Below are 72,089 nucleotides of genomic sequence, written 5' to 3'. Positions count from 1 at the left end.
CAGCACCCAGAGTTACCTTTTCCAAACTCAAATCTGATAATGTTATCACCTTGCTTAAAGCTTAACCATGTCATCACATAGCTCTTAAGCTCTTACTGGTAGGATGGAGGCCAAACTCATGACCTGTATGGTCTGACACCAACCTCCTTCTCCAGCCTTGTTTCATACCAGTATTGCCCCCCTCAACACACACACATGCACAACACACACACCAGTCACACTAGCTTTATTTCAGAATCTTAAGCAAGTCATGTTCTTGCCATGATAAGGCCTTTTTACATGCTGTTCCCCTTTCCTGGAATGCCCTTCTTCACCTATCTTAAGCCAATCTCTCTCATCTAGTTACCACCCCCTTCAGAGCCCAGCCTTCTCTGATCTTCTTGATTAGGTCAAATTCTCCTGTTACAGGCTGTCACGACCTCACAGATTTTCCCTTTATAGCACTTTCACACATGTAATTTTACACTGATTTGTCTGCCTGTTTGATTACTGTCTACCTGTCCCACTAAATGGTAACTCCCTGAGGACAGAGATTCATATGCTCATCACTGGTTCCCAGTGCCCAGAACAGTGCTTGACACTTAAGTAGGTGCTCAACAAATGTTTGTTGAGTGAATGAATGAATGACCATTTTACAGATGAGAAACTGAGGCTCAGAGAGGTAAAGTGTGTCACTCAAGGCGACACAGCTAGTTGGTGGCAGAGCAGGGATTTGAGTCTAAATCTGTTAGATTCCATCTCCCATGTTCTTTCTTCTGCCTCTTCCTGCCTTTTAAGTTTTATGTTGTTAACTTCACAAGTTACATGTGAATATATTCATACTGTAAAAATTCAAACCGTAAAGATTTTTAAACAGTAAAAAAGTATAATTCCCTTGGCTTTGGCCGTCCTGAGAAGTACCACTGTTAACATTTTGGTATCTGTATTTCCAAGACTCATTCTCTGCTTGGACTATATATATATATATATATATAGTCTATATCTGTATTATATACACATACACACTGATAAACATAGTTCCATTGGGTTTTGTTTTTTACATTGATGGCTCATACTAGGTGTATTCTTCTGAGATTTGTTTTATTAACTTAACTTTATGCTGTAAGACCTTTTGATGTCAGTTCATCAGCCTGGCACACTCCTTTGCATACATGAAAAGATGCTGAAATATTAAATAAATGAAGCATAAAATGTACAAGTGCCATTAAGTAATTATTTGGTTATCAAAAGAGAGTCAGGTAATAGCATTTTGGTGCAGTTCTTTATTATATGTAACTGTGCTACACTTTGGAGATTCACAGATGAGGAAGACAGTTCTTGCTTGTATCCTGTCAGCATAGATAGAGCTAGGAGGCATGAGACAGCAAGGCACGCCTAGGGCAACAGAAGTAGCTCTGTATTACCAGATCCTATAATGCAAAGGCACATGTGGGAAAGACAAGGTGTGGACACAGGCAGGGGCAAGATCATGTGGGGTCTTATTTAGCATGTTAAGGAGTGTGGATCTTTTCCTGAGGGCACAGGGAACCATGTAAGGATTACTGGTTAGGAATGCATTGACTGTAAGTAGCAGAAAATCTGCTAATAATGTATTTTTTCTCAAATACAACAAGAAGTCTTAAGGTGGGCAGTTGCCGGCTTTGGTTCAGAAGGTCAACAATGCTCTTGGAGCTCAAGATGTATCTTTATATTCATCATCCTGATTTTGTTGGCTTTCATCTCTATGTTTATTGCCTCATAGTCACAAGGTGGCCACATGGCTCCAGGCATCACATCCATGTTCAAGGAAGTTAGAAGGGGAGAAGAGATTGTCTGCTCTCAGGAAAGCAAAAATATCCCCAGGATCTCCCAGCAGATTGAAACTTATAACTCATTGGCTAGAATCGTGTTATGTGGCCACCCTAACTTCAGGGAATGCTGGAGGAATTAGTATTTAATTTTTACAGTTTCTAAAATGAGGGCACACAACAACTGGGAATGAGTGTTTTGGTACCCAGCCCAAATGATCTGCTTACAGTAGGATTTTACTCAGGGAATTGGCAGGAACTAACCTATCAGGCCCTTCTGCCCCTGTCGTGCCATTACAATTCTTCCCAAGAGATTTTTTGGGCAACTCTGAAATGTTGGGAAATTTTTCAGTCAGGCCTAAAAATGTTTGCCAAGAGAATAATGCAGGATTCCTGGTTGCATAGAGAGAATAGGTAATGCCCTTGTTAAAGTAGGATATTGCCACTTTCACCTGGAGGAAAGGTCTGTCCATCAGTCAGTCTCCAAATTGCAGCTGTTGGCTTAAGCCTATGTTGGAGAGGCCATACAGTTCTAAGAATGCACTCAGGAAGGATCAGATTTGAACTGGTTGAACTCATAGAGCTGCATCGGCTGTTCCACTTCAGCTTGTGGCCAGTCTCAGTTGGTACTTGTATGTATGCGCTGTCTGGGAGAACCGTAACCAACCTACTGCCAGGAAATGCCACTACCTACAAGAAAAGGAGGACCTACTGGGGTCACAGTCTGATTCCAGGCCCCAGAAAGAAGAGTGTATTCATTATTCAACCTGCAAATGCTACTCTCCTGAATCACACATTTGAAAAAAAATGGGATCCAAAACCAATTTATTTTTTATTTTATTTTTATTTATTTTATTTCACTGTATTTTTTTGGTTTGGCTGCACCGCGTGGTTTGCGGGATCTTAGTTCCCCGACCAGGGATTGAACCTGTGCCCCCTACAGTGGAAGTGCCACGTTCTAACCACTAGATCGCCAGGGAATTCCCCAAAACCAATTTAAAAGAAGAAGGAAAGGGAGGAAGAGGAAGAAGAAGAAGGAGAAGGAGAAGAAGAAGAAAGAAGGAGAAGGAGAAGAAGAAGAAAGAAGGAGGAGAAGGAGGAGGAGGGGAGGGGGAGGGGGGAGGAGGAGGAGAAGAAGAAGATGAAGATGACAGCCTGGGGGTTCAGGCTCTGCCGAGGTCCCTTGGCCTCAGCACTAGCACTGAGATGGGAGGAGACTGCTACTTCTTCCCCCTCTTCTCTCCCCTCTTTTATCAATTCAGAGGGGCCCAGGTATTCATGAAGCTTGGCTGAATCCATGAGGGGAACACCTACAAAATGACGTTTCAGATGTGGTTGGGGCAATTAGAATAATGGACAATGTTTTTTGACCTGTGTGAATAACTTAATAATATGCCCATTTACTCTTGGCCTGAGCTTTCAAGACCAAACCAGGACAGCTCCATCTACCAAGTGCCAGGCAAACCAGAATGTGGATGACTCAGACAAGCTATCTGAAGTCCTAGATTCCTTTAATCCCCAACTCCCACCTCTCCATGTTAAGAACATATGGAAGGACTTCCCTGGTGGCGCAGTGGTTAATAATCCACCTGCCAATGCAGGGGACACAGGTTCGATCCCTGGTCCGGGAAGATCCCACATGCCGCAGAGCAACTAAGCCCGTGCGCCGCAACTACTGAGCCTGCGCTCTAGAGCCCACGTGCCACAACTACTGAGGCCCGTGTGCCACAACTACTGAAGCCCACACGCCTAGAGCCCATGCTCCGCAACAAGAGAAGCCACCACAATGAGAAGCCCGCCTACCTCAATGAAGAGTAGCCCCCGCTCGCCGCAGCTCGAGAGAGAAAGCCCACACGCAGCAACGAAGACCCAACGCAGCCAAAAAAAAAAACAACGTGGAGATTTGGATGTTGCCCTTGTATCAAAATCCAGAGTACAGAGAGTTGGTTGAGGCCATTTTTGCACTGAAAAATTAACTGCCTAAAAAACTATTGAGTTCTGTAAAGGACAAGTCCAACCAGACACCTACCTCCATCCATGTCTGACTATCAATTTGGACTTTGTAAGTGACCTGTCTTATTTACATCAACCAGTGTTACTCCTCCTTTACATGAATTACCCAATCTCAATCTCCCCCAGTCACTATTAAAACAGGGGGTCCCAAACAGCAGACTCTCCTGGTAAGAGCCTAAGAATCTGGTTATTCTCATGTGTAGTCAGGTTTGGAAACTGCTGACCTAGAGGTCATTCAAGAAAAATGGAAAGACATTGTGTAATACAAGGGAAGTTTCTTCCAGAAGGGACAGTTCACCAGGGAAATGTACAGGCATGAGACCATCTTGGTCCTGCACTTATCTAGCCACTTACCCATCCATTTATCTAGCTGATCAGCTAGGCAAAAACTGTTTTACAGAGTAGTATAGGATAAGATTGAGTTCTGCTGCGGAGTATTGGGGAAACTAACAGATCTTAAGGAGGGGAGTGACAGCATCAGATGCATCCAACCACTCTCACTTCTTCTAGTGCCGCAACTCAAGCTTCTTCCTGGTTTTGAATAGTTAAGCGGGATAGGAAGTTGACCAAAGGCAAGGGAATTTCAGGCTGAGACTGTGTGCCCAGATGATGTTGTAATTCATGACTCTACACAATTGTATGATATTTCTCTGGAAGAGACTATTTATAGAAACGACAAAAAAGTTGATAGGATATATGTTGCCTAGAAGCAGAAGACCTAAAAAACCCAAGCAAGACCATTACGTTCGTAATGGATGTTGATAAAAAGAAGGGTTAGAAAGCTAAAGGAGCTCCTTTCTAAAGATGAGACGAGCATCTACTCTCCCCAGGTCAGGCAGAGAGCTGGGCTCTAAACAATATCAGTTCATGCGACACAGGAAGCTGGGTATCACTAGCCCCATTTTTTATATATGAGATCTGCCTAAGTGAGGTCACGTCGATGGTGAACTGCAAAGTATGGGATTCAGTTCCATTTATTTATGATTTTAATGTTCATGCTCAAAGGCACCCTCACTATGCTGCATTGAACAGAACTTCCCTGGATGCCAGAAAATGATAATCTGTTTGAGACGCTATTTTTCAGCAGAGAGAGAGAGTGACTTTTATCTGCAATTTCTTATTAGTCTGGTTTTTGAAAGCCCACTTGAACTGTCTCTGCTTGTTTGTTGGTTCTTTTCATTCAAATGCACCCTGACCTAAGTTGCAATGGATAACTTGCTGCCAGTATATCTCTGTAATAGCCAGACTGAAAAGTAAACAATAGCAAAACAGCACAATCATCTAGTTCTTTGTGATGCCTGCATTGCTTTTTATTAAACCCATTATTTCTGAATCTTTCTTTGGGTGGGACTACAGATGGAGGAGAGCTAGTAACAGCCAACTATTCTTTTTTGTTGTTTTGTTTTTTTGTGGTACGTGGGCCTCTCACTGTTGTGGCCTCTCCCGTTGCAGAGCACAGGCTCCGGACGCGCAGGCTCAGCGGCCATGGCTCACGGGCCCAGCCGCTCCGTGGCATGTGGGATCTTCCCGGACCGAGGCACGAACCCGTGTCCCCTGCATTGGCAGGCGGACTCTCAACCACTGCGCCACCAGGGAAGCCCCCAACTATTCTTCATTTGAAATTATTTTTTATTATATTTAACTATTGCTCTACAGACATTTAACAGCCAATCTACAACCCTTTTGGTTAAATTGTTGGTGACTACATCACCAGATAAATAACAATCTTAAATAAAGGTGGGCAGAATAAATTGAAAACTGACAAGGACTTTCAGGACCCTGCTAAGTTTCCAAATAAGAACATCTGTGGGAAGCAATTCTTACCCCTTGAAACTCCACAAGAGACATTGGTAGCTCTCTGATACTTTCTCACACAATCCCACAGTAATCAAGCCCATTTTACAGATGAAGAAACTGAAGCCCAGAGAGGTGAAGTGACTAACGTAAGGGCACACAAACAATGAGTGGTAGAACCATGATTTGAGCTTAAGGCTGTACAGTCCTCAAATGTGTGATCTTTCTGGCTCAGCTTTAAGAATAGGTAGGATTTCAATCTTGATAGAATAATAGAAAAACTACATTTGAATGTTTCTATTAATGAGCTTGACCTATTGATCTTTATAGAGCTTCACCCAACAACGATTGACTACACATTTTTTTCAGGTACACATGAAACATGAACCAGAGTAGACCATATTTGGGACCATAAAATAAGTCTCAATACATTTAGAAAGATTCAAGTCATACAAAGTCTGGTCTCTGACCACAGAGAATTAAATTAAAAATCAATGATGGAAAGATCTCCTGAAATTCCCTAAATATTTAAACACAAAATAATATTTTTAATGAGTCATGGGTTAAAGAAAACTCGAAAGTGAAATTAGGAAGTAATTTGAATTGAATGCAAATGAAAACACAACATATCAAAATTTGTGGGAAGCTGTTGAAGGAGTAGTCCTGGGGGACACTTACAGCACTAGATGCCTATATTGGAAAAAAAAGTCTCAAATCAATGGCTTCAGCTTCTACCTTAAGAAACTAGAAAAAAAAGAACAATAAGCTAAAACCGAGTAGAACAGGCAAATATTTCAATAGAACAGAATTAGGAAGGAGTTGGCAAACTTTTTCTTAAAGGACCAGATAGTAAATATTTTAGGGTTTACAGTCTCTGTTCCAGCTACTCAACTCTGCTCTTTTAGCACAAAAACAGCCATAAATAATACCTGCATGAAGAGTAAATGTGTTCCAATAAAATTTTATTTATGGACACTAAAATCTGAATTTCATCTAAGTGTCATGTGTCATTAGATGGTTTTCTTTTTCTTTTTTCTCAACCATTTAAAAATGCAAAAACCATGCTTAGCTTGAAGGCCATATAAAACCAAGCACATATGAGAAATTTGTTGGAGGCAAGTGGGATGACTTACATCTCCACAGAGACTTAAATATGGCCACATTTACCTTGGAGGGATTTTAGGTAAGACATCCAAACTCGTAGGAAATGAGAAGGATGGGAGTGAACAGAATGACCACTGATAGGTGACTGTAGAAGGGCTTGGGGGAAACACGCTCTCTCTGCCATGTGGGTCAACAGAATTGCACATGGGGAGCAGAGGAGGGGCAGCAGGCCAGTTGGGGAAGACTCTTTATGAGATGTTCAAGAAAACCCCTTTCTCCAACCACAGCATCTTGGCCTCTCCAGGATGCCCCCACCATCTCTTCTTCCCAGGGAGGTATCAGGAGCAGGGCTTTGTGATGCCTCAGCCACCGCCGGGGCTACCATTGGCTGGAGCAGTACCTTGATGACCAACGCTGAAGGGTGTGGCTCCTCATTGCCTAGGGGAGGGTGTGTACAGTCAAGAAAGGAAGAAGAGGATGACCCCCTGTCAATTCAAGTGCAGAGACAGTGCAAAACGATAATAGTAATAACAATAACAACAAAAGTCCAACTAAAAAATGGGCAGTTATGGAGTCAGAATTCAACTGTGCTCAGTGGCTGCTGGTAAGAAACTAAGCAACATGAGGGAAAAGTGCTTTCTTCACCAGACGCTTCCTTAGTTCCCTAATGAGAAGAACCTCTGGCTGTTCCTGGTCACTTGTATTTGTTTCTGCCAACGTATGGGTAGATGTCCAGGGCCATTTTAGGGTCAGTAAACATCCCTAATTGAGAAAAAGCATGCAGAGAAAGCAGTTGAAGACAAAACTGGAGAATTTAACACCAGTTCTCACTTCTACTAAGACTAAAATCTGGGCCAAGTGTTTTAATTCTTTTGATTTCCACTAGATAACATTATCCTGTTATATATTGTTATATGCATTATATTAATCATAATATAAAGATATGTAAACGGTGACCACAGTTTTGAAGCAAAGATTAGAACTCACTGTCAAATGCAAATGTACTTATAGGCATAGTGAGCATTTAGATTTGAACTCAGGACCAGAGTTATATATGCTATTATATTTCTATACACAGAGTGGTGTTTCTTGAGCAACCACTATGCATACATATTTGAATTTTAAAATTTCTCTAGACGTTCATTTTCATGAGTGAATAAGTATATCTCAAAACAAATTCTGAAGAATGTTTAGTTTTTCCCAAAGAAAAGAAGGAAAAAGAAAGTGGTGCTTCTCACTCTGGATGAAGTATTGGTATTCCCTAGCAGAGTTCCCTTCAGTCATCAACAAGGATATGTGATATATTTATTTTTTAATTAATTTTTAGCATTGTATGGAGGCAAGGACTCTGAGCTGGCAGTCAAAAGCCCTAAATCCTCATCCACGCTTCACCACCAACTCCTGGCGTGACCTTGATGAAATCCCTTCCCCTTGCTGGGACTGTATTTCCCATATAAGAGGAAGGGTTTCAACTAGAATATGACATCTCTGGCCCTTCCATAGAATTCTATGACTGTGTGTGTGCGTGTGTGCGTGTGCGTGTGTGTGTGTGTGTCTGTCTTTTTATTTATCTACTTCGGGAAATAAAAATGCTTTATCGCTCAGGATATATAACCCAAGCTGTTACATTTAATCTCAGCACAACTGAAGAAATGTTCTTTCCTATATGTTTAGATACAAGTAAAAGAAAAGACTGAATAAATTCCATGGTCAATTACATGGTCAGTGAATCACAAGAGTAGAGGCTCTTGGAATTTGGCGGCTACTGGTCGATTCAAAGGATGTGCTGAGAAGCAACGGTTTTAGCAAGTAGTTTCCCTATTTACTCAAGCCTGAAGTCTGTTGTTAACATTTGGGACCAAAAATATTGAAGATTGTTCCATTTAACAGCCCCTATGAAGATCAGATTCTAGGATTTCGTGGACTTGACACATTTTAAAATCATCATCATCTATGACATGCAACCATGTCTGTTGTGATTTCATTCTGGCCCCGAGTTATTAAAAAGGCCAGTGGCTCTGAACTAGCTGGCCATGGGGGTTGCAGCTTAGAGGCAACGCTGCTGGTGGAATTCTCATTCTTATTCTTGTCTTGTTTTCTAGTAGCTCTCTAGGGTCTTGGTCTAACTATGAAAGAATTTGATTCTTTCCTTCCTTTTGGAATCCTTCCTGAAGAGAACTTCCATGAGAGCCTGCAGAGACCCTCTTGGAAACGGAGCCCCAGCCTCTCTCAGGAGGCTGCCCCAGTGGTGCGCAACCCTCACCGTCCATTGTCACTTCCCTGTAGATGCGACACGATTGCTCTGGGTGAGCATTCAAACTGAAATCCCGCATCCTGGGGCAAGAGGCCTGAGTCCAGCGTGGTGGCCACTTTACTTCAGTGCAGGTAGAGAGCTTGGTATGGACATGAGAAGAATGATGTCCTGAAGACATGCCAGGAATTGAATAGGTGTAAGTTCAGGGGTAGCTTATATAAGTGCACAGGATTGGAAGGTGAGGCTGACTAGAAATCACTGTCTCCTTCACTCCATTGTCCAAATGGGGGAAAGCAAAATATAAATAGGTACTTACCCAGTGATCAGAATTAGCTTTCTTTAATTCTTTAAGTCTAAGTGGCAATCCCAGTATAATATATGTATGTATGTATATATATGTATGTATAAACATATGCATGTTATGATAAATATATATCCCCTGTATATGATATGTATCCCCTACATTTTATAAATATATATCTATATTTATCACATATAAATATATATATGGTTGGGCAAAGCTACCTCCACAGAATAACAACTGGGAAGGCTATGTTGGATGACAGAATCAGGACCTGACAATGAAAGCTGGACTGAGTAGCTAAATTAAATAATATGAAATTGAAGGTGAGTCAACAGTGCAATGTGCATGTCTGTGGACTTCCGGCCTGGTGAAACTTGCTCTCCTGAGTGGGGAAGTGAGTGCGTTCTGCATTGCTCTGCACGAGTCACACCCCACCCAGGGGGATCTGGCTGCTACCCTGGGCTGTTGGATGAAGAAATACATATTGCAAAATTTTCTGAGAAGAGTGCTAAGGAACACCTAGAGCAATCCAAATGAGAAAAAGTTGAGAGAAGAATGATTGGCCTGGAGATGAACCACCTTGGTGCACAGGCCTGCCCCAGAACACATGGGGAATGACCTCTGTAAGGCCCAACTAGGAGGAGGGGATGGAAGGTGCAGTACAGAACAGTAAGAGCTTTTCAAAGAGAGGACAGGCTGCCCCACATGGTAGCGATCTGGTCACCCCTGGAGGTACTCAAATTGGCCATCTCCTTGGCTGGGATGCTGAAGAAAAGATTCAAATGTCACGTGGATGTGACCCTGAGACCCATGGCACATGACACGTGACACTCTTCAACATGTGGAAATAGTAGAGTATCCGGTTTAGGGCATTCACATACAGCTTTATAGATACATAGATACGTTGATATATAGATGTGTATCCCAAATGAGAGATTCAGGAGAAAATGTGGAAAACTTGTGCAGTGTACATCTTCTACTCCAAAGGACACAGAGACATCCTGTGACATTCTCAGATCCAAAGAAGGTAGAGTGGTCCTGACTAAGGTCGACATGGTCATCATTTCTTTAGCAAGTGCAATCCCAGACGATGCCCTCTTGTGGGTGGCTTACCTCCTAGTCAGCTGTGCTCTTTCATAGTCTAGGCCCTTCCATCCTCTCCAAATGAACTGCAGTTGATGTGCTGACAAGCTTGAAGAAAGTGATCAAAAGCAGATTGAAACTCACTGTCGACAAGAATGTTCTTCTGCGTGGCTGAGTTGGGAGACATCTGAGAGTTTAGACATCAGGAATTGCTTAGGGCGAACAAATTTCAATCCCCTGGGTAATCATCTTTCAACCTCATTTGTCCCTGAGAAGTGTCCATCGAAGACTTGCTGTAGTTCTGTCTCTTGTCCTGCAAACCGGTACCCCCTCCAGACATGGTAGTGCTAGCTTGCTCACCAGTGGAAACATTCTTTGAATGGAAATAGTCATTTATGCTGGTGACATATGATCTTTAATTTCTGGAGATGACTTTTAAATTTTTTCTATTACTCTAGGACTTTTCCCATCTCTTCCATCCTTTTTCATTCCAAATGAATTATATTTTCAGTGGACATGTCTTTACAATAAAGACAGTGCTTTGTAAAAACGGTTAAATTGGGTTCTTTTAGACAAGGGTGATATGTAGCTTTGTTTCCGACTGCAGGAAAGTTGGGAAACAATAGTTGATCTGTTGGGACTTAAGCTGGAGTTAGTCTTTTCAGTTTCTGTTTTTGGTTTATTTCTTTACTCTGCTGGTTTAAATCTATCTTAAAGGCACAAATAGCATGGGGTGTAACAACATCTGGAACATGGTAGAAAGTGGGCTGAAAAAGAAAACAAGTGATTCTTCATTCGGTAGCGGTACCATTTCATGAGTGGCCAACCACCACGGCTCTCAGACATGGTTAAACCCATGGGGAGCCTTAGAGAACATCGGGTCCTACCGCCTCACTTTACTGACAGCTTTGCAGCCTCCCTCAGTTGCCATTGTTCCCCACATCTGGGCAAGCTGATGAGAAAGCTTGGGCACCCGCCCCCTTTAGCACCCAGGCAGGAGATTCAAACCACACAAGGCCCCGCCCACCTGTGGGAGACTTCACCTCTGCCCACCCCCCAATCACAATAAAAACGCTGGTGGGGGTCTTCTTTCCTTGCTTTCCCAAGCCATTTTGGACCATCTTGGGAACCCTGCCCTGCTCTCCCCAGAAAAACCCCGTTATGTAATTAATAAACCTTTTCACACCCTCTTGGTGTTTGTTTGGCAACATCAGTCTTGACATTGGAACTGAATTTGGGGTGGATGACCACAGCACAACTCTGAGGTATGTATTGTTATAACGAGCGTGTTACTGATGAGGAAACTGAAGGATAGGGGGGTCAAAGTAATGCACAGGGGTTGTGAAAAAGCTTACAAAATTACAGAAACCACTTCTGAAAATAAATACACTGCTACGATTTTCATTCAGACCTACCTGAGAATGTTCTATGGCTAGTGTGTGCCATTGAAATGTAAGCAAAGGTTCTACGACGAATCTTTGACTTCTAATTAAAGTTCCTACCCAAGGTCACACAGCTAGTACGTGATGGAGCTGGGATTGAAACCCAGGCCCTGGGGCTCTGGAATCAACACTCTAAACATCTCAAACTAAGATCTGCCTGATAGCAAAGCCTGTGCTCTTTCCACTGTAGCAGTAGAATTAAACCTGGGTCTCATGAAGCTGTAGAAAGGCTGTGCAGAATCATTGTCACCATCATCATCATCGTGCTATATACCAGACAGTGTGCTAAGTTTTTTATTGACTCTTTTTACAACTCTGTAAAGTCAGTACCATTATTATCCCCATTTTACAGATAAGGAAATTGGAGGCTCAGAAAGGTTAGGAAACATGCCCAAGGCCACACAGCTAGTCAGCAGAGTAGCTGGCTTGGGAAGCTCCATGGGTTGATATGTTAGAGGTCATAGTCTAATGTTCATTTGAAATGTGGGCGTTTTGGATCCTAGGTCTGTAATAATAAAGGTCAAGTTTTCCATGTATTGAATGGTTAGCCCTTTCCATGCATCATCCTAGTTAAACTTAATGCTATAACATAAGTACTGCTTTTATCCCCATTTTATAAACGAGTCACTTGAGTCTCAGAGAGGTTAGCAGAACATGTTAGAGGAACGCCAACTAATGTGTGGACCTGGGGAGGAGCTGAGCTTTGAAGTTTGTCTGATTAGAATGCCCAAGCCCTGGAAGACTTAACTTGCTGGGTTTGTAGTTTGAGCCTCAGGTCTCTGCCCGCTGAAAGTACACAATCTCTAGCAAGGACCCAGCCATATCTTTAGGATTTTAAAACACAACCAGCTGCTCTGCCCTGGCCCTCCCCCCATCAGCACCTCTTGAGCTGTTGCAGCGTATTCCTGCTCAGCACCTCCTGTCAGATGCCTCGTTCTTGCTGATTTCGGGGACTGGACTGTCACTGGAGTTGCCCTGGCTGCTGTGGCTACTCAGGCAGCACATGCTGCAAGGCCCTGTTATCTCTGGGACCGCTCTTGCTGGTATGTTAAGGATTTATTCAGTAGGAAAGGAAGAAGGAAAGGAGAACGTTCTGTGGCCCATATGTATATTTCTCCTTGTGCATACGCTGGCTTTTCTAGGCCTGGAAATGGAAATGCACATACCCAGCAAGGAGAGTGCTGGGTGGACCCACAGAAAATGGAGAAGAATGCAACCACTGGGGGAGGCCCAGGCGTGATCCTTAGAACCCATAAACTCCCACCAAGTCAGCCCTACCACAAAAACTGAAAAGTGGATGCAATTCCTTCAGATTTCTTTACCCGAGATTACAACGTGAATCTAATTATCTTCCCATAGAGAAAGTTCATGTTCACGCAAGCTGGAGATGGCCCTAGGACTTACGTGGACCCAAAGAGGGATGGAGAAACATTACCTGCAGTTATTATTAAACATCTTCAGAGAATCAGAGATTTCAGGGGTTAGCAAGGAGACTGAAGCAGTGAAAGTACTTCATAGGAGTAGAAAGAGCCCTTGAGTCGGAGTGAGCAGGTTTGGCTAAGCGAGTTAGTTGTTCCAGCTCTGCTTGACCTTGGACATGCCCTCGCCTTTCCCTTCTTGGGCCCTTCAAGTCCTTCCTCATTTGAACTTCAGTGATCTATGCCCTTTCTTTCCTTTTCTCTTTTTTTTAAGGTTACTTATAGCTCTAGCATTATTCGATTGCATTGAAGAAAATGACAAACCTTCATCAAGTACCTCATCGTATGTGCCTCAGCAAGCCTCCCCTGTGCAAGTTCCTCGAATAAAGCTACATCCAAAAAGCTTGGGGAACACAAAGGCAGGAGGAGTCAGGACCGGTGTCTCAGAAAAGGTGCCTCTGAAGCTGGGCCGTGAAGGATGAGAGGCAGAAAACAAGAGCAGGCAGCGAGAAGAGCACACGCTCTTCTGAATCACCTGAAATGGCGAAAGGCTCAGAAAGAACCTGGCTCGTTTCCAGGAACCTGGGAGCCATGGGAAGTTTGGTATTGCTGTCGGGATGTGGGTGGTGGTGGGCAATGAGGCTGTGGAGCTAAGAAGCCAGGAACAAATCATGGAGGGCCTTGAATGGCTGGGCAAGGAGTAGCACTTTGTGCTGTGGGCAGCACAGGTTGCCAACAGAGGTTCTTTAGAAGTGGGGTTGCATAATCACATGGTTTCTGCAGGACTATCCCTCAGGTCTCAGTATGGAGGAGGATCTGGAGCGGGGAGACTCTGGAGGCCTAGAGACCAATTAGGATGCTAGTGCACAAGTGACAGACAAAGGACAAGGGCCCTCTGGTGGACGGTGATGTACACCTCCTGATGTTCACGCCCTGTGTGATCCCCTCCCTTCGAGTGCAGGCTGACCCTAGTGTCTCGTTCCTGAGAACAGATACAGCAAAGGTGACGGGATGTTGCTTCTGACATTAGGTTACAGAAAGACTGTGACTTCTGAAGCCAGCTGCCATATTGTGAACTGTCCTGTGGAGGGGCCCAGATGGCAAATCACTGATGTCTCTGGTCAAAAGCCAGCTAGGACCAGAGGCCCATTTGCAGCCACTTGAGTGAGCTGGGAAGCAGATCTTCTGAGGCATACCAGCAAGAGCCGTAGCAGTGACTTTGGAAGCAGACCCTTCCCCACTGGGGCCTTGAGCCAACCGTACCCCCAGCCACCGTCCTGGCTGCAGCTTGTGAGAGACCCGGAGCCAGCTAAGCTGGGCCTGGATCCCTGGCGACAGAAACGGTGAGTAATTAGTATCTGTTGTTTTATACTGCTAACATTTGGGCTCATTTCTTACACAGCAACGGAGAAGTAACAACAAGAGCCAACCAAGGCAATGGGAGGGAAGAACAGATTGATTCTGGAAATGGTAGGAAGTTGGGTTAGAGCGTGAGGGGGAAAGAAATGTCTAGGCAGACGTGAGTGCTCTTTAACTGAGATGGAAAATAGAGTGGAAGGTGTTGGTCTGGGGAGCAAAATGATGAGTTAGTTTGGTCCAGCCAAAGTTTGAGTGACCGTGGGACACACCAGTAAATATAGTCAAGAGGCAGTTGGGTCCAAAGGACTGAGCCTCAGGGAAACCATACAGACTGAACTTTTGGGAAGATCAATGGAGGGAGGCTGAGAACGTGCAGAAACCAAGGCCAGAACCCAGAGATGTTCAACAGTTAAGAGACTGTCCTTTATCATCAGACAAGTGTCAGTCTTGTGTGTGTGTGTGTGTGTGTGTGTGTGTGTGTGTGTGTGTGTGTGTGTGTGTGTGTGTTGTCTATGTATTGGATTGGCCAAAAAGTTCGTTCGGGTTTTTGTAAGATGTTATGGAAAAACCCGAATGAACGTTTTGGCCCACCCAATGTATCTTCTCCCAAGCAGTTACATCCCATTCTAAAATACTTTTCCGGGTTTGAAACATGGCAGACCACGTGGACCAGCAACAAACTACCAACACCATAGTACAGCCCCTGGATCTTCGCAGCCTCAGCCTGGATGAGCGAATCTGTGACAACTGTAGAAATTGATGAAGAAACATATGAACAGATATACAAATCAACAAAATGGACTATTCCGATGCTCTTTGTCTGGGGAGATGGTGGTGTGCTAGTTGCCCTGCCATTGACAGTTGGCTGAAACAATTTATCCAGTGTGGAAAACAGGAGATTTTGTACGATTGCCTCTTTAAATGTAGAAGATATTCAAAAGACAAACTGGCATACATTTTTATATTAAGAAATAGCCAAGAATTCTTCCACTCCTGAAATAAGTTGATTTGCAGATAACTCACAAATTCTTAAGCTAAATGGCATTTTTCTTTTTCTCCAACCCTTTCAATAAATGTGACCACCAGGATGCAGAAAAATAAAATAAAATACTTTTCGTTTGCTTTGCAGCCATTTTGCATCCCAGTTTTACCTCACTGAAGACTCCAAAGTTAGTGAATCTCTCCACCTTTCAGGTCTACCTGAGCCTCTCCAAATGGGACAAGTTCCAGTTGCAAGACTGCAAGCGAATCTGCTGTTGATTTCCACTGCTTGTAATTATTGGGAACATCTCTAGAGTTTATATGTTGTTTACACACTCAGCTTAATTTATTCTTTGCAAATAAATCATATAAAGTAGCATAGCAGGAGAGCTTGTTACAGGAAGAAGTGTAGTACATGGCGAGTCTAGGAGATGTCAAGTTGACCCAGAGATCTTTTTCAGGGGTCGGTGGTGGTGAGAGTGTTTTTAGCTAACCTGCAGAATGTAAACAGAGCCTGCAGACAGACTGAAAGACAGCTCTATCAGCTCTGCTGGAGGTGTTGACACTACTATCCTACCCAGGGTGTGAGCACAGAAGCTTGTTACCATTCCAATTTTGCTGAACTGCTTGGGGCTTTTGACATTACAGATATCCTGTTCCTGCACAGAGAGGCTGGTAGAAGATTCTTAAAGGTAGAAGGCACCTTTAGAGGTCTTTTTAGAATAGGGTGCACAGACTAATTCTGAACGTTTCAAACTGTGTACTTGCAAATGATCCATGGTTTTTCAATTGAGCAATTAATAAAGCAGCAAATAGAGAGAATTCAAGTGAGCAATATTAGTAGATGGAATTGGCTTTTATTACCATACAAAACCACATTAAATTTGATGGAGCAATAGTTCGCTTGCACAGAAGTGATCTGTCTATGAATGATAGTAGTTGTGTGCAGAATCCTGTAGCACCAAACTAAAGTTACTTATAAAACGTCATCCTCTTCACTTTAAAAGTTCAAGAACTTAGGCTCCTTTTCTTGTGTTCTCTGTTTACACCACCTCCCTCTTTGTGCACCCCCAGCCGAGGGACAACAGAGATTCCCGTCTCTGGATCCTACCACTTCGCAGTTTCACTGCCATGGCGCCTGGTCAAGTCTTTCTCTCCTGCCTGAAGCAAAATGAAACAACCTCTTGGCTAACCTCCCTGCCTCCAGTCTCTTCTGTCGCCAATGTGTCCTCCACACCACCATCAGCTTGATCTTTATAAAGCACTGAACAAAATCCTTTTGTGGTTCCCACTGAGTACAGGATCAAGGACCTTAGTGAAGCATTCACGGCCCACAAGTAGGACCTTTTCTACCTCTCCAGCCTCAATTCCCACAACATCTCTCCACCCCCTTTCTCTGCAGCTGTGCTATTTGACCACACGAAGTTCCCTGACTCCGAGGTGTATGACCGCGAGTCTTTCTCATGCTGTTCTTTCAGCCTGAAGTGTCCGCCACTCCTTCTCTTCCTAAAAAAGTCCTACATGCTGTAGAAGGTGCAGCTTAAACCATCTCTTCTCCAGGAAGCCCCTTCTCTGGCCCCTCTCGCAGACCCTGGCTCTTTGGTGCAATGGCTCCCATTTCATTCTGTCTCAAGACAGAGTCCCTGTTGACTTTGCCTCTCCAACCCTATATTGTGAGCCCCTAACTTCCTGTTGTCCCCAGATCCTTGCACACTTCCTGACACATAGAATGCCTTAAAAATGTTGATGGGATAAATAAATCGTGGGCTTTGGCAAAGCTTTTCAAACACATTTCAAAAGTCCCTGATGGTTTCGTATTTAAATAAAAGTTAACATTCAGTAAATGTTTTGAATAATATCTACTAAGTATTATACATTTTTGGGGGTTTTTTGCTCATCAGGAATTTCCAAGATGCGCATATAAATGGATATTAATAAAATCTAAGAGTAAAACATACAGGCGAATGTAAACTTCTGCTAAATTTTCCTGACATTTCCATAGAGAATAACATTTTAAAAATAAATGTGCTCTTAATTACTTTTTAAAAAACAGGAGCCCTTTTTCTCAGTGAAGGTTTCCTTTAACACACAAAGTGCTTAAAATGAGTTTTGAGCAGAGCTGCTACCACAAGAACCAGTTGGAGATTTAATCTAGGTTTTGAGTAACTGAAAAGATTTCCTTTTCTTTTTTTTTTTTTTTTTGGCCACACCATGCGGCTTGTGGGATCTTAGTTCCCCGACCACAGATTGAACCCCAGGCCCTTGGCAGTGAAAGCATGGAGTCCTAACCAGTGGACTGCCAGGGAATTCCCTGAAAAGATTATTTTGTTTTTCTTTTGGTAATGATTTGATCTTTTCCATCTACCCTCCAACTGAGAAGAGGTTCACTGTCAAGGTGGCTAGAAACATAGTCAACCTTATTAAAGGCAGCTTGGGAGATAGTTGTAAAAATCATTGAACAGAGAGGTAGGATACCCAAGTTCTAGTTCATTGATTCTGGCATTAACAAGCTAAGTGGGGACTTCCCTGGTGGCACAGTGGTTAAGAATCCACCTGCCAATGCAGGGGACACGGGTTCGAGCCCTGGTCCGGGAAGATCCCACGTGCCGCGGAGCAACTAAGCCCGTGCACCACAACTACTGAGCCTGTGCTTCAGAGCCTGCGAGACACAACTACTGAGACCGCGTGCCACAACTACTGAAGCCCGTGCACCTAGAGCCTGTGCTCCGCAACAAGAGAAGCCTCCATGTTGGGAGCCCGCACACCGCAATGAAGAGTAGCCGCCGCTCGCCGCAACTAGAGAAAGCCCACGCACAGCAACGAAGACCCAGCACAGACAAAAATAAATAAGTTAATTAATAAATTAAAAAAAAAAAACAAGCGAAGTGACCTTGTCCTGTTTGGATTCCTCTGGGCCACAGTTTCCCTCAATGTAAAATGAGGGTACTTGACTGGATGATTTCTGAGGACTCTTCCAGCTCTAATAGACTAGGTTAGGAGAATGCATTTGACTTTGAGGTAGCATCTGGTGTGTACAGCAGCCCTTAGGACTGAACACGCTGCCTCCCAAACACCTCTGCTACCATCATCCACGAGGGTGTTTTGTTTTTGTTGTTTTCAATAGCTGCTTTATTGAGATATAATTCAATACCGAAAAACTCATCTATGCAAAATGTACAATTCAATGGTTTTTAGTATATTCAAAGAGCTGTGCAACCATCATCACAATTGATTTTAGAACTTTTTCATCACCCCAAAACGAAACCCTGTACCCATTAACAGTCACTCCCCAGTTCCTCTCAATCCCTCCAGCCCTAGGCAACCACTAATCTACTTTCTGTCTCTAAGGATGTGCCTGTTCTAGACATTCTCATATATGGAGTCATACAATGTGAAGTCTTTAATGACTGGCTTTTTTCACTTAGCATAATGTTTTCAAGGTTCACCCCTGTTGTAATATGTATCAATACTTCATTTCTTTCTTTAAAATAAACTTTACAGGAATTCCCTGGTGCTCCGGTGGTGAGGACTTGGCACTTTCAACTGCCGCGATCAGGGATCCCCTGGTCGGGGAACTAAGATTCCACAAGCCACGTGTGGCCAATAAGTAAACAAACAAACAAATAAATAAAATAAACTTTACTTTTTAGAACCATTTTAGATTTACAGAAAAATTGACACTATAGTACAGAGATTTCCTATATACTGCCATACCCCGTTTCCTCAATTATTAACATCTTACAGTAGTATGGTACATGTATTACATTAATGAACCAACAGTGATACATTATTACTAAATAAACTCATGCTTTATTCAGATTTCTTCAGTTTTTACCTAAAGTCATGTTACTGTTGCAGGATCCTATCAAGGATACCATAATACATTTACATTACATTGAATCGCAATGTCTCCTTAGGCTACTCCTGGCTATGACAGTTTCTCAGACTTTCCTTGTTTTTGATGACCTTGACAGTTTTGAGGATTTCTGGTCAGATATTTTGTAGAGTATCCTCAATTGGGATTTGTCAGATGTTTTTCTCATGATTAGATTGATTATGGGTTTCGGGGAGGAAGGCCACAGAGGAAAAGTGCCATTTTTATCACATCACATCAACGTACATACTATCAACATGACTTGTCACTGCAGATGTTGACTGTGACCTTCTGGCTGAGGTAGTGTTTCTTAGATTTGTCCTCTGCAAAGTTACTCTTTTCCAGAAGAAGTAAAGCTGTCACTGTTTGCAGATGACATGATTCTATGCATAGAGAATCCTAAAGATGCTACCAGAAAACTACTAGAGCTAATCAATGAATTTGGTAAAGTGGCAGGATACAAAATTAATGCACAGAAATCTCTTGCATTCCTATACACTAATGATGAAAAATCTGAAAGTGAAATTAAGAAAACACTCCCATTTACCATTGCAGCAAAAAGAGTAAAATATCTAGGAATAAACCTACCTAAGGAGACAAAAGACCTGTATGCAGAAAATTATAAGACACTGATGAAAGAAATTAAAGCTGATACAAATAGATGGAGAGATATACCATGTTCTTGGATTGGAAGAATCAATATTGTGAAAATGATTATACTACCCAAAGCAATCTACAGATTCAATGCAATCCCTAGCAAATTACCAATGGCATTTTTTACAGAACTAGAACGAATCATCTTAAAATTTGTATGGAGACACAAAAGACCCCGAATAGCCAAAGCAAACTTGAGAAAGAAAAATGGAGCTGGAGAAATCAGGCTCCCTGAATTCAGAATATACTACAAAGCTACAGTAGTCAAGACAGTATGATACTGGCACAAAAACAGAAATATAGATCAATGGAACAGGATAGAAAGCCCAGAGGTAAACCCACGCACATATGGTCACCTTATCTTTGATAAAGGAGGCAAGAATACACAGTGGAGAAAAGACAGCCCCTTCAATAAGTGGTGCTGGGAAAACTGGACAGCTACATGTAAAAGAATGAAATTAGAACACTCCCTAACACCATGCACAAAAATAAACTCCAAATGGATTAAAGACCTAAATGTAAGGCCAGACACTATCAAACTCTTAGAGGAAAACGTAGGCAGAACACTCATGACATAAATCACAGCAAGATCCTTTCTGACCCACCTCCTAGAGAAATGGAAATAAAAACAAAAATAAACAAATGGGACCTAATGAAACTTGAAAGCTTTTGCACAGCAAAGGAAACCATAAACATGACGAAAAGACAACCCTTAGAATGGGAGAAAATATTTGCAAATGAAGCAACAGACAAAGGTTTAATCTCCAAAATTTACAAGCAGCTCATGAAGCTCAATGCCAAAATAACAAACAACCCAATCCAAAAATAGGCAGAAGACCTAAATAGACATTTCTCCAAAGAAGATATACAGATTGCCAACAAACACATGAAAGAATGCTCAACATCGTTAATCATTAGAGACATGCAAATCAAAACTACAATGAGGTATCACCTCACACCAGTCAGAATGGCCATCATCAAAAAATCTACAAACAATAAATGCTGGAGAGCATGTGGAGAAAAGGGAACCCTCTTGCACTGTTGGTGGGAATGTAAATTGATACAGCCACTATGGAGAACAGTATGGACGTTCCTTAAAAAACTAAAAATAGAACTACCATACGACCCAGCAATCCCACTGCTGGGCATATACCCTGAGAAAACCATAATTCAAAAAGAGTCATGTACCAAAATGTTCATTGCAGCTCTATTTACCATAGCCAGGACATGGAAGCAACCTAAGTGTCCATCAACAGATGAATGGATAAAGAAGATGTGGCACATATATACAATGGAATATTACTCAGTCATAAAAAGAAACAAAATTGAGTTATTTGTAGTGAGGTGGATGGACCTAGAGTCTGTCATACAGAGTGAATAAGTCAGAAAGAGAAAAACAAATACCGTATGCTAACACATATATATGGAATCTAAAAAACAAAAAAAAATGGTCATGAATAACCTAGGGGCAAGACAGGAATAAAGACGCAGACCTACTAGAGAATGGACCTGAGGACATGGGAAGGGGGAAGGGTAAGCTGGGACAAAGTGAGAGAGTGGCATGGACAGACATACACTACCAAATGTAAAATACATAGCTAGTGGGAAGCAGCCGCATAGCACAGGGAGATCAGCTCTGTGCTTTGTGACCACCTAGAGGGGTGGGATAGGGAGGGTGGGAGGGAGGGAGATGCAAGAGGGAAGAGATATGGGAACATATGTATATGTATAACTGATTCACTTTGTTATAAAACAGAAACTAACACACCATTGTAGAGCAATTATACCCCAATAAAGATGTTAAAAAAACAAAGAAAGAATTTTTGGAGGAGATGGCAATTTTATATGTAGATATTTAGGGAATTTAATGAGTGTAAATATTTATTTTCAATGAATAAAATGAGGAATTTGACTTACTCTACTTAACTTCAAATAAAAAATCTAGGGAAAAGTAACCTAACATTTTAAACATATTTAAGCTCAATATAGAGATACTTTTATGAAAATAGCAGAATTTAACTTATGAGTTACCCTAGAAAATAGTATGCTTCGTTTCATAGGAACAGTTCACGCTATGACTGCTAGAGTTGCTATAAATGTGGCAGCGTGTTGAGTTAGATGACTTCTAAGACTCCCTCCAACTCTTGGATTGTATTATTCGGAGCGGGGCAGGGCAGGGAGACAGGGAGAGAGACAAAGAATGGAAAAAATACTTCTCTGCAACCATATTAGTTACTCTAATTTAAAAAATGTGATAAAAAAAGTTACTCTTTTCCCCCTTTCCTTTAGTATTCTCTTTGGAAGGTAGTCACTATGAGTAGCCCAGAATTAAGGGGTGCAGAGTTATGCTCCACCTCTCCGAAGCCAGAGCATTTACGTAAATTATTTAGACTTCTGCACAGGCGATTTGTCTCATGCCCTCCCCTCATTTCTGTATTTACTTATTTATATCAGTGTGGGTGATGCATATTTGTTGTATACTTTGGGTTGTAATGCAACTACTTTATTCATTTTGTTGCTCAAATTGTTCCAGATTCGGTCATTGGGAACTCTTTTAGGTGGCTCCGATATCCCTTTGACACACCTCCATTATTGTGGTCCTCCCTCCCTTCCTTCCTTGCCTTCTTTCTTACCTTACCTTACTTTCTGGCACTGCAGGGTGCTCCAGACTCATTTTGCATATTTCTGGCTCCAGTCCTAGAAGCAGTCATTTTCCCAAAGATGCCTGGTTCCTTCCATTGAAGAATGATGTTAGAAACTAAGATCTGGATTCTAGATGTGTTTGTTGCTACTGGCATGTCATTGTTTCTTGGCCTTCTCATCAGCTGACAGAGCTAGGTAATACATGTGCATATACTAACCTTGTATATATACAAGTACTCAATTTCTTTTTATTGCAGAATAATACTCCATCGTATGGATATACCACATGTTATTCATCCGTTAATCAGTTAATAGGCAATTAGGTTGCTACCACTCTTTGGCTATTATAATGCCACTATGAACATTAGTGTGCACATTTTTGTGTGCACCTATGTTTTTGTTATCCCTAGGAGTAGAATTTCTGGGTCATATGGTAACTTGATGTTTAACTTTTTGAAGAACTGTCAGCCTGTTTTCCAAAGTGACTTCACCACTTTACATTCCCACCAGCACTACATAAAGATTCAATTTCTCTACATCCTCGGCAACACTCGTTATTGCCTATTTTTAAAGAATTATTACTGCCATCCTAGTTAACGTGAAGTGGTATCTCATCATGGTTTTGAGTTGCAGCTCTCTGATGACAAATGATGTTGAGCATCTTTTCATGTGCTGGTTGCCCATTTGTATATTCCCTTTGGAAAAAAATGCCTATTCAAGTCCTTTGCCCATTTTTAATTGGGTAATTTGGTTTTTTATTATTGAGTTTTAAGTCTGTATATAGTCTAGATACAAGCACCTTATCAGATACATGATTTGTACATATTTTTTTCCTATTCTGTGGGTTGTCTCTTACTTTGTTGATGGCGTCCTTTGAAGCAGAAACGTTTAATTTTGAGGAAGTCCAATGTATCTATTTTTTGTGTGTTTATGTTTTTGCTGTCATATGATTTGTTCATTTTTAATGGTGATGTTCTATTTTGCCTTCTTTGTATAGCAAGAACTGGCCTCAGCAATGAGAAACATCACTTGTGATGGTCGAAAATACAGAATCAGACCAGAGAGCACTAGCTCCTCCCTGAAGAGTCAACAGAGGTTCCTAAGAAAGGTGACAATCATCACTAACACATACTGCACAAAGCTGTGTGCCCGACACTGTGCTCAGCTCTCAAAGCATCTTTTTTTTTTTTTTTTTGAATCCTCAAAACAATCCAGAGACATTGTTGTTCCCACTTGAGGCTCCGTGTAAGTGATATCCTCAACTGCCTACAGCTGGTAAGGGATGGCGCCAAGGTGAGAGATTGTCTTGATTTTCATGGGCTTCCACTCCTCCCGTTATTTTCAAGCCCCCAGAGCCCCCATTCCTTAAACATGCAGCAAACACTCCACGTTATTTTTGAGAGCCTAATGTGGAATAGGCATTGTGCTAGGTATTGGTGAACAAACCAGGCACAGTCTTTGCCCTCAAGGAACTTACAGACTGGGAGCTAGACCAGCGATAGGCAAGATCATGCAAATAAACGTAAAATGACCATTGGTATCAGTGCTGGAAAGAGGTGCCCAGTGCTGTGAGAGCTTAAAACAGGAGACCTGTCTTGTTCTGGAGGAGGGCACCATGGAAGCCTTCCCAGAAGTGATGTTTGAACTGAGATCTTCCAGAGGACATTGAACCATTTGAGGGAAGAGCTTGGGAAAGAACATTGCAGGAAAAGGGAACAGCGAGTTCAAAAGCCCTGAGGCAGGAAAGAAATTATGTACTTTTGCTGGTAGATTTTTGTTTTAATTATCAGGAAATCTGCACTTGATGTGGAGATTTGGGGGGACCCTGCAGATGCAAAACAAAATCTGCACTGTGCATAATAATCTGTATCTGAGAAAATTACTGGACTTCAAGATTTATTTAGATATGAAACCATCAGGAACCATGGCTTATTTATTCAGCAAACGTTTCTCAGTGGGACCCTGGGGGAGGGTGTTGAAGGAGGGAGGCACAGAAGTACACGGAGTTGATCAGGCAAAGCTTTGGAGGAGTTGGGACATTTTTTCTAAGAGCAATCAATAGGAAGCTACCAGAAGATTATGAAGAAGGGGAGTGACAGCGATAGGATTTCTGTTTGAAAAGTGGAGGGAACGCTCTAGGGAGAATGGATTGGTGAGGAGCAGAGTGGACGCAGGGAGAACAGGTAGGAGGCCACGGCAGTGGCCCAGCAAGCAATGACGGTGCTGTGGGTGAAGATGGTGGTGTTGGGGAGAAGGGACACAGCTTCCTGGGTTCCATTCAGCTGCATGGATGCTAGCTGGGTGCTCCCCTAGCCCCTCCTCTGCCTGGCCCAGGACCCACCCCCTGGGTTTGCTCTCCACCCCCCTCCCAAGAAGGGCAGTGAGAGTTGCTCAGGCCCCTGGGCTTATGTGCCTTCTGGTTCCTCAGTGGGCCCTGCTTCCCGCGGCCCAAGCCGTTCAGCTTGGCTCCCAAGGAGGTCTTTTTCTCCAGTGAGTGGGTCTGAAGAATGACGGTGCCGTCACTAATCTGCTCCTGTCCCCGCGTACTGAGGAGGGCGCTTGGCAGGAGGTTGCTCGGGTGTGTGCACTGCAGCCCCGAACCCGGAGGAGAGCTAGGGAATTGCTGCTGCTGGGGCCCCCTGCCCTCTCCTCGCCCCAAAACAAACGAAGGGAAAGCTTGAACTTTCTTCTTTCACAAGGAGACACATTTCTGTGTTTGTGACTGGGAGAGAATATGTCTTAAAGCTGCCTTTTCTGGTGACAACAGGAATACAATCCTATCGGAGAAAATTGGAAAGTACGAATAAATAGAAGGAAGACTAACCAGTATTCATACCACTACCCTGCATTTTTGTATATTTTCCCAGTCATATATACTTATTTTTAAATAGGTCATACATACTGAATATACTTGTGCATCTTGCTCTTTTCACTTTGTGTTTTAAGCATTTCCCTGTGTCGTTAAAACCTCTCCACACACAATTTTTAGTATCTGCAAAGTAGTCTTTGTTTTTGAAAACATATTTTACATAACCTTTTCCTATCTGTTGAAGAGTTGGCTTGTGTGTAACTTTTACCGTTGCAAGGAGGTCTGTGCTGAACGTCTTTGTTTATAAATCTTTACCTGCATTTTGGATGCCCTCTCCCCCTATAGATGTCTAGGAGGGAGACTAATGAGGGGAGTTGTATAGACAAGCCAGGAAAGAAAATCTCTGTGTAGGATAATTCCCATCAAAAGGTAACTCTGCTCCTATCAGGGGGTGTAAAGGATGGGCCGTGCTTTTCCCTCTGTAAGGACCCCGTGCTCCCCACGTCACTTCTCCATTCGCCAAGCAGTGGCCACTAGGTGTCTGTGTGTCAGGAATTACCTCTTTTCTCTAGAGACCCCGCTGGATTAAGGGCTTGAGCGGCAGCTGGGGCTGGGATTTCATCGGTTTCTCTCCATCTTGTGGCAGAGCGGAGAGCCCTCCAGGCCTGGGATTCTGGCTCCGCTATGCAGCCAGAGAACCAGCTAAGCAACCTTGAGCGCTGTCATTTCCCCTGTAGGGGCCAGTTTTCTCATATGTAAAACAAGCCGAAAAAGGCAGGAGTTGGGGATTGACCGGATTTTGTTATTGTTGCCATTTAAGCAGCAGAACCCTTATTTCAAATTAAATTTTACCAGAACCCTCATCTATAAAACAGATTAAGGGCCAACTGTCCCAGTAGAAGCAGGGGAGGAGTGGGAGGGGGGAGGGGATGCTCTAGTCGGAAAACTCTGGCCTAGAGGATGGAAGTTTCACTCCAGTTCAGTTCAGTTCAGTTCTCTTCCCTGTTGCTGAAGTTAAAAAACAATTATCTTTCATCTATATTTCAATCCTCCAAATGTGCTGATTGATGAAATCCTTTCTCTTAAAGGCAATTTGGAAATCAGACAAAGTAGAGCACAAAGCCGTGGATGTTTAGAGAGGGAGTGAGCAGTGTGTGAGACCGGCTGAAAGGGTGACCCTGGCACTTCTAAGAAGGCAGAGCACAATGGACTCTTGGAAAGAAGCAGTGTCAGTTTATTCCCGCGTTGGCACCGCCCCCTCAGTGGGGCGGAATTGCTTGTTTTCACCCTCCCTTCCCTGGAGTCTTTCAGACCAAACTTGTGTCCACAATTGCTAGCAATCTGAACCCAGAGTCACCTACGGACAGGTATTTTATGAAGGCCCAAACACTGTGAAAGATATGAATAGGGGCGTGGATATGACAAGAGACTTTCCTCCCGCCCCTGGGACGTGGAGCACGGGGGAGGGGGGACCTGGTAGCCTGTGACTTTTCTCCGATCACTGCAGCAAGGCTGCGGCACCGACCGGCTCGAAGGGGCCCGAGGTCCGTGGCCCTGGGACGGGGAGAGGAGGGAGTGGTACCGAGGCCTCGCCACGCTGGACGCAGCAGGCCCGGGGGGAGCGCCGGCTGTAGGGCGACGTGCCCGGGCCTGTAAATCACCGCCGGGAGCCCTCCCACCCCGTGCGGTACAGTCGGGGATGGGGTGCCGCGGGTGGAGGGATGCAGTGCCAGCGTCTGCAGGGGAGGGGTGTTGCTGCCTTCCCTGGGAGACCCGACCTTTCTCGGAGAGGCGTGGTGAGCTTGGCCTCCGGGATCCGCAGGGATGTGTAAAAACCGGCTACGACCCCCGAAGCCGCAGAAAGCGCCCGCCCCTCCCCCCGAGGCCCACCCCGGCTCGCAGGTGAATGGCTGGCCCGCACAAAGGAAGCCGGTTGGAAATGTGGAATTCGGACCAATTTACGGGAGATTCTGTCGCCCAGAGTCCAGCAGACCTCAAGCAAAGAAACCTGTGGTCAGGAGTGGATGAGGATAAAAAACAGTACACCAGGCCGAGCTTATTGGAAAGCCCGAGTTTATTCTGGGATAGCGAGGTAACAGGATTAGAGGGATTAAGGAAATCACCTCAAACAGCTGAGGAGGGGGTAAAAAAACACTGGTTCTATTTGTTTTCTTCCTAGGCCCCAGATACACTGGGGCCGTGTGGCCAGGCGCGAAACGAAAGGCCTTTCGGGGGGCACAGTGGAATGCCCAAGGGTCAGGGACGGAGGGAGAGTAGGGGGAGGGAGGGAGTCGAAAGCGGACTCGAGGCTTGGGATGAGAGGGAGTCTCTTCTAGAAAACAAATCAGTGGACTGGGTTGACAAGTCAAAAAGAAAAAGCCATCGAAGGAGTTTGAGAGACCTTTTAAAATCTAAGGTGGACTTTTAAAAACCACACCTTCCAGCGTTGAATGCTGGCTCCGGCCGCTTCACCCACCACGGTTGAAATATATATTCGTTTCCTGCCAGGGATTCCTGTAATTATTTGTGTTTAATAGGCTAACTGATATTTCCGAAGGGTTTTCGTTTTGTAAATCGTTCAGCTTGGCTCGAGTGTCTTCCCGCCCCAGTGCACAAAGGTAAATGTGCCCCTTTGGAGGCCGGTTTCCGCGGCCGCGGCGGCCCCTCCCCGCCCCGCGTGGCCGCCGCCGCGATCAACAAGTGCGTGGCCGCGGGGTGCCTGCCTCAGCCGGCGTGTGCTCGCTCCTAGGAGACGCTCCCAGGAAGACAAATCGCTTTCTCCTCGGAGTTTCAGTTGAAAATATCGGGAGCCTCTCTCTGTGTTTGGGCTCACCGGTAGTTAAAAAGGAACCATTTCAGGTCACACAAGCCTCTCCCCAGCCTCCCACCCCTGGCCCCGGCATGGGACCCCGGCATGGGTCGTAATACCGAGTGATGGTCTCCTCCCTAAGCCGCATCTAAAGTTTCAGGCCCGCAAAATTACCAGGACTCCATTATGTTGGTTATAAAATTTATTGATCTCTCATTTAGGAATTCGGAGTAAAACCTTGAAAAACCTGAAACAAAATAGACCCTTATCCCCACCACCCAAACGAAATCCAAATACGTTAGCGCGACGAAATATCAAACAGATCACGGCAGAAATCACCAACTCAGTAGCCTAAATGCTGACTGGACAGAAGCTGTCCCGCGGCCAGGGGCGGCGAGGCGGGAGACACACGCACACCTGGCTATAAATTAACATCTGCTTTGGCTGCCGCGCCGCTCCGAGCGGTCAGCGCCCCGCCCCCCACCCCCCGCAAAGCCCACGAGGAAAACAGATGCAACGCTACTGGGGGAGGAGGCGTTGCAGTTCTCAGGCTAGCCTCACCAGAGAGTATGTTTCTCCCATCCACTCACTCGGCTAACAGCAAACTAACGAAACAACATTTTCAAATGCAACAGAAAAACCCAGGAACCCAGGAGGAGAAGGGGGGTGCTGCTTTTTCTTTGCAAACAACACAGCGATTCCCAGCCTACAAAAGGGGAGGGAGGGGCAACGGAGAGAGGCAGGCGAGCTCGAGAAAGTCCCATTTCCGCCACTCCGGACTCCTTTTTGCTTTTGTACAAAACCCGACAGCTATAGCAAAACTTTCTGTCCTCCCCATCATCGGTACAAGGCAACAGTCCCAGGCAAGCAAAGCTAAACAACAAGGCGTCCCAACTCGGGGGTGCGGGGCGGGGTGGGGCGGAGGAGCGGCGAGCGCAGGCCGGTGCTCAGATGTGGGTCAGCGGCACCGTTCCGTTGACGGCAGTCCCGGCGCCCTGGTAGTGCTGGTGCACGCTGTGCAGGCGGCCGCCCGGCAGCGGCGAGGCGGCGTCAGCCGCGTCCCCGCCGGGCGGCAGGTACATGCTGATCATGTCGCGCAGGTCGCCGAGGCACGCGCGCTGCGAGTGCGACGCGATGGCGGGCGGCGGCGAGCTGGGCTCGGTCTTCACCACCGTGCCCATGGGGCCCAGGCTCATGGCGGCGGCGGCCGCGGCGGCGGCGGCGGTAGCTGGCTGCTGCCCGTAGGCGGCGGCGGCGGCGGCGGCGGCGGAGGGCGCCATGCCCCCGTAGCCCGAGGCGGCAGCCGCGGCGGCGGCGGCGTTCATGTAGCTCTGGGCGCCGGGCGGCATCATGGGGCTGTACTGCAGGCCGGCCATGTCGTAGCGGTGCATCTGCGGCAGCGCGGGCGGCGGCGGCGGGCTGCTCATGGTCGCGGGCTGCGCGTAGCCCAGCTGCTCCTGCACCAGCGAGTACGCGCCGTTGGCCCAGCCGTTCACGTGTGTGTACGTGTCCAGGCGCTGGCCCACGCCCACCGGGCTGCTAGCGGCGGCGGCGGCGGCAGCGGCGGCGGCGGCGGCCGCGGCTCCGGGGGGCAGCAGGCCGCCGGGCAGGGAGTACTTGTCCTTCTTGAGCAGCGTCTTGGTCTTGCGGCGCGGCCGGTACTTGTAGTCCGGGTATTCTTTCATGTGCACGGCGCGCAGCCGCTTGGCCTCGTCGATGAACGGCCGCTTCTCGGCATCGGTCAGCAGTTTCCAGTCGGCGCCCAAGCGCTTGCTGATCTCAGAGTTGTGCATCTTGGGGTTCTCCAGAGCCATCTTGCGCCGCTGCCCGCGGGACCACACCATGAAGGCGTTCATGGGCCGCTTCACCCGGTCCTGGTCACTGCCCCCGCCGCCGCCGCCGCCGCCGCCGCCGCTCGCGCCACCGCCGCTGCCGCCGCCTGCGTTCGCGCCGCCGCCTGCGTTCGCGGTACTCTTGCCTGCACCGCCCGGGGCTGCGGGGCCGCCCGCGCCTGCAGCTGGGGTGGGTGGCCCCGCGGGGTTCTTGAGTTCAGTCTCCAGCAGGCTGTACATGGCCTGGGCGGGAAGAAGGTGCGCCAGGGTGGCGGGAGGAGAAGGCGCTCCCGGGGCTGGAGCGGCCACGGTGAAAAGGCCTGGGGACTCCGTCGGAGGGGCGCTTGGGGGCCGGTGGGCCAGTGGGTCGGGCAGGAAGGGCAGTCTTGCCGAAGTGCTCAGCGCCAAATCAGCGGGAACCTGCAGGCTACTCGCACCTGATGCGTTGTCTCGGGCTGGTCGCATTCGCAGTCTGGCCGGGCGCTCTCCGGGCCTCTTATATACCTGCTCGGATCCCCCGGGGTTGGGGCTCGGTCCGCCCCTCGCTCCCGGGAGGCCCGGTGATTGACAGGCTCGCAGTGGTGCGCCCTGGCCAATCATCACGGAGCCGCCGTTCGGCCCCGCTGGAAAAAAAAAGTTCGGGGAGTCCTTTCGTTCACCCCCACGCCCCTCTTGGGCCCGGTGACGTGATGAGAGTTATTCAGGAGGCGGGAGTCCCGGGGAGCCGCTCAGAGACCACCAATTAGGGTCTCAAAAAGTTTGAAAGAACGAAACTCGAGGAGGTGACGGAGGGGGGAGGGGGAGCGCGAGCAGGTTTGGGGGGGCAGGGGGCGCCCACGGGGTTCAGAAAACAACTTTGCAGCCCTGTCAGTGACGAGAGGCGTCCGGTCCCGGGTCCACCCTGCAAAGCTTCCCGCTGTCTGCGCGGAGGTCCTCTGACCGCTTCTGCTGCCAGCGTTAGGGACACTAGGCATAGCCAGCTACCCAGGCGGGCTTGGGGACTCAGGGCGCAGCGGAGGTATCCCGGGCTGCGGCTCCGAGAAGCCCTCCCAGGAATCGGCCCCTGTCCAGATGGACCCTCCGCTGGGAAGCCTCGGGCCAGCGCGCCCAGTACAGAGCGGGGGTCAGGGACCCGGGCTCGGGAGACAGGCTTCGGGACCGCGGAGCGCACGGGGGCGGCGAGGCTCCCGGTGGTTTGCGGGAGGGCGAGCAGTCAGACGCCCGCTGCCCCGGCCGGGCGGAGGCGCTCCCCTGCGGTGGTGCGACGAGGCGTGTGTGGGGGGCGGAGGGGGTGAACCGGCTTCGGCTCTCTTCTCCGGGCCCCCGCTTAGCGGCCCCTTTTTGTCTCTGCTCTCTGGCCATTTCGGTTTTTCCAGTCCGATGCCCCTGAGGGGGAGGGTCGGGCCCCTTGGAAAATCCGTTTTCATGGCAACACAGAGCCTCTCCAAGTGAAAGAAAAGTTTCTTGGAGGGGGGGGACGGTGGCCGGAGAGGAGCCGAGGCCGTCCTCCGGGCGAACCGCAGGGCCCCCTCCACTGGCCGCGCACCTGCCAGGACCACTGAGCGCTGCTCTCGCTGCGCAGCCGCGCGGCCTCCCCGGGGAAAAGGCTCTGCTTAACGGATTCCGTCCTTCTCCTTTTTTGTTTTACAGCCTTCCTGACCAGAGCCTCGAGACGCGAGACTCAGAGCGCGACATCACCCGCCTGTCGGGTTGTCTGCCAGACTAGCGGCGCGGGAACGCGGGCTGCGGGGAGAGGGAACCCCCGACTGCCGCCGCCGCCAGCCCAGGCGAGTGGCACAGCGTTTGAAACTCCCGGAGCCTCCGGGGGCGACGGGTGGGAAGGAGAAGCCAGGGGGTAGAGGTGGCAGAGACTGAAAGAAGGTGTTCGCACGGTGTGGCCCACCAAACCCCTAGCCTCGTGGAAAGGTGGGGAACCAAAAGAAAGGCGTAAATCCTAAGTGTGAAAAAAAAAACCAAACCTAGGTTTTTAGCCCCTTAGTGCTTATGCAAGACCCGGCGATCCTGGGAAGCCTGCACGCCAGGAATGTCCCCCTTTCTTGCACAAATTTTAAAGTAAGCCGTTGTGGCTTGGGGGACGCGGAGAAGGCCAGCCCGCCCTGGGGCCGGCGGACCGCTGGCACCAGAATCCAGGCTCCCAGCAGCAACGCCTCCTGGAAGTTTGGGGTCTCGAAACACTCCCCTAAAGTTTGGATTCCGCCTGGTCTACGTTCTCTTGCTCATCTGGACGGGGGTGGGGGGAAGCAAACGTATAGGGTCAAGGGCTGTGATCATTTGAAATGGGTGTACGGATTTAGGGTTTTAAAGTAAACTATCTGGGATGGTTATGTGTATGAGTCGTGTGTGTGTGTGTGTGTGTGTGTGTGTGTGTGTCTGCACGCGGGCACGGGTATGTATACTTCAGCTTACACGGACTGGAAGGCAAGTCTCAGAAAACGGAATGATTCGCCAATCCCCACCTGCACCTGTTTTCTTGCCAACTGGCTGACACAGTCAAAATTTCCTAGGCAAACCCACCTTCTCCCAAAGAAGTCAATGTGCAGTAGCCCTGCCCTCCTGCCGCCTTCTCCAGATGCCCTCTCGGGTTCTCTGGGCCTCTGAGGCTGTTGCTAAGTGAAGCGCGTTTTAGGAAACTACCCAACCGACGCGCGGCCTGGCGTCCAGTAGCCTGACAGATGTCAGGATTCTTTCCAAGTTTTAGGACCCAAGTAAGCCGTTGTGGTGACAGCGCCCGGGCTGCGTATTTCCCTAGGCAAGGGATGCAGTGCGGGGCCTGCGCTCCTCCCGGCAGCAGATTATCCGGGGAACTAGTCACTGCTCCCAGCTGTTTGTCACTTGATCACACCTACCCCGCGGTTTAGGTAAGCTCATTTTCACATCACCTCCTTCTGCCAGATTTACGGCAGTCTTGCAAGGATCAGACACCCTCTTCCACACTCCTGGCTTCCCTTGGAGGCCGTGATTAAACCGCTCTCTGTGCCCGTTAGCTCGGGTGGTCTGCACAGCCCCAAGTAAGAGTCACACCGAATTATCTTCGAAACATTTCCGAGGAAACGTTCTCAGCCCAAAGTACCATTTCAATAATCAAGCGAGGTTACCATTATGGGCGTGGGGAACTGGGGGCAAGGCAGGAAGGAAACCCGTTGTCTTAGCACACTAGCAGTACCGGCACAGTCACCAGCCGAGAGGCGCGACCTTCGCTGGGGGTCGGGAGAAGTGTCGCGGCAGGTACTATGGCCCGAGGGTCTTCCGGGGCCTGCGGGGAGGCAAGACTGCCAGCGGAGCCCGAACCGGTGTTTCCGACACGCACCCTGCACCCAGTGAGGAAAGCAGAGGGACACAGTGGGGTTCACGACCAGTCCTTTCCACCCTCTGCGGGAGAAGAGAGCGTGTTGAGCAGCTCTCTCGCCCTTGGGGCCTCCGAGAGCCCATGGGCGGCATACAGAGCCCCGGACGGCGGGCTGGGAACCCGGCCAAGCACCCCCTCCCCCTTCTCCCCGCCCTCCCAAGAGATCTCCGGCTCCCTCGTACTGGGGCTGGGCCTGGGGCTTCCAGGACCCAGGGCGCGGCAACAGCGCCGTTTGTTGGCTTCGGTTGGAAACTTCACCCAGAGGCGCCCCTTCCCTCCCTGCGGGGCTTCGAGGTCGCCCCAACCCTCCAAGGAGAGGCAGCAGGCTTCGCTGCGGGGCAGAAGTGGGGCTCGCTTTAGAGGGCCGATTATGGCTAAACTCGGGGGACCCAGGCTCTAGCGTGGGTGGCCCGGCCGCCGCCGGGCACCTAGGGCGCTTCCACTCTGCCTTCCTCCGGTCTCGAGCCTTGGCAGAAAGCCGGTGTCCCAAGAGCCTCATAGCTGCAAAGTAAACTTTTAACAGTTGTGCCTTGGAGCTACTGGTAGAGAGCCGAGCGGGGGTGGGGGGGGGGGCTGTCCCAGTACTCGCGCTGGGGTGCCCGCGTGGATCCCTGCTCAGCAACTGCTCAAGGGGGTCCTTTTTCTGAGTCTGCGGCTCGATTAGGACCCCCGCCTCTTAGAAGATGCGCCCTTTGCGTGCGGGGTGGGATGGGATAGGTGTGTATCAGTGTCCGCTCCGGGGGCCGAGGCCTGACAATAGAGTCGAGTGTTCGCTTTTTTTCAAGTGCAGCCGAGCCCAGCGAGGGGTCTGGCTTTGAGGAAGTGCGAAGAACTTATCCTGGCGACCCTCAGAAACGCTTTGCTTTTCAGCAGGAAAAAAAAAGTTTGCTTATCTAGAGACAGCTTTTCCTATTTCTTCCTTGAGAACAACCCTTGACTATTTACTCTGGCTCCTGGCCAAGAGGGTGTATTTAGGCCACACATTGAGGGCCTTGATCAAGAAATCAGAGGCTTGGGTCTATTGTAAAATCATCTCCTGAAAAAGGTCGGAAAGGTCACCAGCAGTCCAGCGGGGGTGGAAGAAGCAGCACAGAACCTCGAGCTCTAGCTCTCGGTTTGATCCTCCTCCCCCAGTCCACCCCAGCCCCTCGCAGCTCCCAATGAAACACTCGTTCTTGCAGGTCTGGGAAGGAGCTGAAGCTCCCTAGGTTGGCGGTGCAGTGTGCAAAAAAGAACATGGTTAATATTCTCCAAGGAAATGTTACAAGGAGCTTCGGAAGTGCGTGGTGCCAGGACCCTCGAGGTATCAAAAAGTCTCCGGCGGGCGGTTCAATATGTTCTGTTGCACTTTGCTGTAGCCCTTTTCAGGAGGGAGGGTGTGCTTTTACAAGAGTTTCGAATTCGATTCCCTTGGTTAGCTGAGCTGTACTTGGTAGATACTGGGAATCCCCTTGGCTCACATCAGGCGAGTCCTTTCACCCGCAGGGTATGACGATACGAATGCCAGCTCTCTTTGCCCTAGGTGCGGAGCGACTACGAGGAATTTGACAATCTTTGCCTTCAGTGCCCTCTCGCTGACCTCACAACCCGAACACTGCCAAACAACCCGAATACCGCCACCTCCCCGAAGGAAGGAAGGCTCTGCCCGGGAACTGGGTCCCACTTGCAGAGCGTCTTCCGGGTCACTGCCGTCGACCTCTTCGCCTCTCCCCGCCCCCCCCCCCCAAGCCCACAGCTCTCCGCACTCGCTCAGCCCTCCAAGCTGCTGCACCCGACCCCCTGCGGAGCAGCCTCCCGGCACCCGGCACCCAAAGGCCAGGCTTGCCCTCCCGCTGGGACTGTCGCCTTTCCCACTTCCTTCAGTGGCTGCAAAGGCATGGCCCTCTACGGCGGCGAGGTGGCCTGCCAGAGGCCAGGCCAGGGAAAACAATCTAAAAATCGTTATCAGTGCATAACGCTGCTTGAGTTATTCCAAGTCCCCGCAGTTCCACACGCTTATTCAGACCGGGGGGCCCGGGTCCATTGGGCCGGCAGTGCTTCCCGGGGAAGGGTGCCTGTAATGTCGCTGGACCTTCAGGCACCTCCAGTGTGACCGGGCAAGCCCATCGGCCCCAGCCGTAGGGGGCGCAGTATGGCGGGCTGGGGGCTGGGGAGAGCGCCCTGGAGAAAATTTTAAATCTCAAGGCAGCATTCAGCTGTTTCTCCCTCCACCCCCCCCCCCCGGCTTTTCTCTTTTTCTTTTTCTCTTTTTCATTTTCTTTCAAGAGAGTGGAGAGCCGTGGAATTCGATGGGCGGAATTTCTGTGTTCCCTTCGCCTGTCTTGTCTGCCGTCATTTTTTTCATGTCACTAAACCTGGGTCGCACACTTACTATGGGCTACGTTGTGCGCCCGGCGCGAGAGGAGACCCGCTCTTTTGCGTCCCGCAGCCGAGAGCGGCGGCGGCCCGGGAGAGCCCAGGGAAGGCTGCGGACCGCGGCGCGCCCTGGCCGCCGGGGGCCACGCTCGTTCCCCTGCGCGCGCGCTTTCCCGCCGCCGCGCCAAGCCGCGCGGCCCGAGCTGCCTAGCCGCAGAAGCGCCCGCGTGCCGGGAGGCCCGGCGCCGCCGTCCGAGTGGCGGACGAGCGAGGCTCCGGGGCCGCTGCTCGCGACGGAGAGCCGGGCGGAGGACGCGCGGCCCGGGAACGGCGAGCGTTCCGCCGCCTGCCAGGTATGGAGGCCGCCGAGTCTCGGGCCGCCCCGTTTGCGCGCGGGCCGGCGGCCAGAGAGTGCGACAGGGCGAGGTTTGCTGGGAGGCCCGGCCGCGCTGGCGTTTGGGCGCCTAGGTTGCAGTCACCCCGATTCCATTTCTCCGGAAAGCGTCGCCGGGTTACGACCCGGAGGCTCGGCTAATGTTATGTTTGTGTAATTAGCACCGTCTCCCCTTGTTTGTGAACATATTTCCTCCCCCAGCCCAGCCCAGCCCAGCTCGCATTTGAAAAAGCAACGGGCAGAACGTCCCAATAACCCTTACTAATGGGAAGAAAACTGCCCCTTTTGTGGAATGGTTTCTTTACAAAGCCAACAACCAACCTTATTTTCTAGTTCCAGTGGCTATCCCTTTATGAGTTATATTATTAAAGAAATCCGACACTAATTGTGCCGATTTAACTTGTTAATTAGTGGCAAATAAACTATTCATTAGTGGTAAAATAAAATAAAACCCATGTGCCTAGATATCATTCCACATTCACATATTGTAGTGTCTGCATAGCATAGGCATACTAAATTAAGTTCCTAAAAGGTTTCTCCTCAGGATAAATAATTAAAATATATTCTACTTTAATTGACATTATAGAGGACATAAATGAGCTTTTCCTTTTAGAAAGAAATAGCCATTTCTAAATAAAGCTTGCAGTCTGGAGAATGGAGGCTTCAGCCAAATGAATAGTCATTACTACCTTTTCAACGACGTGGGCCTTTTGATCAGAAAAGAAATTAGCTCTAAAAAACAGACAATGGAAGCCTGCCCTGCAATAGGAAGAAAATTAGACGGCCAAGGCTCTTCACAACACCTATTTCTATAAACCATAGAGCTCCTTGCTTTTCAATTACAGCTGTTCATTTCATATAAGGAAAGGGGAAAAACAGGCCTCTAATGTAAACTCGATTTCACCATAAAGCCTTGCTCCTGGCACGCAGCCAGGCTGCCTACTTACTATTGTTTTTAGTCCTCTCATCAATTAGCTAATACTATATATTTTAAATGACTCTGAGGGTATTCACAGACTCCCACCCCCCTTCCCCACCCAGACAAAACCCAAGCTGGACTCCCATGAAAGGGCTACCATTCGGTGCACAGACACTTAAATGCATAAAGTTTAATGTTTTTATTGTTCCCCAAAGAAAAACCATATTGAAAACCCTGCTTTTTTTTTTTCCCCTATATTTCTTAGTCCATTATTGAAAGACCCAGACAAGGTGATGACAGGGGAGGGACATAAATGAGCAGCTTTCAGTATTGTTTCTAATTGTTCATAGAGCTAAATCCATCTCCAGATAATTTTTCTGTGCCCTTTAGACCATAATTTGGTTTACACATCTTTGTGTTTTTAAAATATGCATTTTGAAATTTGCTAACCCCATCGGTTTCGTGTCATTAGATATAATTTCATTTAAAAAATTACTAAGTCTTTACCATTTGGGTGAAATTATCTAGCCTGCAAGAAGAAAACAAAATCCCGTTTTTTAGGGTGTGCTACAAAATAAAACCTTCGACATACATAAACCAATAATATGAGAAAAATATTCGGTAATAATACCCTAGAGTTTTAATAAGGCTTTAGATGCATGTTCTAGAAACATCAAAATAGAGTCATGGGTTGGGAAGGCTTTGCTTCCCTTGAAAGTAGAATACCTATTTATCGATCTGATCTTTATGAATCACTACGTAAATTCTCTGGAGAAGAACTAAATAATAGTGCAATCCTATAGGGTTGGTCTGGGAACTTACTGATTCGTTTTGTGTTAATAAAAGGACTTAAAATCATTTTAAAAATTCAGTTGAAGAGGATTGATTTGTTCACTATAAAATAAAGAAATATTTTTACATAACTATAAAATCATTTAAATAAAATAACACAACCATGGACTTGTCCATGAGGGGTGTCATTCCCTTTATCCTTTAAACAACCTAGAGATAGTCTGCCAACTTAGAAGGAAGGAATGGACAAGAGTAAAGCCACTAGGATGGTTATTCAAAGTATTTCCAAAGAGCAACTACCAAAAAATGGTTACCAAAATGGTTCTTATGCGCCTGTTTTCGGCATGCATTCCTCATTGATGATGCTCCCACTTGATGGTTTCCTACCATATTTTTGGTATCGAGTAAATTCATATGTTTGCTTTTGGCTTTTGAGCATTTACTTCTTTGCTGCTTTGTTCAAATGGATGTCAGAATAGAGTTACCAAAAGCATTTTGCCAAGGAGCACAAAGTTGCCACGTTCGATTTCCTTGGCAGCCTGAAGAAGGGACTCTTTCTTGGCAATCAAGTCCCTTGATCCTCCCTACCCTTGGGTTCCTACAAAAGAGGATGCCGTCTTACCAGTATGCAAGTGTGAGACTGTTTCTCTTGTCTATTGCACGTGATGGTGCCTGTTTTCAGAAAGAATTCCGCAGGAGCTGGGCGGAAATCACCATCTTCCCAAGACAAGGTTTCATAGCCGAGGTCAGCAACGTGTGGTCACAGATCGTTAACTGAAAGTTGTGCGGACTGAGAGCTGCGTGATTATTCTGATGGGTCCGATTCCATGTGTTACAGCACTTGGCTTTCATTTTGGAAGGAGGATTCAGGTGTGTGATGTTGTGGGCAGTTGAGCTGAAATTTGGGGGAGTACCAAAACTACCAGCGGAGAGGCCTGAAGCTAACTTTAGCAGCTTTGGAAGGGGACAGTCTACTCAGAAGGGGAATACGTAGAAAGAAAGGTTTCTCAGGATGTTGACATGAAATGGAGCCTGGATGTTTATAGTACCTGTATGATTTGGGCAAGTTTTTTTTTGAGGAATAATTGACATATAACATTATATTAGTTTCAGTGTACAACATGATTTATTGATATTTGTATACATTGCAAAATGATCACCACAGTAAGTCTAGTTAACATCCATCACCATACATAGGTACGATTTTTTTTTCTTATGATGGAGACTTTTAAGATCTACTCTCTTAGCAACTTTCAAATATGCAATACAGTATTATTAACTATAGTGGGCAAGTTTATTATTCTCCCTGAACTTCAATTTTCTCATCTGAAAGAGGTGAGTAGTCAGGCCTTCTTCAGTGGGCTAGGATGGAGATTCAGTGAGATAATACGGCCGAAGCACCTGGCATTCTGTTTAGCACAGAGCCTGCTCAATTAAGAGTTATCTTGTTTTTCAGCTGCGCTTTCTTATTCCCCTGAAATGGGATTGAAAATTCCTCTAGTGTGGGGGAGAGGGGACCATGGCACTTTTCTTACCCCTTACGTGGGTATGCACAGATGTTTCTGGAATGAATCATAGTCCTTGAGGAAGACCTCTTTGAATGAAAGGAAAAAAATGAACCAATTACTCCATGGTTCCAATTCTGCATCGCCATCTCCCACATTCGGCTCTATCACTTGAGATTGTTTCCGTCAGGGCTCTCCAGAGAGCACTCACTGACATGATGGGAGTTTTGGTTTGTGACAGAGGGGGCTCTTGTGTTTAATTTTGAGATAACATAAAGTATCCTTAATAATAGAGACATGCCTGCTGTTAAAAATATGCAATTAGTGTCATATGGGTCTTAAATCCTTTATTTTTGTCTAAAATGTAAGTTTTAATTTTTTTCTTTTAGAGCTCAATAGAAAGGTTATTCTTTCTACAGATTGCATCAGGAGTCGTGTGGAAGTAGGAGAGGAGTCTTGTTCAGATTTCATAGCTTTTATGTTTTCTCTGATGTCTCAGAAATAGGCACAATTGACCATGCCAAGGAAAGAAAAGTAGTTCTAATCACCTGCAGAGATTAGAGTCTTATCATTCCTCACAGTGGCTTTTAAAAAGACTTAGAGAATTACAAAAACCATTTTTAAAATAAACAAATTGGGGAGACTTCAGATTAAGAGTAATTCTGTGGTTAGTCTGTGCCATTGCATTTGAAGAAAGAGATCTGGCATGAAACCTTGATTGACTCCTAGTTAAAACTCTTGCTGAAAGACTAGGTAGGGCTGTGATGGATAAAAAGGCAGCACAGAGGAAAGGTTAAGAGCTCAGACCTGGTTTGAATCCTGCCCCTGGCCTTTTCTAGAAATTACCTAACTTCTCTGAGCTTCAGTTTCATCTATAAAAATGGGAATTGATGATACTTACCCCTTAAGATGATTGTGAAAAATAAACGAGATTATGTAAATAAAGTACTGAACTCAGTGCCTGGTACATAGAGGACTCAGTAAATGTTAGGTTATCACCATCATCACCACCATCATCATCATCACAGCAACCTTGTGAGCTATGTAGCACAGATAGGGACAAACTTACCTATGTTTTAACAGATCAGGAAATAGGCTTAGAAGGATTAAGTGTCTTGTTCAAAATGGTGGAGCATATTATTGGCAAAATCAGGCATGGAAAGGACCCCTGCCGACTCCTTGTCCAGTTATCTTTCCACCAAACTATAGTTTGCTTGCACTTTGTCAGTAAGAGTATTTTTTTCATTAAATGCAGAGCCTAAAGTGCTGTTGATACTAGATCATATTAAGAAGCATATCATTATTTCTTCCTATATTTAAGTAGAGGCCCTAATGATGGCCACTTGTCTTAATGAACAGTGACAAATGGCAGAGGAAGAAGGACCCACCTTCCCTAGGTTGTTTCCCCAGAGGAGGGCTGGAGAGAGACGTCACCAGTTCTCAAACTACACTAATTAGAAATGTTAAAATTGATACTGAGGCAGATTCAGGATTAAATAAGTAAACCAATATGCTAGTGTGAGCTTCTCAGACAATGCACACTAATCTCTCACGGTGATGCCTATTTCCCTTCATTCTTAGGAGTTGAAAGGATTCCATATTTTGTTCATCAGCCCTGCCAGGTAGGCCTTCCATAGCAAAGTCATAGCAAAGCAGTCCGATGACACAGTATCCAATTCACCAGCAGTGACCTCCCACTTTTCCCAGTGTTCAAGTTAATCTCTTGGTTTATGTCAAACCCACTCAAAGGTGGGTTTGCCAAAGGTTCCAGAAAGTTACAATGATAGTGGCCATTTACTGAAAGCTGCTACAGGTTGATAACTGTATGTGACCTTTACAGATGTTACGATATTCGTTTAATCCTAACAACCTGTTTAAAGTTAGGTTACACAGTGAGAAAACTTTGAGATCTGATCTATCTTGAAATGATGGGTTCTTCCCACCACACTGCCCTAGGAGGGCCTCATTCCCTTATTGAGTGATTTTAGACAAAGAACTTCCTCTCTCTGGATCTCATTTTCCCCATGTGAGGAATGAGGGCTTTGGACTAGATGCTTTCTAAGGGCCCTTTCCCTTGCAAGATTTTGAAGATTCTGAAAGTTCCCATGTGATGCTGTTTTTAATAGTAAGTAAACTGAAGTGGTCCTTGATTTTCTTCAGAAATGGCGGTTCTCTTAGATGCACCGCCCCTGGCAGCAAGCAGACCCTTGTAGAAGCAGAAGCAAGCCAAGGAAGCTAGATTCCAGATCTTTATCCACAGGAGAAGGCATCCCAGTCTGCTGTGGGCTGGGGCTGGAGGACGCCTCTGCAGTTGTTACAGACTGAATGTTTGTATCCCTCTCAGATTCCTATGTTGAAGCCTAATCCCCAATGTGGTGGCATGTGGAGGTAGGGCCTTTGGGAGGTGATTAGGTTGTGAGGATGGAGCCCTCGTGGGGATGGGATTAAGTGCCTTTATAAGAAGAGGCCAAAGAGCTAGCTCACTCTCTTTCTGCAGAGGACAGATACGAGAAGTGGGCAGTCTGCAATCAGGAAGCCAGCTCTCGGCAGAACCCGGCCATGCTGGCTCCCTGATCTCGGACTTCCCAGCCTCCAGAACTGTGAGAAATAAACATCTGTTTTTTTAAGTCACCCACTCTTTCATGGTATTTTGTTATGGCAGCCCAAGCTGACTAAGACAGGTTGGAAGAGTAGAGGGATCAAAAGGTGACCTAGAGCAAATCATCCATCGCTAGTTACCTGCTCCACAACTTCCAGGAGCTCTGTGTGGATCTCAGGAGGTGGAGGAAGCCAGGGATCACAGGCCTGCCCCTTTCTCATCTCTTTAACCTCATCTTTCTTGACTCACCTCACCTTGCCTCTAATGCACTGCAAGGAATTGCTTCCCTAGTGTTCTTGACCGGCTTCTACTCTTTTGCTTCCATCTTTACAAATTTGCTTCTCTGCTTGGAACTCCTTCCTTAACCGCCCTCCCCTCCTCCTTCTGTTAAATGATTAAATGCTACTCAATCTTCAAGATTCAGCTCAGGTTGCCAATTTTCTATAACATCTTTCCTGATTCCCCCCCAACCCCATAGTCCAGGCTGGGTTGGGTGCCTTTCCATGATGCTCCCAAGACCACCCATGCGTTTATTCTCTCAGAGCTCTTGCCACACTGTTTAATCACCATCGGTTTATCTGTTCACCTCATCCCTTAAGCTCCTTGAGGGCAGGGACTTTCTTATTCCTTCCTGGTTTCTTTGGCACCCAGCACAGAGCCAGGGACATCGGGGGCACTAAGTCTGTGACAATAGGATGTGATTAGGACCATCCACGGTGGACACTGAAATGGGATTTCATTGAGCCAAAGAACATCTGGATTGTGCCCCCAACGAGCTCTCAGCTCACTAGGAAGTAGCTGGTGTTCCAGGGAGCAGCTCTGGCATTGCTTATGGGAAATTGCTGGGAAAGCATCAAGCAAGAGGGCATGTTCAGGAATGTAACACCGACTTTCCTCCCCCCACCCTTATGCAGAGGGTATCCTGACCATCCTCTTGATTTTATCCATGGAGGTGGTGGGGTGAGGGGACAGGGGCACATACATTCCATGCTCCCCTTGCTGACCTGTGTGCCCTGGCACTGGCCTGCATCTGTGTGGAGGAAGAAGTTCCTTTCCTCTGTTACAAAGGCATTCTTCACTCACTAAGCCCTGAACCTAAGAGCTGCTTGCACCCAAGGTGATGCCTTGTTCTAATTTGCACAGAGGAGTCCTGTGGTCTGATTGGCGGCCCTGATGTTTTGGGTCCCGGGATGAGCAGAACAGTGGATGCTAGTGTGCATTAGAGCTTCTCAAACTGTCATCGTGGGTCTGTCCTCACACTTCCAGACCTAAAGATGTAGGAGTAGTCTTTGGGACCGTAGAGGAGAGGTGTGCTCTCTGCTGATAAGAGCAGGAATGTCAAAACTAGAGATTAGAAGTAGGAAGAGTGCCCGCAGTGATAGCCACAGGCTGAAGTATCTCTCTCCTCTAACTTCACACTAGTGCTGAGAGTCAGGAGTAAGCCATGATTAAATTGGAGTGAAGATATTCTGGGTTCAAGTTCCACTTAACGTGTCATTTAAATGATATGACCCTCAGTCGCACATCTGTAAAGCAGAGCTGTGTGTGAAGGGGAGGGGCGTGGGGGCAGCCCTTTGCTTGAACGCTGTGGCTTCCCAAGGTAGAGGATCATGTTGAATAAATGCTTCTCAGTTTGTTATAAGCCTTTGATCAATCTCCGGAGTCTTTGAATAATTATCTTTGCTAATTTTGACTAGTTTAATAGATGCATCTCCAGGTGAGAGACTTCTCCAAGCCATTTCCCCAAGTTACTAAACCGCTTTGAAGAGTTTTTAGCAGGGGAGTGACATCTGGATTTGTGCATTGGAATGTCATTCTGGCTGTTGAATATATCTCCCAGGGAGATTTGTGAGTGTTAAGTACTTCTGAAAACCCCTGATATATGGTGGGTACTCAATAGATGTTTATTGTTTTGGTTGTTAAATTTTTTCTTATCAGCTCAAGTGCGACCTTAGAGGAATCATTTCCTTCCCCTGGGTGGGTCTCAGTTTCCTCAGCTGTGAAATGCAAGTTATCTATTTGTCTTGTTTGTTAGTTGTTCATTCATCCATTCATCGCATTCCCTGCTTCTTCCCTTTCTCTCAGTGACCAGATAACCTGGGTTCTCTTCCAGTCTATGTCGTTAGAGCTTTAATATCTTCTACCTGACATAATTTCCATTTGAGTTGGGGATTTCAATTAAAATTTTAAAACCCATGGTGGTGTTCTCTGAAAAGAGGCAGTTGTGGCAGTGGCCTCCAGGAAGAACTCTGTACACGAGAAAGCAGACACTATTTTAACAGGCTTTGTGGTTGCCTTTTGTCCTCATTTTGGTAAGTTACTCCTTACTTTTGAGGCCCCACAGGGCATTGAACAAAGGAGGGCATAGACAAAGTTCAGGTAGAGATTAGGCATGTTATCTGACATCAATATACTTTCATTTTGGCAGGAAGAAAATAATTACTTGCTCAGCCATTTACAGTTGTGTTAAGTCAAGAAGCTAGTCTGATGCTTAGTCTTGTTAAACGCTCATTTTTAAAAGATCAGTTACCCCGCCTTGGACAGTGTGGAAGAGACCGATGCTGCTCTCCAGGAACTCAGTCTATTAGAAGAGTAGCAGAAACAAAAGTCAGCCTCTCCTCAGGGCATTTATCAATACAAAGGTCTTGAGTGCTGTAGGAGTATAGGGGAGAGAGGGAGCCGTTTTGTCTGGGGTCTTTTAGTAGGATTCTTGGAGAAGGTGGGCTCTGGGTTGTGAGCTGTGCCTTGAAAGACAGACAGCAAGGATCCTGATGAAGAAGCAACGAGCGCAAAGGCCCACAGGTAGGATAGTGCAAGGTGTGTTTGGGAAATGGTGAGATCCATGTGGCCTAGAGATGGAAGGAACCACAGTGTAAGGTGGGAGTTGGGGTTAACTTGGGGAGGACATTGAAAGCCAAGCTGAAGACTTTGACTTGATTCTTTGTGCAGTGAGGCACCAGCAGTCCCCCCACCCCCTGCCCACCTCAGGTAGCATTTACAGACAGTACCTCAATGATTTTTGAGCAGGAGTGTTATCATTATAATGATGTTCAAAATCAGTTATAAATTTGCAATGGAGAAACTGGGGCGTTTTTCAATTTTTCTGAGCTATCATTCCAAGAAAGAAAATACCTTGGTAATCCTTAGTGCACAAGAGAAGCGGTATGGGGAAGCTGTGAGGTCCTGCCCTGGAAAGCCAGAGACCTGAGGCAAGTCACTTCCCTTCTGTGAGCCTTCGTGAGCTCATCTGTGGAAGGGGGATGACCACGGCCTTCTCAGATGGTTATGTTAATCAAGTGATGTAATAGAGAAAATCTGTTTGTAAATTCTGAAATACTGTCTGTAAGTAAAGAACTGTTTTTATTTTTTTTATTATTCTTTTTAATTAATTAATTAATTAATTTATGGCTGTGTTGGGTCTTCGTTTCTGTGCGAGGGCTTTCTCTAGTTGCGGCAAGTGGGGGCCAGTCTTCATCGCAGTGCGCGGGCCTCTCACTATCGCGGCCTCTTGTTGCAGAGCACAGGCTCCAGACGCGCAGCCTCAGTAGTTGTGGCTCACGGGCCTAGTCGCTCCACGGCACGTGGGATCTTCCAGGACCAGGGATTGAACCCGTGTCCCCTGCATCGGCAGGCAGACTCTCAGCCACTGTGCCACCAGGGAAGCCCGAAGAACTGTTTTTAAATTAAGAACTGAAAGTTTCAATGAAGGTGCATTCCAAAGGAGAGATTCCTGCAGGGGTTTCAGCTCATTTAGCCTAGGGCCAGTGGTGGGAGGAGTTCCCTCCCATTTAGCTTTCCTACCCTAGGCCACCAGGCCGCCTTACAGTTTTGTTTTGTTTTGTTTTAAATTTTGTATTCCCCCATAGTCGACCCAAATTTAAAATTTTTCTCCAGAGCAAGCGATTTTTGAGCCTAGTTGTGTGGACCCTGTAACCAATGAACTGTAGAGCCTTCATTCATTCATTCATTCATTCATTCCACAAGTGTTATTACTTACTATATGCCAGACACTCTTCTAGGCACTTGGAATACATCAGGGAACAAACTCCAAACCCCTGCTCTTGTGGAGCTTACATATCCAGATTTGAGCCTGTCACTTACCTGTTTTGAATTATTCAGTGGCTCTCCAGTTCCTGTAGAGTAAAGCCAGTCTCTTGGATGTGGCACGTAAGGGTCTTCCTGATCTGGTCCCTGCCTGCCTCTCTCTTCCTTCCCTCCCAAATCTGTGACCAGATGTTTACATTTTAGCTCAGGCTTTACCTCCTCTGTCCCCTGCATCTCAGGCGTGGTTCTATGTTCCCGCCTTGGTGGATTTTGTATACAACATTGCTTTAATTATAGTTTCCTAATTGTTTGCTTGCTTTTCTCTCTCTGCACCATGTTCTGAGTTACCTGAGACAAGCATTATTCATTTTTGTATCCCAACTGTTTTCTTCCTGTGGTCACCACATCTGACCATGAGTAACTCACCCTTCTTGTCTCCCCTGACACATCCCGCTTCTCTTTGGCATGCGCCATTTATTTCTCCTCCCCTCGCATTCCTTTTCATTTCAGTTCACTTCCGATCATGCTATTTACCAGGCAGTGTGGTCGTTTTGGGAAATAGGAACATAAGGAAGATATGGTTGCTGTTTGGGGAGCTCACAGTCTAGTGGGGAGACTGCTGGGGACAGAAATTCTTGCCGGCGGTCTGTAGAGCATGCAGACCTTTTGGAGTGGCCTCGGGGGGGGGGGGGCGGTGCCTTTCCTCCTTCCCTGTCTTCAGCTGGAGCAGCCCTGCCTGTCTCTTTTCTTCTCGGGATTCTGTAGCAGCTTTTGTTTGGGTGGGAGGCAAAGGGATTCCACTGGAAAAAAACAATTGTTTGGATACCGCTTTAAAGTAAGACACACTGTGTTACGTGCTATAAAAACAGTCGAAACAAAAGAAACACCCTGTCTTCTTGTTTGGCAAAAGTCGGTTTCTTTGCTAAGCCCCAGGCATTCTGTTTACACTTTCAAGGGAGTTTAGAGGCAGGTGAGTAGACGCCCTTCCACATGGTTCCCACCCTTCCCTACTTGCTGCCACCTCCCTTGCTGAGTGAATTCTCCCTTTTTCGCCAGTCTGTGATTCTGAGGTCTTCCAGCTTTGGGGGAGATAACAGTTTAGCTACCTCAAAGCATTAAGTTACCTGGAGAGGAGTTGCGCTGAGTCGCCTGTTTCCAGGACAGGGTTACCGGCCGTGATTTCTGTGCCAGGAGAGGGTGCCGTACTGACCTCAGTGAGGCCCTGACCACAGTGTCCTGCCATTGCCCGTTTTCCTTGTGTCAGCCATCCCCCCAGCAGAGGAGAACGTGAGCCCTTGAGGGCATGTGTCCTCAGTGCCTTGCAGTGGGCCCTGAGAGAACGGATGCTTATTTTAATTGAGATTTGAGGAAGCAAGGGAAGAAGTATAAGGAAGTTGTCATTTGACCCCCAAAGGGTTTTAGGGCGATACCTCAGGAAAAGTTGAATGTGGCCTTGGGGAAACTAGCATTTCCGGAGCACAAGCTCGAGTCTCTGTCCAAGGTACTTTCACTCGGGAGTTTATGTATCCACCCCCCCTCGCCCCCATACTGCGCCAGGAAGGCAGGTCACTGGAAGCGATGGTATTTTCAAGGCGATCGCCTTCCTAACATGCTAAGAGTCAGGATTCGTGTTTGAATCGACAGCCTTGTGCTGAGAAGGACAAATCTCTTCGACTTTGAAAACCACAATTTCATGCCACAGCAGAAGAAAATTTCATACTTCTGACTGATTGTTAGTGATATTTTAGTTTTTAACGTGCTGGATTATTCTGCTTTGGCCACCTTCTGGGTAAGTTTCGATTCTTTCCCCGAGGAAATCACTGTTTTATTTTCCCCCACTGCTCGGGGTAAGTCAGATTTTCCACCAACTTTCTACATGAGAGTTATGCAAAAATGCATACCCATCATCAGGAAAATGTCTTCATTAACACATAAACAATGGTTCGTTACCCACCAATGTGTTAATGTATGTTAAACCCATCTATTGGCATGCAAATTCTCGTTTGCTTACCCCGGGTTTTACCTGCCCCACTCACCTCTAAGCCCTCTGAGGAACCCTTTGAAAAAATCTTCCTAGTTTTTTTGTCTGGTAGTTTCCCTAATGGACAGAATTCCAACAAGCAGTGGATCTGTAGGATGACTAAAGAGCTGAGGCTTTTGCCAAACTGAGAAGTGCTCGTTTACTACAGGAAAAGTCATTCAGCCTCTTTCCATAACATAGTTTGCAATTGTTATTAACTATGTTTATCCTCTGAGCACCCAGAGAGGTACTAGGAAAATCACAAAAGATACACTTTAGACATCTAAATAATCTTGTCTGCCTTAATAGTTAATGCACATGCCGGTGAGGACCAAAAGGTAGTGATATATCACCATTATGGTCATTCATTCTCATTTCATGTATTATCGAATTGGGCAAGGGGCCAGCTCAGACAAGATGTGCATTTGAACATCTGGCTGTTTGTCAAACGGGCCACTGAATCTACCCACTACTGTAGCTGTGGGGTAGGAAAAACTCTATTTAAGACATGCTGTCACTTTACCAGAAATTGACTTGTCTGGACAAGACTGTTTGCTTTTATTGTCCTCAAATTAAACTACTCTCTGTCTGACTCTTCAAGTTGTCTTCAATGTGTGATTAAACACTGGGAGGATTGTCAATATCACTCAACTTCTAAGTCATTAAACATCCTAATCCTTCACATTCCTGGCGGCTGAGGCCATTTTCTTTCCGTTTTCTCTCCAGCAGTTGCCTGGTTGCGTCAGTTGCCAGGAGGGTTAGAGCCTTTACTTCGGCGTTTGCAGTCTGGTGACATCCTCCGTGAGGGAGCTGGGGAGCTTGACTAGAGGTTTACAACTCACTAATGACTCAGTGAAAAACAAGCAGAGGTGCATACATTCCGAAGCAGATGCAAAGCCACGTGCGTAGCTGCTTCAGAACAACTCCAGTTTACCCCAGTGTGCTCGTGCCTGCTTCCCTCAAATATGCAGACGCTAGAAAAACTTCCCTCATCTTTGGTCGAGATCCCAGTTGTTGAAATTGGGGAAATTAATGTATCCTCTTGAGCCCAAACACCTGTTCATCCTGTATCCCCGACCACGAATAATCAGTTCTTCTCATGATTATGATAGGCCTGTTGAGAAAATTGCCCGTCTTCTTCTTATAATTTTTATGCATACTCAGAATGAATATTTAAACTGTGATTTGTCAAGAGCTATGTCCAGTTCTTAGGTTTGCACAATGGTATGAGAGTAGGGCATACGCACAAAGGGGTTTTAGTATAAAAATAAAATGCTCGGGATTTCTCAGTCTCATCCACCCTCTCCCACCCTTTTTATAACACCCCTGGTCACAAATATATGCTCAAAAGGAAGGTAATTATCATAAGGCATCTATATGATTACAGATTACTCAATTGTAAATCCTTCTTCTTTGGCAAAATGACTTGATTGATTTTGGAATTTGAATCTCTTTGTGATACGCTGCTTAGAAGTGACCATTTCAGCAAAGGCAAAAGGGGAGTTAGGCACACTCAGAAAGGAGTGCTGCATAAATAAGGGGAATCACACTGAATTGCCAAAGATTATTTTAATGGCTCGAGCCCCTTCCTGTTACAGTAATTACAGAAACATCTTTAAGCTCTTCTCTGAAGAACTTCTGAATTGAAATAGAAAATGTTTTAATGAATTTAAATTATTTAAAAATTTGTATTAGAATTTTCAGGAGGAATGATTTTTGTGTTCCCTCCCCGTTCATAAGCAGTCTTTAACGCATTTTCCTTCTATAATATGCATATTATTTATACAATTATGTGTAGCATTGCGTTGCATAGAAATATACCTCTTTAGGATGACTGTCGTTTTAGGGTATATGCATAAATCGGTTTTCTGAAAAGCTACATTTCAGACTGCAATGTTTCTTCCTTTTGGAACTGCAAAAGAAAAATAAGTCTGGTCCTAATTTCTGCTTGTAAGTTTAGCTAAGTGGTGACAAACATCATACTATTTTATACATCACAGGACAGTGATGCACCGGCTTCCTGTTTCTGAAAGTCCCGTTAGTTGTCGCAATGGAAGTGAAGATTTCTCTCTTCTGCCTGGAACAGAAGTCCTTCTGACAGACTGTGCATAACCTCTCATTAAATCAGCATGCAGAGGACTGACCAGCAGATGCTGCTGACGTGAACCCAGATGTAATCTCTTTAACCTTGCCCTGTAAGGCGCGCACAAGTCGTGACGGGGGAATTCAAAGTAAATTAGGTTTTACATGAAAGTCTATAATCTAAATTCAATTTGATTAAAACGATGCCTGATTTGTGTTGGTAATGAAATATTCCATTGGAGCTATTAGCAATTTTTTTGAACTTGTACACGGAAGTCTATTTTTCATATCCCTATCTTATTTTTATTTTAAGATGGCCAGTTTTTCATCATTGCCCTGCTCCTGCATTCTTCAAATGAAGAGGCTTTTGAAGAAAGAAGTTGTAAGGAAAATGACTATTTGGTTATTGAAATGATCCACTGAGATGGCAAACATTATCTGATTTCAGGAATTAATGGGAAAAGTGTCACTTTACAAGTCCAAATGTAGTTGTTCTCTATGTTGGAAATATTTTCTCTGTATTTTACTATCAGAGTCTTAGAACTGCTTTATTACACGTAAGCTCCATCCTGTAACTATTCTGTTAAATTAAATTCATCATTCTCATCAACACAATTCCTCATGGAAATTCCATCAGTGATAATGAAAAGTGATCCGTCATTACCGGAAGTCCTCTGTTATGTTTTTACATTTCTTGTTCCTTGTTTCTTGTTTTAAGTATGTAATTCCACTTTCTGAGGATAACCTACAGAGAGCTCAAAGCGTCTTGGCCTAAGCTGGTTTTTGAGCCAGGAGCAGAGTTGCAGGAAATTTTACCATTCATTTCTTAAAGCTCTAGCTTTTCCTCTCTCACATCTTTAACACCACCCTCCTGCCGTAACCCTCAGGGGTTCGAATGATCTGATGCCCAGGAGACCCCAACTCTCTCCCCTCACCGCCACCACCTGGAGGTTTGCTGCTTGACCTCAAAGTGGTCCTGGGAAGCAGGGTGCAGGCGTGGGCCAGGATGGCTGGTATTAGGGAATCTTAGGAACACTCTCAGGAGGGAGAAAAGTGAGAGGAGGCTGGTGACATTTACAGTTTGGGGACCACAGCGCACTTCTGGGTGAGTGCTTCCTGCTAAGGATTGCTTCTGATATTTATTTGTAAAAAAGTCAGCACTATTACTAACACAGAGAACACAAGTTCGCTCTTTGCAGACCTAACCTAAAGAATACTACTCATGCGGTGGTTGAAGCATCCTGGAGGTTTGGAACGCATACTGGATTGGGAGTCCTGACACTGGAATTCTAAAACAGCCTCTCACCTTTTAATAGCTAGCTGTGCGGCCTCGGGCCAGTCACTTGCTTTAGGTGGAAATTTATGCTACTCCACAGATATGTTGTTGGCTCATCCTTCTTAGAATTGACTAATGGTAATTTTTTAAAAGTTACTGAGGTGTAATTTACATTCAGTAAGGTGCCCAAGTCTTAAGTGTGGAGAAGGATCAGTTCTTCAATACGTATACACCCATGTGGCCACCACCCAGATGGGGATGGGGGACGTGCCCAGAACCCCAGCGGACCCCCCAGGTACTCCCCCAGCCACTCTTTGGACTGCTATCACTAGTTGAAACACGCTGGGCAGTGATATGCAAAAGTCTTGATCCCATTTAGCTGAATCTAACTTTTTGGACACCATCCACTCAATGTGTTTGATTAGAAAAATATATACATATTTGGAATGTACTCTGACGTTTCTGCAGTCTCATTTCTTAACCAAGTGGAGTTCCTAAGTAGCCTATTGCTCTCTGAGTCTTAGACTGACTATGAAGTCAAAGTCCAGAGGGCCCACCTGTCAGCCAAGCAATAGGCCGAGCGCCATGATTCCTCAGGACTCAGCCCACCCTTCTAGGTTTCAATCTGGGATCCGGGAAAAGAGCAAAAGGAAGTGTTTCCACACGCGGCGCTGGGCGCAGTGTTATACCGGTTAACAGAGGAATAACCACATGGAATGCTGCTCTGAAAGGCCTGTGCTATTCGCTCTGTTACAGAGGAGGGTACAGAAACTCAGAGAGTGAAATGACTTGCTCAGGATCACACAGCCAGGCAGTGGAGGTATTTGAAGTTTATTTTAGATCCACCTGACCTCCAAGCCACTTAACAGGGCAGGAAAACCTTCAGAATCTTGGCCCCGTGTTCCAAAATGCTGTCCTTCCTCCCTTTACATTTTGTTTTCTGTAGGAAAGTGGCCTCTAGAAGTTGCTATTTCTCTGCTTCCCCCTTTCTGCCTCACAGGGCATAGTAGTTTTGTCATCTGTTGAACCAGTGAGAAACGGCAGTGGCAGCACGTGGGCAAATTCTTCCATAGGGACATTACCCCAGAGCTGCTGTGGAAGCAAGGAGTTAGTATGAACTGGAAGCAGTGCCAAGTGAGGCAGTAGAGTCGGGCTCAGAGGAGTAGCTGGGGATTTGTGAGCTGGGCCCCAGATATTGCAGTGCCTGGCAAAGGGGGCTGCCCTTCTGTGAGTGGGCGGGGCCAGGAGGGGAAATTGTCTGGACCACCCTGTCCAATAACGTAGCCACTAGTCACATGTGGCTATTTCAATTTAAATTTGGATTACTTCAAATTAAGTCAAATTGAAAATTCAGTTGCTCAATTGCACTAGCCACGGCTCAAGTGCTCAATAGCCTGTGGCTACCGTATTGATCAGTGCAGATATAGAGCGTTTCCGTCATTGCAGAAAGTTCTGTTGGACACCACTGGTCTAGACCAGTGACAGCCTCCATCCTACGTGCTGAGGATCTCACCTAGCAGACTTTGGAGAGGCGCACCCCAGACTCTCTGCAAACGTCTGAGGATACTCACCCCGTACTCCCGCTCCCTCCCTTATGTTCACTACTTTGGAACCAGATAGAAAGCGTCTCAGGGAAGAACCATTGTTTCTTTTTCCTTTCCGAATTTGGGCTCTTTTCCTTCAAGGTAGGGGAAGATCTTGCCTTTCAGAAGAAATCTGTTCTCTTCGTTGCTAAAACAGAAGGGAGTCTAGTCTTTGGGGGTCTTGAAAGTGGGAAGACCATATAAGGATTCCCGCCTGAATTATAATTCTCTTAGCCTACCTTTCCCCACTTTTGTCGAACAATATAATTTCTTAGCAGATTATATACTTAGCCAGTATGAGACTAAGTCCCCTTTTCCCAATCAGGTCTTGAATATTTGCAGCTTTGGGGGAGGAGGTCATGGGGACCTTTTGAATTTTGGTCATGGGGTCATGGAGATCTTTTGAATTTTGACAGAGAAGGTCATGAGCACATTTTGAATCACCTTAGATTGTAGGATGCAGTTTGTACTTGTTTGCAATGCCAATAGGGATTTTCGTATTTAGAGTGCTTTATTAGTATCAGGAATTAAACCCTTTTATTAACGGCCAGACATCTTAAAACAATCACCAGTCATTGTTAAAGTAAAGAACAGCTCATGAGTTTTCATATCTTAAAGATTGAACCCTTCACCATGATTAATAAAGGATAGTTGTTATCTGCTTTGGTCACAAAAATTCATGTACAAAAGAAACACTTTGGCAAATTAAAAGGAAAATGGTAGCATGAGCACTTGTATCTGTGCTGCTAATTAAAAGACTTAACTTATTAGGCCTTGAGGGGGAGGAAAAAAGAAACAAACAAGTATAATTTGCCAGATTAATTTTATGGTCTGTTCTATTTAATCAAACTATACCTTTTAGTGAAAATGACAAATCTCAGTTGTCAGAATGTGGTAGATAAGGAAGATAAAGGTCATATATTTTAATGTCACAGAAGGTCTTATTAAAGGAACCTTAATTACATTAGGAACCCATGAAACATTAATTAAATACTGTCTGAAATAATTAGGTCCAAGATACTGATGGTTTAATTAAACTCAGTTTCTTATTTTATAAGAAAACTAAAGGTCCAGTATCTCTGTCGGTAGCATAATTGATAGTATGTCAAAAAGACAACATAGTAACCTTGACCAACCATGGGGAGAGGGTGATGCTGCTCCCAGGGCCTTGTGTGCACTGGCTGTTCTTCATGGTGGCCCTGCTGCCACGAACACCTCTTGATGTGTGTTCCTTTGCGACCTCCCAACTTCTGGGCAAAAAAACATGGGTGCCCTAGACTAGGGGAGGCGGATACAATACAGAGAGAATCCACCACCTAGAGCTTGAAAAGTTTAAACCACATATGCGGAAAGGTGAGATGCCTTATACGCGCACCTTTTCCTTTTTAGAAGGAAGAAATTTAGCAATAATCTTGCCTTTTGTCGCCTCCGCACATTGTACCTCAGAAATGCTGGACACCCTTTCTGACCACTCTGTGCAGTCTGCACAGAGGGTATCATGGCATTGAAAAAGACTGCCCTAAACTCCATTCTTGTATTTATTTAGTACCTGTATACCCTAACATTCCTTTTCTTCTTTAGTTGCAAGTCTTTGCAATTAAGACCATGGGCTTTGGAGTCAGACCACAGGGTTCGGATCTCAGCTCTGCCACCGCTGTCCAACTAGACCTTGGACTGGTTACTTCTTTGAACTTGTCTCCTCATTTGTAAAATATTATGTGTGATAATGGCTACTTACCAGGGTTGTTGTGAGGATAATACTTTAATGTATGTAAAGCATTTAGCGTAAGTGAAAAGTGTATGATGAGCCCTAAGCATGACCCAGGACCTTCTGTGGTCTACAGGATCATGGGGATTTGAGACCCAGGCTGTATTAGTTAGATGTAGGTGGATCCAAGGGGAATGCTCGTTTAAAAGAAATTTAGAATGTTCCAGAAGAGAAAATCATGATGCTACAAAAGCAGAAATGGAGCTGGAGACTTTATGGGCTGATGGTTTGAAATGAGCTTCAGGTCTGATTTTTTGTTTACTGGGTTTTGGTTTGGCTTTTTGAGTCTCAAGCTGTCCAAACCGTTTCCTCCCTCGGTGGTTGGTGATTTGGGTGGGGGAGGGAACAGCTGTCGTCCAAGTCACTGCATTCTTGGACAGCCAGCTCTTCTTTCACTTTGAATGAGACAAAAATTATTAGGATGATAGTCTTACAGTTTCTAAAGTCCATTAGCATACGTTATTGTTTTCGCTCAATAGTTCTGTGAGGTGGGTACTCCTAGTAGCCCTGTTTTACACACAAGCACCCTGGGTCGTAGAGACGTTAAGACACGTGGGGAAGCTCACACTTAGCTCTGGGGATTTTGACTGTATTTGCTTTGCTTTCTGTCCGTGACACCAAGCTCCTGGAGCTCAGCCGTGTGTGTGTGTGTGTGTGTGTGTGTGTGTGTGTGTGTGTGTGTGTGTGTCGGGAGGGGGGCCCCGGAAACCCAGGCCTGTGGGCTCAATCTCACCACTCCCTGTGAGCTAAGAATGGAGTTTACATTTTTTGAAGGCTTGTAAAGGAGGAGGTGGAGAAGGAAGCAGGGACAGAAACTGAATGCGGCTGAAAAGCCCATTTAGTATCAGGCCCTTAACAGGACGAGCTCGCTGACCCCGGTTTAGTGCAGTGCTTCTTCAACTTTAATGTGCATATGAATCCCCTGGGGATCTTTTTCAAATGCAGATTCTGATTCACCGGGTCTGGGGCCGGGCTGGAGAGTCTGCGTCTAACAAGATCCCAGGTGATACCCACGCTGCAGGTCCTCAGGCCACACTTTGCATAGTAAGGGCTGTGCTTCACACCGACTCCACACCCCTCCACATGCTAGCTCCTTGTAGACGCCTGCGCTGAGGACTACTTGCCATTTGTCTGTATCCTAAGGAAGTTAACTTCTTTTCAGTGTTCAGAGCAGGTGAACTCTCAGCAATTCCCTTTTAAAACATCCTAGATCTTTTCCTTCCCCAGTGGTCATGGCTTCTGTCTGCTGCCTTTACCAGTCTATTACCTTTCTATGCCAGGAGCGGGGTGCAGCGGTGGGGAGATAGAGAAGCGCAGGACTTAGTCGCTGGCCCCAGGGAGTGCCTTGCTGAGGCCCACCCATGCTGCTCACTCTGGACTCGGCTGCTCCCTTACCTCCTGTCTCAGTACTTGCGAATCCCACTTCCATGTTAAGTGTCTCCCACAGAGACCCTATTTTCCCTTCACCTTGGGGCTTCATGTCTGCTATAGACTCTGGGTCCTTCCTCCGGGCTTTCCAGCCTTCTGCTTTTACAGGGGGTCTTCCCCTTCCAGAATATGGTCAGCTCCCTCCTTTTTGAATCTAATCTATTGGATTTAGATGCTATGCACGAGGACTATGACTTATTCCATTTCTGTTTCACATAATGTCTTGTTAATAACGAGTACATATTAATGACATATATGACACATCCTCAGTTAGTCCAGGGGTTGGTACTCAGCAGTCTTTCATAGTTCAAAGAAAGTAGCGTTCTTGGCTGGGCCGGAGTGCTACCATCCTTCCTCTGTAGAGAATGAACTTTGCTGATTATTGTCCTACCACTCATCCTTCTACTTTGGTTTAGGGTGTGTGGGATCACTCGCCGTTGCAACCTTCTTTTACTCCAGAAGTCCTGTTGTTTTAAGCATGAGTCCAGAAGAATTAAGTTTCACTTTTTGCTGCAATTGTATTCTTCTGGCTCTCTAGCCCCACCTACTCCAAACATCTCTCAATTGATCCTGTTCTTTGTCCCCTTAAACAAGCCTTCCCACTGACCATGCTCCCCATTTCCAGACTGATTGAAAGAGAATCATGGACTGTGAACATTAGAAGGAACTCATCTGATACAACTGCCTCAAAATAAGGGCAGAAACTGAAGCCCAGAAAAGACAAGCTATTTGCCTAAGGTCACACAGCACATAATTGGTGGCACAGCAAGACTAAAATCCTCACCTATTTTTCTTTTCATCAACAGGTGAAATATGAGGATTTCAGTCTTGCTAAATCTGTTGCCTCATATAAAGTACTTCAAGTTGAAAAATCATTGACTTACTAGAAAAATAATGTGAATGTCTGCATTCTTTTAAATTCACTATACATGTGACTATAGTCTACTAATAGAACAATAGTAATCTTTATTTTCCCACTTCCAAGACACATCTTGGCCAACATTAACTTTTATGGCTTTCTACTAATTCTCCAGCTAATCTTTCACACATATATTTTATGTTTTTTTTTGTTTGTTTTTGTTTTTGCGGTACGCGGGCCTCTCACTGTTGTGGCCTCTCCTGTTGCGGAGCACAGGCTCCGGACGCGCAGGCTCGGCGGCCATGACTCACGGGCCCAGCCGCTCCGCGGCATGTGGGATCTTCCCGGACCGGGGCACGAACCCACGTCCCCTGCATCGGCAGGCGGACTCTCAACCACTGCACCACCAGGGAAGCCCCACACATATATTTTAAAAAATAGCATTCTTTTTGGAAAAAAAGTCTCTAGCATATTTGCCTTTTTGAATATTGCTAGTAGTTACTTAAATGCAAAACCCACAACCTCCTGCCATGAAACGTCCAAACCTAATAAAACCTCAGGAGGATGGTAAACCTAAAACTAGGAAAGCAAGCAATGGGAAAGTTAGCCAGGCTGCCATCTATGCATTCATCTGCTCATCTGTCTACCTCTAGTCAACTTAATCCCCCCTCTGCCATCCTCCTCCTTCAGCCCCTCTATCTCTCAGTGAGACCACATAGAAAGGAGAGAAGCCTGAAGAATCCAAGCTGTGCAGAGACCTGTCTCCCAGCCTGGTCAGTAAGTACATAGGATCTATGAGATACAAGGACAGTTTAGAAAATGCTTCATTTTAAGTAGTGAATTTTTTCTTCTTCCAAAGCCATTAGATTTGTTTCCAGTGAAATGTATTAGCCTTTTCTTTCGTACAATTTTATTTTGCTTTCTACCATTGAGAAAAAAAAAGTTGGGAGGCCGGGGAGAGAGTATACTGTTTTTCTTGCTTTGTTTAAAAGGAAACATTCAAATTCAGATCTTATATTTAACTTCTGGGGTTTTACTTACAGGTCAGTATGGATATTGTCCTAAATTAGTGTCACAGTTTGGTCGATGGCCACACAAATGGTAGTTATGGATTGATTTGCGAAAGCAAAAACAGTTTTTTTAAGGAATAAAATAATTTGGTGGCAGTGTGGCAGATGTGGTCTTCTATTGGCGTGTTTGCCTTTTTTCAAGCTCTATTAAATCCTAAAGACAATCAATCTTTGATAATTTATTTTAGAAATCACCTTTTAAAAATGGGAAGTAGTTTCGGGTGTCTAATGCATCTCACATGTCGATCAGAGAGCCCTAACCTTTACACACCAACCAAAATGCTACGTATTGCTACCTCGGATGGCTGCTCCTCTGACACCGGTTGTGATTGTAGAGCCCTTTGCTGGTCTTTATACTATGTCCACAGTGAAGCGTGTGCACACCGAGACCCTGCCAAAGGTTGTGGGTTTGGGACAAAGGGACCAGAGTAGACGAATGAATGAGCTCCAGGATTCTGAAGGCTCCGTGGCCAGGTTAACACACTATGGGATGTCTTGCTCCTTCCCTCTTCCCTGCAAGAATCCTCTTAGATTTCAGGACGTTGCTTCATTCACAAAGAAGCAGTTTGTAAGAAGAGGTCTTCTCTCTCTTATCCCCTCCCTCACTTTCCTTCGTCCACTCAGCTCGCCCTACTGGAGCCCTTGTCTCCTTTCTCTCTCTCTCTTGCTCTTTCTCTCAAGTTACTTATCGACATGTTTGTTTGCCCAGAGTAACTCATAAAGGCTCCGCCTTTACGCAGTGTGTTTGGATTCAGGGAGGACTCGGTGTCATCTTTTCTAAGCCAGCCACCCGGCAAGCAGGCAGGTCAGACAAACTGAATTAACCATGACACTTCCCAAAGCAATAGAAAGCTTTCCCCAGGAATTATCCTTTGGGGGTTTTAATGCTAAGATATGCAATCTCGTGTGAATTATCTTGATATGGAACACAGAGCGGTTAGGCAAACAATACATTTTTTTGTTTGAAGTAACAGAAATCTTAAATAAAAGTTATCTGGAATCAGTGGCCTGGCTCCTGCTGGGACCCTTGTTTGCCTGAGGACAGAGAAAAAAAGGCTCTTTGGGAGCTTCGGAGCCCTCTGCTAGAGAACCCTCAGGAGGAGCACCAACCAGCATTGGGAAAGAAAGGCAATTCCAAATCAGCATATTCATATTTCATTCTAGCCCGGCAAAAGGAAACTCAAACCGAAGTGGGCCGAGCCCCTTGTAGATATGCCCTTATCACAGTGCTTGAACTCTTAGCAGAGCGGGCAGGTAGCTGGATGGCCTACTGCTTGTTGCTGGAAGGCACCCCTTCTGGGAGGGCTACTGCAGGGCCAGCCAGGGATCACGGGGGGGGGGGGGGGGGGGATGCACACCCAGCCCGGCAGCCCCAGGAGGTTAGCTGGACTTACTTTTCTCCTAAGAGCACTTACCTGCTGTCTTGCCCACTTTGCCATAAAGATCTTTCCTAAAAAGACAGTGGCCAATGAATTATGGAGCAGGAATGTAATAACGAAGGTAGAAATGTGTCCTGTTATCAGTCACACACATTCAAGCCCAGCCCCGGGCAGCACAGTAGACAGCAACTATAAGCTCTGGGATCTTCTCATTCAACCAAGATTGCTTCATACAAAAGTTGACAATGCTCTCCTGAAAGCCATTATTGATATTCAACATTTTTTAAAATAGCTGAACAGACTAGACAATAAGGCATGACAGAAAACTTGGACAGGAGGCTGGCTTGGAGTCTGGCTTAAGAAAGAAATATGCTATTAAAAGTAGACAACAAACACACATTTCCGAATGTTTAATTTATTTGAAAATAAGAATCAACTTTACCATTCATGTATTTTCCTCCTCTAAATCAACAAAGACAAGCAGAACGCGATTTCGGTTGCTCCTTAGGGTATCTCTGCTGTCTTCCTTTTTCACGTTGAAATTCTCCGGCGCGGTGACGCAATGATCCTCACTATTTGCTGGGGCGGGGAGGGGGCTAAGAAACGCTTGAATGGCCTTCCACAAAGGAGGTGGAGCGCCTGAAGGTGTCCTGGGGCCATCATAAAATCATTCATTCTATCTTCAATTCATTCATTCAGCAAATCTTTGTTGAGCAGCCATGCTGTGCCACGGGTGTACAACAGCGAGCAAGATAACACCGTCCCTGCTAAAGTCACCATTTGTCCCCGTTTGCCCGACACTGTCCTGGTTTTCGCGCTGGAAATCCACGGATTCCTGGCAAAGGTGGGTGCGTGCATTCTGCCGGCCTGAGTCCTGGTACCAGCCCTGCTCCTTACCAGTTATCTGTTCTCAATCAGGACATTTTACTGAGCCTTAGTTTTCTCTTTTATAAACGGGAAAAATAATATCTATCTCCAAGAGAAATTTGAAGATTAAATGAAGTTGGGTACTGATTCTGTAGAAACTGCCTGCATTGACAGCTTTTCACCAGCAACGGAAGGTGGGGATGTAGCTGAGGATATGTCATTGGGCCTGGAAATAGCAAAGGCTGCTCTATGCTCTGCCGAACCAGAGTGAAACCTGCCAGAAATCTGGCTGTAGTATCTAGTTACTGGTGTTTAGATGAGGTAGCATCTGAGGTCCACAGTGCTTTGTTGGGGAAAGGGACTGACCCCCAGGGAGAGGACCAGCTGGTAGCTTAAGCATTTTGTCCGAAGGCAGGTGCAAAGAAAAAAGCAAGTACCTTATTCTCCAAGTGGGGATTTGGGCTGAAGATGAAAGCGTTTAAGTGAAAGGGGGACATGTGTAATCCTACATTAGCCCTCACTCCTGCTAGGGGGTTGTTTTCACCTTTCTTCTTCAGGGGTCTCAGAAAGACTCCTTTTTATCTTTGCCAAGCTCTCTCTCCCTTATCTGTACTTTATGATCTTATTTAGCATTCCATGAGCATCTATTAGGCACCCAGCGGGTACCAGGGACTGGGATGCTGAGAGGAAGCAGACCTTGTTCCTGTCCTCAAAGAACTGGCAGTCTAGTCAGTAATACACACACACACACACACACACACACACACACAGTTTTTAAAAAGTTTGTGATTCCTTCCTTTTCTCAACTGCCTTATTCTTTGGAAAGCAGCTCAAAGGTCTTCATTTTTCCCAGTCTTCAAATGTCTCCCTTCCTCACTTCAATTAACGTTACCTTCCATACCATGCCTGCCATCAACTCACCTCGCAGGCACTACTGGTGATGGTTCTCCAAGCATCATGTTGTAAACTAACGTGGCTTTTAGGATTGAACTTCATTCGTCCATACTAATACTGTAGGCTGTCTTATTATAAGTTGGTCACAATGCCATTTTTTAAATTGGGATATAGTTACTTTACAATGTTGTGTTAGTTTCTGCTGTACAGTGAAGTGAATCAGCTACATGTATACATACATCCCCTCCCTCTTGGACCTCCCTCCCACCTCTACCCCATCCCATCCATCTAGGTCGCCACAGAGCCCCGAGCTGAGCTCCCTGCACTGTACAGCAGGCTCCCACTAGCTATCTGTTTCACACACGGTAGTGTACTTATGTCAATCCTAATCTTCCAATTCATCCCCCTCCACCCCTGTGTCCACGAGTCCATTCTCTACGTCTGTGTCTGGATTTCTGCCCTGCAAACTGGTTCATCTGTACCATTTTTCTAGATTCCATATATATGTGTTAATGTACGATATTTGTTTTTCTCTTTCTGACTTCACTCTGTGTGACAGACTCTAGGTCCATCCACGTCTCTACAGATGACCCAATTTTGTTCCTTTTTATGGCTGAGTAATATTCTGTTGTATACATGTACCACATTTTTTTTTTTCGGTTTGCGGGCCTCTCACTGTTGTGGCCTCTCCCATTGCTCTGGACGCGCAGGCTCAGCGGCTATGGCTCATGGGCCCAGCCGCTCCGTGGCATGTGGGATCTTCCTGGACCGGGGCACGAACCCGTGTCCCCTGCATCGGCAGGCGGACTCTCAACCACTGCGCCACAAGGGAAGCCCCATGTACCACATTTTTAAAGCTTGTTAGGGGAGAAGACGCTCGATCCCCATTCCTGATATACAAAGGGGGGGGCACAAATTTCCTACCCACTTTGAATTGTTTGCAACAGGTAATCTCTTACCTTCTCATCAGCAAGCTACTCAGTTCCGTATGGTGATGGAGGAGTATGATGCCATGAGCCTTGGTGGCGTGCCTTTTATTAATTCGACCTATTTGTTGACCTACTTTGTTGATGGGCCCTGTGCTCAGCAAGGTGAGGACTACAAAGGGAGAATGAAGGGGCATAATTTTAAGAACCAGCCAGAGAATTGGGGTTAATGTTGTGATCGGAGCCCAGGATGGCACAGCTCTTGTGCCCTTCATTACATTAACATATTTGCTGAGCATGCCATGCAGTGTCAGGGACTTTTCCTGTGCTGGTCATTTACTATAAAGATGTATAAGATCAAATCCTGCTCTAAAGGACCTTGTGACTGTGGGCCACCAAGTGGATCTGCAAAAAAGAAACACGAGATAGCATGTAAAGGAGGCATGGTCCAGGGGGTGCCGTAGGGTTCTGAGGAGGCAGGAAAGTATGGGGGTGGTCTTCGTGGAGCCGTCTGCTCAGTGGTAGAAGCAGGCATAGTGTCTGCCAATCACTGAGTAGCCTTGTTACTAGAAAACCAGTGATCTTTTTTCGCCCTCATTTCTTCCACATCTTCAGAAAAGCCATATTGAGTCATGATCGGCTTCTGCACTGCGCTTTTCAAATTTGCTGCCATGGTTATGACAGCTCATGAGCCTGTGTCCACCCTTGCTGTTTTTCTGTCTTACTTCTCATCATAATCTCCATGTCAACTACACTTCAAATACAGGTTTTGGAAATTCTTTTATCCCTTTTGGTTATACCCATTTCCATAGTGTTTCATCGTTATAGAATGGTGATAATTTGAATTGTCTTGTGTTGTTTCTTCTTCCAAATATTCCATAAACTGGCAGCAGGTGAGGGCAAGGACAGAAGTACAAGTGAAAATTACCTTCTTGATCATTTCTTCTATCACATAATAACTGCAGCATCACTACTGTCTTACCTATGATGTCCTAGGTACTTTATACACATTATTCCTAATTTTTACACCGTCCATATAAATTAGGTATTATTGCCTGCATTTTACAGATGAAGAAGCCAAGGAACAGAGTTATTAACCTCCCTGGGGTCATCGAGCTCATACTGGGTTGGCCAAAAAGTTCGAACTTTTTGGCCAACCCAATAGAAGGTTTACAAGCACAAACACTACTGATACATTGTTAGCAAAGTTTATAGAGCAAACTCTCTTGGCATGATGGTAGCTGGCCCTACCAACTTGATTTTGGCTAACGTAGATTATTTAAGTCTGCTTTCACTCATCGGCAGTGAGAAAACCTGGCTATTTTCCACCTTTGGATTCAACTTTTCAAATTCCTTGGTAGCAGGTGGTTTGTTCTACTACTAGTTTGGGATGCTTTCTTAGGGAAAATTGTACTTTGTCTTTTGAAAGAAATCCCTAAATTGGCTACCCACTGGGCTCAATGTACTTCATTTCTCCTGCAGGGGCTGCATCCTGCCCTCCATCTCTGTGGCAGAGCCAGGTCTTGTGACTTTACAGCCCCTGCGTGCCCTTTCCCATGTGCGCACCCCACATTCTTGCCCCTAAACCAGAATACTCTCGAATGTCATCTTTCTGCCCTAATTGCAGCTGTTTTAGAATGTCTCCACGTACAGCCGAGAATTCACAGCTGTAAACCATGGTCAAAGAAAATGCCATTCTTCTCTTTTCCCTGCTTTTTGGTAAGGATGAGTCTCAGCTCAGCCCCTTAGTCAGACCCTGCATTTTGGGCCAGTGTAGAAGACAGTCTGTGTCTCTACAGGGGCTAAAACCATTCTTCCGAGCTGCGACTTTTTTGACATGGGACAACTGTCTTCTTTTTTTTTTTTTTTTTTTTTTTGCAGTACGCGGGCCCCTCACTGCTGTGGCCTCTCCCGCTGCGGAGCACAGGCTCCGGACGCGCAGGCTCAGCGGCCATGGCTCACGGGCCCAGCCGCTCCGCGGCATGTGGGATCTTCCCGAACCGGGGCACGAACCCGCGTCCTCTGCATCGGCAGGCGGACTCTCAACCACTGCGCCACCAGGGAAGCCCCAACTGTCTTCTTTAATGCTGCCTCAGGGAGGAAAATGGAAAGGGGGTGACATGTGCATGCATTTCTCTGTGGGTTCCCAAAAGGCCTGCAATGGTAGATTCAGAAAAGTACCTGCAGCTGATGATGTTGGAGCACTGGAGACATTTCCTGTTTATTATGCTGGGGAGAGGGGTGGCCCAAAAAGAAGGGGGGGGGAAGCATTTTGTAGTTACATTTACCTCCTTCAAGTGCTTGAGATTAGGCGAGAAATGTAGAGGAGAGGCCTCTTGGCGTTGGGGGCCATTGTGAGGGAGCTGGACCACTGCGCACCGCACAGCACAGCCTGAGCGTACAATCTGGCTGGAGAAGGAGGCGGTCTGTGTGAATTCCCAGGCCCACATTTAACCCTTTCTCAGCTCTTACTATCTCACTAATTGCTTTCCTTTTTCCTCTTCCACCTGTGCACAGAAGATGTGGTGGCAGGAATTTTTAATAGAATTTCAGAATGACCCTGTGATCTTGTGGTGTCTGGGGTCACCTCCTGAAGCTAAGAGGAAAGACTGCCCGTCTTCTGGGGAATTCCCAGGAGTTGATTTATCTTAATGAGATGTAGATAGGTGTGTTGCTCACACCTGACGCTGTTGTATATTTTTTCTCCGTCCCGTCTGGGATGAACACTGAGTAATCAAGGTGTACTGAATAATTAAGAAGGAATCTCTCGTGCTCCATTTGGAGTTCAAAAACAAGGACATTTTTTTCCATTCTAATTGTTCTCGAGACTTGCCCTACCCTATCTATGACTGCTCTCTGCTTCACACGTAATGAGATAAGCATTGGACCAAACTCGCAATTGCTTCATTCAATGAATATTGTTTTGAGTACCTAATATGTGCTAGGCATGTTCCCAGGAGCTGCGGTACAATAGTGAACGAAACAGTTAACAATCCTAGTCCTTGAAGAGCTTATACTCTAGTTGGGCAGAGATGGACAATAAACATTCGTTTAAATAAATTAGTAAAATATACGTGGTTCCCCTTCATACCAGCCTGAGGGTACAAAGAGATAGTGAATACTGACACAGAGTCATCTCGGCCTTGCCTCTACCATCTAGGACGGTGAAACTCCTGGGTTCCCCTCCCCACTTGGGTATCTTTTGTTCCTTAGCAGACCACTACTTTTTAAAACTTTAATTAATTAATTATTTTTATTTTTGGCTGCGTTGAGTCTTCGTTGCTGCAGGCGGGCTTTCTCTAGTTGTGGCGAGTGGGGGCTACTCTTCGCTGTAGCACAGGCTTCTCATTGCAGTGGCTTCTCTTGTGCGGAGCACGGGCTCTAGGCAGGCAGGCTTCAGTAGTTGTGGCTCACGGGCCTAGTTGCTCCGCGGCATGTGGGATCTTCCTGGACCAGGGCTCGAACCCGTGTCCCCTGCATCGGCAGGCGGATTCTTAACCACTGCACCACCAGGGAAGCCCCAGACCACTACTTCTAAGTTTTAAACTTCTTGGCACTGTTTCTTGCTGTGACCATCACAGGTGGTGTGGGCTAGTGCCTTGCCACTATGTAAGGCTGTATCACTGCCACTACCAGTGTGACTCTTGCTTATTGTGGAACCGTCTTTTTTGTCCGTACACTGTGCTGATCCTTCACATCTTCCTAGATTGGGACGGGGACCTTTTTTTTTTTTTTTTGCTGCTAGCTGGGGTCTTGTTTCCTCAGTCAGCTGCAGGGCTTCCCTTCCCTCTCCCCATCTTTTTGTGGCGGCTTAAGCTTTGTCCCCTCTGGCCAGATTGCCGTTTGTCCCTGCCTCCCAGATTCAGTCCTCACCTGTCTGTGATGTAGCTACACTTTATAATTATAGGTCAATATCTGTTAACTTTTGTTAATTCTTTTAAACATCACTCATTATATTTCCTAAAAGTAAAAAATAATGTATGTTCACGAACAGAACTTGGTGAATACAGGCAAACAAAAAGGGAAACAATCACTGATACTATTAACACCCAGAAATACCTAACCGGCATTTGGGCCAGCTTCCTGAACATGCAACCTCTGCAGTCCCACAGGGCTCCATGCTTAGAAAGACCTCCCTCCCCCAAAACTTGGTTTAGAGCTCTGCTCTTGCTATCTGGACATTCTTAATAAGTTTTTTTTTTTGTTTTTTGTTTTTGTTTTTTTCTTGCGGTACACGGGCCTCTCACTGCTGTGGCCTCTCCCGTTGCGGAGCACAGGCTCCAGACGCGCAGGCCCAGCGTCCATGGCTCACGGGCCCAGCCGCTCCACGGCATGTGGGATCCTCCCAGACCGGGGCACGAACCCGCGTCCCCTGCATCGGCAGGCGGACTCTCAACCACTGCGCCACCAGGGAAGCCCCTTAATAAGTTTTTAACAAGGGGCCTCACAGTTTCATTTTGCACCGGGTCCTGCTAATTATGTAGCCGGTCCTGCTTCCTCTTAACATGGCTGGTATATGTCTTTTTGGTCCTTCCTCTACCCATGTGTTGGCTTTAAAAATAGTTGGGATTACACCATTTGTATATTTTTAAATCCTGCTTTTTTCAGTTAACATTATAGTCTGCAAATGTTCCTATTTCATCAACTATTATTTGAACGCATTTTCAATTGATGAATGATATTCTATCACTTACTTAACTGTTTTCCTGTTGTTCAAGTTTTAGGTTGTCGGTTGATTCTTGAGGTCTTGTTTCATAGGTCAGTGCCTGGAACACTATAAGTGCTAAACAAATGTTAGCAATTATTATGTGTCTACGGTCTCTCAGGCATTTTTGAGAACAGGTATCAGTGATCTCTCAGGGAGGGAATTCAATCCAGGAACTGGGCCACCGGGCTTCTTGTTCTGGCATCACGAAGGCTTTGTTCCATCAGCCCAGGTGATGACATGCTGCAGAAAGTTGAAGCCTGGAACTTTACATCTGAGATCTTGGTTTTCAGTTGTCATGCCTGACCCCTCCTCTCAACCCCCAACACAACTTTAAACACAAGTGTTGTGGGGCCTTTGGAATTCAAATAAGTTCTAGAACTGGGCAGGTCCCTAGAAAGAGTTGGAAATCCCTCACCTTGCGAATGAAGAATCTCTAGCCCTGAAGATAAAGGTTCAAAGGCTCTGTCTATAACCACAGAGACAGGTGAGATTTGAACCTGGTTCTCCATCCATTGATGGCTTTTCTTCATCAATAGTCCACGATGTTCAATTGTCAAGGCGAGAGGTGCACTACCTCTCTTGAATTAACCTAAGAGCTTCTTGAAGATGGTAGATCTGTAAGTATCTATGCCCTTGTTCTTTGTCTCTGATGGTGGGGAATCGAGGGGTAGGGTAGGGACAGGCATGACAGCTGTTAAATTCACTCCTCTTCAATCAGCTTGCTGTATCCCTTGTGAAGGACAGTGCTCCCACAATACCTGACAGACACTTGGACAAGGAAAAGGAGTCAGTCATTCACTGGGCATTAAGATGCTCCAAATGTTCTCACTCCAAAACAGGTTTCAGCTGCTGAAGACAGCAAAAAGGTAACAAAATACGATTGTTCTCGGCTTTGGGTATTAGGACAACTGGTATTTTTTTCTTTCTGCTCTTTGAAATTTCACATTATTGTAATGTTCTTTCTCCTTTTTATAGAGGAAGAGATGTTTTAAGGGGAAGAACAGTCAAGTGTATTTGAGTGGTTTTGTTTTCTTTTCCCAGTAGGAATGGTAATGATGGCGAGGCCAATTGCTTCCTTGACCTAGAGTCCTAATCAGCTTCTCTGGCCTCCACAGCTCATGGACACAGAGAAGAAGGACTGTTAAAGCAGTTGGCATGTGGAATATTGTATCCTCTCTAAAGCATTCTTATGCCCCCAGAAACCATTTTGTTGCCATGGTTCAGCCAGATGCGAGAAAAAGTACAGTTTATTTCCCCCGAATATTTGAGTCTATGCGGCTGCAGCTTTTGCATCTGTGCTCACAGCCATGTGAGAGGCTGGGCGTGACAGTGGAACTTTTAACACTGCTAAGCGATTCTACTGGAAGTTGAGATTTAGGAGGGGTCAGTGTCCAGGCCAGGCACAGGAGAGTTTGCTGACGTTGAACCAAGCCTGCCTACCTGCTGTGAACGAGGCAGTGGAACGGGGGTGGGGAGATTGCCAGGAGCCAGGCAGAGCATGGCATCAGAGAAGCACGGTGACAGTTGCAGGAAGACCGACTGCCAACACATCTACAGGAGCCAGGCTCTGGGCTGCCGTTTGAGGGAAGGCATCTCTTTCTGCAGGAGGAGACCACTGGGGCCCTGCCTTGTTCGCCTGACTTCCAGATGGAAGTCCTGAGCAGGTCAAGATTGAGCCTAAGGCCAGGGTTTCGGAATAGAGGTCCAGCTATAGGTCCCATGGCAGGAATTTGAGGTCTCGTGTTGACAGTAAGATGGAGCAAAAGCTGACCTGATGCCGGGTCCCCCAGAGATTAAATGGGGTGCCTTACGGCCACCACGACTAGGGGCTGTGACGCAGGTCCAGAGCGTGGAGCAGGGGAGAGTCTGCATGTGGGACAGTGGTTTGGGGAGGGGGCTGCTCGGGCAGAACACTGAGCAAGTTGTTACACGCTTTCTGGAGGTACGAGGGAGGACTGACCTCCCTTGTTGACAGGAATTCACGCGGGTCTTGAGAAGAGTCACTTGTTCTATTTTAGAAAATAATTCATCTTCCCATTAATCATTGACATATTTACATACAAATACATAATTCTGTCATCTGTTGGTGTTTATAGCCAATAATGAAAGTCTCCAGTCAGAACCTAAGGTCCTTTCCGTGCACAGTGCACATTCTTCTGACAGTTACTATGCTAGGCCACGTGGCCACCTAGAATTAAATACTATTTTATAGCAGTCTGTGGAATAATAGGTTTGCCTAATATTAAAGGTTTTCTCTGGCTCCTTCTAAAGGCTCTCAATTCACAAATTCAAGGTAAACCTGTTTTCTTCAGCATAAAGCTTTACTCTTTGTCAGGCTTTAATAGACCGGTGTGACCCTGAAATGGCGGACTCTAAGTTTTCTTTATCTATGCTATTTGCTGGGTTAGCCGTGGCGGAGGGAGCCGTGTCTGTGTTGGAGAGGGTGGCAGGGAAAAGAGGGAGAGAAGGAAGGAAAGAGGTACTGTGGTTCCAGTAAAAAATCGTTATGTGCAAAGAAAGAGTACCAGTACCAGCCTGTACCAGGGCAATAGTCCTTGTGAGCAGGGTAAGACCCACAGTGATACGTGTGGTTCTGGGATCTGATTTCCAACCCATCCACTCCTGTCCCCCACCTCCCCCTCCCCCCACTGCTCTGAATGGAAGTTGCCAAGGGCAGGCGGGCGGTGGGGGGCTTCTGCCTAGTCAGCGGCTGCCCCCAGTCGGTTATCACGTAATACTGCACAGAAAGAGCCTAGAGACCCTCTGGAGAAAGGAATATTTTCTGACAATCTGTTTATCCAAGCGATGAAAAAGAGTGCAGAAAGTTTAAGGTTTCAATGGCGACGTCCCTTGGAATAGAAAACATTTAAGCATTAGAGTGAGGAGGTCTGGTGCTGTCACATTCAAGCCGTGCAACTTAGGACAGGCCTGATGACCTCTCTGGGCCTCAGTTTTAGTAGAATGTTGCTTACTGTGAGTTTGATGAGGCGACAGAAGAAAAGGCCAACACTGCACTAAGCACACAGTAGGCACTCGGCAATCGTTTTCCTGTTTGTACTGCAGGCATGGGTTGAAGCTTCAGCCCTCAGACAGTTCCCATTCTTTACAGGGCTGTGGTAGGACCAGGTGGGACTTGATTTTAGAAAATGCATGTGCAGAGCCGAGTAGACAAAAGCCCCTTTTCAGCTTCTGCTTCAAGATGACCACGTTCCATATGGCTTCACCTGCTGCGCACTGTTCTAATTGCAATCAGAATGGATCTCATTAGGGTTACAATGGCCCAGGAAAATGAAGCGTGGTTACCATGGCCCACTCCCTGGGCCTCCCAGCCGCGCAGTCAGAAAAGAAGCAGAGTCGAAAATGTTTCCTGTAATTACAGTGGCCAACACGGCACCCCAAGGATGTTGGGAGCTTAATAAATAGCCTTTGAGAATTTTTCTTTCTATCTGGCAAGTGTTCATTACAAATAAGTGGGGGTCTGCTTCAGTGGCAATGTGTACACCTCCCTTCCCTGTAACATACACACGAGCTTGGTCTAAGGGGGCCAGTGTGGATGGGAGCAGGGAGCCGTGGCCGCGTGCTTCTTGCACGGACGTACAAGTTCCCGGTTGAAGTAAAGGAGTTAACATCTAGTTGTAATGGGTTCATAGCAGTGTTTGGCACACAGTAAGCCCTATCAGGTGTTCGCTAAATGATGAAAAAAGCAACCCAACTCTCCCCTGAATGGGACTAGATTACAAATTGGTGAGGCTTTCTCACTTCTGGGGTGGGTGGGATGGGAGCAGGCACAATGATTTACGTCGGGGATCTAGTCTAACTTTGTCAAATCATTTGGGGAGGACACAGTGGGTGTGGGTCACTTTACTCTTCATAGACCCTTGGCCTGGTCCTGGTGCCATTGGCCTTGATGTGAGTTTGGTTTGTTTTCTGGGCCACATATCTGCAGTGTGGGTATCTGCAACCAACTCAAAGTGATGCCTTTCGGCTAGGGGCTGCGGATATTTCCTAAATAATAGCTAAGGAGAAGGAACCAAGCACGATTTAGTCGGTCAGAACTTTTTCTGGAAAAGCAACAATAAACTCACAAAGCAATAAGACAAATGTGATTTAAGCAAGATTTAATATCATGTGTGCATATTTAATGGAAAGACAGACTATAGAAATGTACATGCGTCTATATTTTTAGTCTGTCTCTATACTCCGTCTATCTAGATCACTTAGATGATTGAACTATGACTATTTACAAATTTTGTTTTATCTAAGTGCGTATTCCTTACCAGGATTAAGTAAAAAATGTCCTTCACTCACCCTGAAATTGTATTAGAGGCTGAAATCTGCTGCTGCTGTGCTCGGCTCTTGTTCTGCTCCATTTTGGGTGTTAATCACTGCTTTAGTATTAGAAGCCCTTATGGTACCTCTGCCTGGCTTTACTTTTCAGAGAAAAGGCCTTAATTTGCTTGCTCAGCTCTTTCCTTTCATTCTTCACGCTGCCTGTGCTTGCCGCCTCCTCCTGTTGTGTTTCATTTTTGTTCCAGGAAGAGATGGCTTTTCATTTCGCTCTGGGTAGTGATGTCCTGGATGAGCCTATCTGCATGCAGAGCTCTGGAATTCTGTGATGTGGGGGCAGATCCCTGGCGTCCTTTTTTATGAGAACCCCTGAGCCCCCAGGGAGAAGGAGTAAAGGGGCTTTTGGCATCGATACTTGTGCTCCAAGGACACTGAGATTAATCCCCCCCATTCCTCTTGCCATGCGCAAAGGAGGGGTGGGGCATGCATGGGTTCCTCAGGAAGTCGAGGAAGTCAGACAGAAGGGAGAGAATTTGCAGGGCCCCAGAGCCATTCGGTGTCCTCTTAGAGAGCTGATCAGTAGAGATGGCTCATGAGGAGGCACGAGGGACGCTCCTAGCCTGGCTCTGTGGCATCACTTCCTCCTTGGCATATAGAACTGTCCATCTGAAGAGGCATCAGAGGGACTGTGGCCACTTCTGAGCCAAACCTCCGAAGGTCAATTGAGACAGTGGTCATACTGGAAAGGAGAAAGTCTGCTTTCACACGGAGCAAGGAGGGAGATAACCCTGGGTGAATAACTGCGGT

General features: G+C 46.2%; 1 protein-coding gene across 1 annotated transcript; it reads right to left on the bottom strand.

Moving 5' to 3' along the window:
- Positions 1 to 28,522: 28,522 nt before the first annotated feature.
- SOX3 (SRY-box transcription factor 3) lies at positions 28,523 to 30,625 on the bottom strand. The gene has a single exon (XM_067722177.1). It carries the CDS (start codon positions 30,623 to 30,625, stop codon positions 29,276 to 29,278), a length of 1,350 nt encoding a protein of 449 aa, XP_067578278.1. The 3' UTR covers positions 28,523 to 29,275.
- Between the last annotated feature and the right edge of the window lie 41,464 nt (positions 30,626 to 72,089).

Source organism: Pseudorca crassidens, chromosome X (genome assembly GCF_039906515.1).
Source record: "Pseudorca crassidens isolate mPseCra1 chromosome X, mPseCra1.hap1, whole genome shotgun sequence".
In the NCBI taxonomy this organism is placed as follows: Eukaryota; Metazoa; Chordata; class Mammalia; order Artiodactyla; family Delphinidae; genus Pseudorca; species Pseudorca crassidens.
Note: the sequence above shows the minus strand (reverse complement) of the source record. Positions and strands in the feature narration are given on the sequence as shown.

What these genes read in the sequence shown, in the direction of transcription:
- SOX3 (XM_067722177.1), bottom strand. Translation starts at nt 30,625, where the DNA reads ATGCGACCAGCCCGAGACAACGCATCAGGTGCGAGTAGCCTGCAGGTT.